At 47.3% G+C, this 72,089-nt stretch overlaps 2 protein-coding genes across 2 annotated transcripts in view; one reads left to right on the forward strand and one right to left on the reverse strand.

Annotated features, from left to right (window-relative positions):
* Positions 1-25,417: 25,417 nt before the first annotated feature.
* Positions 25,418-36,025, reverse strand: selenow2a (selenoprotein W, 2a). Its single transcript, XM_080213705.1, has 4 exons — positions 35,918-36,025; positions 29,907-30,004; positions 27,360-27,436; positions 25,418-26,777 (listed from the first exon to the last, which is right to left on the reverse strand). The coding sequence occupies exons 1-4, from the start codon at positions 35,944-35,946 to the stop codon at positions 26,694-26,696; spliced, it is 288 nt and encodes a 95-aa protein (XP_080069831.1). The 5' UTR covers positions 35,947-36,025; the 3' UTR covers positions 25,418-26,693.
* Positions 36,026-65,893: 29,868 nt separating this feature from the next.
* LOC145359198 (growth factor receptor-bound protein 7-like) overlaps positions 65,894-72,089 on the forward strand; it is a 138,526-nt gene continuing 132,330 nt past the window's right edge. The window contains exon 1 of the mRNA XM_080213663.1: positions 65,894-66,047. Within this exon, the coding sequence (XP_080069789.1) occupies positions 66,039-66,047 (9 nt within the window). The 5' untranslated portion in view covers positions 65,894-66,038. The remainder of the gene's footprint in view (positions 66,048-72,089) is intronic.

A 72,089-nucleotide genomic window follows, 5' to 3' on the forward strand; every position in this document is an offset into this window, starting at 1 on the left:
TCTGTGTGAAGTCTGCATGTTCTTCCCGTGTCTGCGTGGGCTTCCGACAGGTGCTCCAGTTCCTCCCACAGTCCAAGATGTGCGGATTAGGTGCATTGGCCACGTTAAATTGCCTCTTAGTATCCCAGGATGTTGAGGTTAGAGGGATTAATGGGGTAAATGTGTGGGGTTGTGGGGATAGGGTCTGGGATGGGATTATTGTCAGTGCAGACTCAATGGGCCAAATGGCCTCCTTCTAAACTGGGGTTTCTATGATTCTATGAATAATTATTGTCAACAGAGACTCAAAGGGCTGAATTTGACTTACCCATGGTGAGGGCATGCTTTCTGAGGCGTGGGAGTTCAGGAGGAGTGGAGTCCAGCCTATCTCCTTCCCAACCATTCCCAAACTTTTTCCTACAATATGGGTGGTGGGCAGTCTGCCAGTTGTGGTGACCATCCACCATATTTAAGTGGGTAGTCAGGTGTCAACTGAACTTTCGACTCAAATGCTTGGAAGGCGGGAAGGAAGGCATTGCGTTTCAGGGGTGCCTTTGGCCAATCACTGGGCAGCTCTCCTTGGGTCAAGACCCTCCCTTTCTATCAGATTCCTCACTTAAACCCAGCCCCTCCCTGCAACCCTGTCCCCCTCCTCTCTCCCAAACCTACCCAAACCCTCCCAGCTCCAGACTCCAGACTTACTGCTCCAGGAATCCTTGGGCCAGGATTACTTGTAGTTCGGCCATTAACATCTTCTTACTGCTGCTGGTACTGGTGGATTGACCAATCGGACTAGCTGGCAGCTCCAGGAGCCTTCTGATGGGCTGAATTCCCACTCTGCCCTCATTAGTCCATCCCAAGCATTTACTAATTCTGGAGCAGGTCAGCATAGTCATTGTTGACACAATTTTTTAAGGGGCATCTCGACAAATACATGAATAGGATGGGAATAGAGGGATACAGTCCCCCGTAGGGGAGGGGGTTTTAGTTCAGTCGGGCAGTCTGGTCAGTGCAGTCCAAAAGGCCTGTTCCTGTGCTGTAATTTTCTTTGTTCTTAACTCCATGCCATTTCCAGGGGTTCATGCTGCCCCCAACACCCCCCCCCCAACTCCCCCGCCCCATATTATTCAGCCTCTAGAATCATTATGGCACCGGAGGAGGACATTCAGCCCACTGAGTCCAAACTAGCTCTTGACTGAACAATCTAATCAATCCCTTTCCTCCATCTCATTCTTGCTCCTATTTCTGATATCCAAATGGATCTTTCACCCAGAAATATCCAGAGATTCTGGAAATCATGGATACCTGTCCTGGAGCAGATACTGAAAATAATATTGTGGTTTTATTACAACACCATCTTTCGCAACAGCAGTAATAACCTAGGAAGATGAGTATCTTTCCCAGTGCTCAGTGAAGCTCTTGCACGGAAGCAGACCTGACTGCACTTGTTTGGATGATACGGGATGTAACATGTCATAGGACCGTCACGATTTCCCCTCACGCTACCAGGAATCTGGTAGAACACAAGAGAAAGAAGCAGGGGTAGACCTTTCGGCCCATCAAGTCTGCTCTCCATTCAATACGATCATGACTAACCTTGGATTTTGACTCCATTTTCCTACCCACTCCCCACATCCCTTAACTCCCCTAGAGACCAAAGACCCCAGCCTTAAATATATTAAACACTGGAGCATCCACAACCCTCTGGGGGAGAGAATTCCAAAAATTCACAACCCTTTGAAGCAAAGTAATGTCCCCTCATCTCAGTCCTAAATGATTGGCCCCTTATCCTGAGACTGTGCCCCCTTTGCTTTAAATTTCCCAACCAGCAGAAACAATCTCTCAGTTGCAACGTTAGCAAATCCATTCAGATCGATGCAGGTTTCAATAAGATTGTCTCTCATTCTTCTAGACCCTCTCATTCCAGGGGTAAGTGCAATAAACCTCCTCCAAGGTAAGTACATTCTGAATTAAATATGGAGACCAAAACTGCACACAGCACCCTGTTCTCAGCAAACCCCTGCACAATTGTAGCAAAACCATTTTGCTTTCTACTGCAATGTCCTTGCAATAGAGGCCAACATACCATTTGTCTTAAGAACATAAGAACATAAGAAATAGGAGCAGGAGTAGGCCATCTAGCCCTTCGAGCCTGCCCCGCCATTCAATAAGATCATGGCTGATCTGTCATGGCTCAGTTCCACTTTCCCGCCCTCTCCCCATAACCCTTAATCCCCTCGCTTATCAAAAACCCATCAACCCGCGTCTTAAAAATATTTAGCGAGGCAGCCTCCACCACTTCAACGGGCAGAGAATTCCAGAGATTCACCACCCTTTGAGTGAAGAAGTTCTTCCTCAACTCCGTTCTAAACCGCCCCCCCTTTATCTTGAGGCTGTGCCCCCTAGTCCTACTATCCTTTCTGAACGGGAAGAGTCTCTCCACCTCTATCCTATCCATCCCATTCATCATCTTATACGTCTCAATGAGATCTCCCCTCATTCTTCTAAACTCTAACGAATACAAGCCTAGTTTATTCAGCCTCTCCCAATTACTTACTCAGGAAAGGGGCAATAGATAGACTTAGGGGTCAGATTGGGATTATCTGGACTAGCTTGTTATAAAGAACTTGAGTATCACTGAAAAAATTGATTTTTTGTCAAAGGTTTTCAACTGGCAATCATCAGGACAGTTTGCAAGAATACCAACATGAAGGGAAACAACAAATTTATATTGTATGAGAAGAGAATGCTGATGGTTGGCAAGTGGAATCTGACTGGCAGAGGCATTGCCATGGAGGATGCACAAGTTGATGATGACTGACAGTTAACTGTTTTTCAGCAACACTATCTGGAATCAGAACTGAATCCTTCACCCTCTGACTCACAGTCGCTGAGTTAAAGGCTCATTGCAACAATAACACTGACAGTAGCTACTAAATGTGCCAATCAAGAGAGATACTTTGACCAAGAACCTGACAGAACAGCCTGTTTGATAAAATATTTCACAGGATTTTCAACATCCATTGTATTTCCTTTCGAAAGAAATTGTACACTATATCAAAATTGAAATCTTTGCAGATTTATAAGGGATGAGCACAGGTGTTAAATTAACTTATTTAAACTAAGGTTTATGGGGTTCACTTGTCTGAAATTTTGATATGATTTGATTTATTATTGTCACATGTAATAACATACAGTGAAAATTATTGTTTCTTGCGCGCTTTACAGACAAAGCATATTTTCATTAGAGAAGGAAATGATAAACTGCAGAATGTAGTGTTACAGTCAAAGCTAGGATGTAGAGAAAGATCAACTTAATGTAAGGTAGGTCCATTCAAAAGTCTGATGGCAGCAGGGAAAAAGCTTTTCTTGAGTCAGCTGGTACGTAACCTCAGACTTTCGTATCTTTTCCCTGATGGAAGAAGATGGAAGAGAGAATGTCTGGGGTGCATGGAGTCCTTAATTATGCTGACTGCTTTGCCGAGGCAGAGGGAAGTGTAGGCAGAGTTAATAGATGAGAGGTTGGTTTGCGTAATGGATTGGGCTTCTTTCAAATAACACCCCAATCACATCAGGTTATACAGACTTAACCATACGGAAGATACAACACATAAAATCAAGAATTCAGAACATTTATTAAGCCTTAAAATGCTAATAAGTTGGAAAGATAAAAAGCAAAGAGGAGAAAGTTTAACTTTTAGGCTATAATTTGTCAATAGCGAAGTAGAGGCCATTCAGCCCATCGAGCCTGCTCCGCCATTCAATACAATCATGGCTGATCTTGGGTTTTAATACCATCTTCCTGTCCGCCCCTCACCATTTCCCTGGGCTTCCTGAGAGGGAACACACACTGTCTTCACTTGAACACACTGGCTTCTCTTAAACTATAATTCCCATCTTGAATTAGCCCAAGTATCAAACAATAATTGGTTAACGTAACTGTCTGTCATTTATAATTGAGACATAGTGAATGAGTAAAGGCCTATTCTTCGCTTCAGTCAGTGAGAGGTCTCGGCTTTATTTTATCAACCTGACTGCAAAGCAGCATGTTATAATTCTCATGACTTCTATGAATTGTATTAATATCAAGTGTTGTGTTTAAAGTTATAAAAGTTACACATTTTTTATGTTACAGATTATATTACCAGCCTTACAAATATATCTACTAATGAATTCCTTATTCTTTAATCGTCTCACCATTCAGGCTGTCGATTTAATGAATCTGGCTAGTTTCCAATAACAGTAAGAAGTCTCACAACACCAGGTTAAAGTCCAACAGGTTTATTTGATCGCACAAGCCACTAGCTTTCGGAGCGCTGGCTGCCCCTTCATCAGGTGAGTGGGAGGTCAGTTCATAAACAGGGAATATAAAGACACAAACTCAATTTACAAAATAAGGTCACAGACATTCAGTCTCTGATCTTCAGGTAAGCGATCTCCAAGGTGGCCTTCACGACACGCGACAATGCAGAGTCGCTGAGCAGAGACTGATAGCCAAGTTCCACACACATGAGGACAGTCTCAACCGGGATCTTGGGTTCATGTCACACTGTCTGTAACCCCCATGACTTGCCTGGACTTGCAAAATCTCACTGACTGTCCTGGCTGGAGACAATACATATCTCTTTAACCTGTGCTTAACCCTCTCTCCACTCACATTGTCTGCACCTTTAAGATTTGATTACCTGTAAAGATTTGCATTCCAACCATTATTTTGTAGATTAAGTTTGTGTCTGTATATGCCCTGTTTGTGAACACAACTCCCACTCACCTGATGAAGGGGCTGCTAGTGCTCTAAAAGCTAGTGGCTTTTGTTACCAAATAAACATGTTGGACTTTAACCTGGTGTTGTGAGACTTCTTACTGTGTTTACCCCAGTCCAATGCTGGCTTCTCCACATCATGGTTTCCAATAATGCAGGTTTAAATTTTAAAATGTCAGTTTAGCACAAAGTGTTAAATAACCTATTAATTCAGACGATAAAATGATCGTCACACTGACACTCTTGGTTTTGAAACTAACAGCACAGCCACAGTGGGCTGAATGGCCTCTTTCTTTATTGCAATGCAAGCTTTCTGGCTTAACAGTGTATCCCCTGAGTGTATTTGAAAAGCAGATGTGATTATGTGCCAGTGCTCTGAGGCCATTATTGCCTGATGCAGGTTTGGAGTTTGGGGGTTTATAGCTGAGTTTATAGCTGCAGCCAGCCTTGAACCATGGTTCCTTCCAAATGTCTGTCAAGCAATTCATTGTACAGATTTGAGTCTAGTGAGAGCATTCTGGCAATGTGATGATGGGAGTCTCAGAGGAGAACAATTAGCTGTATCCACACATACTCACGCTATAACAGAGTGGGTCAGGAGAGGAAATTCTGACAGCTCCCACTCTTAAAAAATTAAACTTAAAAGTTTATTTATTAGTCACAAGTAAGGCTTGATCTTATTGAATGGCGGGGCAGGCTCGAGGGGCTAGATGGCCTACTCCTGCTCCTATTTCTTATGCTTACATTAACACTGCAATGAAATTCCTGTGAAATTCTCCTGTTGCCACACTCCAGTGCCTGTTCGGGTCAATGCACCTAACCTGCACATCTTTGGACTGTGGGAGGAAACTGGGGCACCAGAGGAAACCCACGCAGACATGGGGAGAACATGCAGGCTTCGCACAGACAGTGACCCAAGCCGGGAATCAAACCTGGGTCCCTGGCGCTGTGAGGCTGCAGTGCTATCCACTGCGCCACTGTGCTGCCTCTACACCTGCCCACTCCCACCCACCAATAACCCTACATACCACCCCACTGCCTCACAAACACAGAGACCTTGAGGTCAACGATGAAAAGCCTCTGTTGCCAGAGCTAACTCAGCACTTACATCCCAAAAAACACCCAGCAGCTTGTATGTATAATGGATCTTGTATGTATTAAAACAGCACACGGAGCTTTTCAGCAACTTTTCACCACTAACTGTGACCCACCCCCCCAAAGAATGAAGCAAGAATTAGGACAGATGACAGAAGCTTGGAAAAATAGATAGAATTGAAATGAAAATTCAAGGCAGAGAGGCAGGGATATTTGGAGAAGGAATTAGGCAGTAATGGGGAAAAGATTAAAATCCGGGATATTCAATTCGAGGAATGCAGAAATCTCAGAGGGTTCTGGAGCTGGAGAAGATTCCAGAGTAAGAAGTCTCACAACATCAGATTAAAATCCGACAGGTTTCTTTGGCAGTAGCTTTCAGAGCCTCAGGCTCCTTCGTCAAGTGAGTGGGAGTTCTGTTCACAAACAGGGCATATATAGACACAAACTCAATTTACAAGATAATGGTTGGAATGCGAGTCTTAACAGGTAATCAAGTCTTAAAGGTTGTTGTTGTTCATCCATCGTCATTGATGAGGACCTCAACACCATTAGTCATTTTGAGGCTGGTTGCGGTGTGTCTGAAGATGACTGATCAGGCCAATTTGGGCACGGAATGTCCTGGCACATATTGGACAGACTTGTGTAGATGCTGTAGTTGTTGCGCTGGTGGCTCTGGACTTGTATAGCTTGCGTTTAAGTTGTGCTTCAGCAATACACCTTGCTTTGTAAGCTTGACAGCCTTTGTGGATGAGGCAGTGCCAGGTAGGGCGATTTTGTGCCAGCGTTTCCCAGGTGGTCGTGTCAATGTCAAGTGACTTCAGGGAGGCCTTGATTGTGTCTTTGAAACATTTCTTCTGCCCTCCATTTGAGCGTCTTCCAGCAGAGAGTTCCCCAAAAAGGAGCTGCTTGGGTATGCGCTCGTCTGACGTACGGATGACATGACCTGCCCACCGGGTCTGCGATCTCATCAGCAGTGTGTGGACTAATGGTAGACTTGCTCTAGAGAGAACTTCAGTGTCTGGTGCTTTGTCTTGCCATCTGATGTGTAATATTCTGCGAAGACAAGTCATGTGGAAATGATTGAACTGTCTTGCATGCCTTCGATACACAGTCCACGTTTCACAGGCATACAGGAGGGTAGTGAGTACCGCAGCAATGTAGACCTTCAGTTTTGTTGCTGGGCTGATTCCTCAACATTCCCATACCATGGAGCGCAGTCTACCAAAAGCAGAACTTGCCTTTGCTATTCTGCAGTTAACTTCTGCATCAATAGTCACTACTTGAGAGAAGGTGCTGCCAAGGTAAGTGAACTGGTCCACTGCCTGTAGTTTCTGCCCTTTGATTGTGATTATGGGTTCTGTGTATGGTGCATGAGGAGCAGGCTGGTGCATGGCTTCAGTCTTTTAAATGTTGATGGTGAGCCCAAAGTTGTCACAAGCCATGGAAAATTTGTCCACACTGACTTGCATCTCTGGCTCTGAGCCAGCATACAGAGCGCCGTCATCGGCAAAGAGGAAATCTCTCAGAACAGTCTCATTCACTTTGGTAATAGCTTGAAGTCTCCTCAGGTTGAAGAGCTTCCACCCACTCTGTACTTGAGGCTGATTCCAGCAACACTATCCTGGAAGGCATCATTCAGCATGGCAGTAAACATCATGCTGAGCAGTGTGGGTGCGAGCACACAGCCCTGTTTGATGCCATTGGTGACTGGGAATGCCTCAGAGGATTCTCCGCCATCCAGTATTCTGGACATCATGTCATCATGGAACTGGCGTGCCATCTGAATGAATTTGGGGGGGCAGCTGAACTTTGACATGATCCTCCACAGGCCTTGTCGGCTTACAGTATCGAAGGCTTTCACAAGGTCAACAAAGGTTGTATAGAGCTCGCGATTCTGCTCCTGACACTTCTCCTGAAGTTGGCGCACAGCAAAAATCATGTCAGTAGTCCCACAACCTTTACGGAAGCCACACTGTGACTCTGGAAGCAGGCCCAGCTCCAGATGAGTGACCAGACGATTTAGCAGGACTCTTGCGAGGGTTTTTCCTGTGATGGAGAGCAGCGAGATTCCTCAGTGGTTGTTGCATACTTGCTGATTGCCCTTCCTCTCGTAGAGGTGTATGACGGAAGCATCTTTATGTTCCTGAGGAATGGATCCTTGCTTCCCAAAGCTTGATTTCTAAGTCTTCAGCCACTTCTGAAGCTACGCTGGGGTTCTTTAGCTTGGCCGCATTGATTCTTTTCATAACCCTGCTTCCTTGTGGTCGCCTCATGGGTCTGATGCAGAGCCTCATTTTGGAGACAATGAGCCTGTTATCTGTCCAGCAGTCAGCACCACACACAGCCTTGGTCACTTTGACATCCTGCCTGTCTTTTCTCCTGACAATGACATAGTCGATAAGATGCCAATGCTTAGAGCGGGGGTACATCCAGGAGGTCTTGTTACGGGTAGGCAGACGGAAGGTTGTGTTGGTGATGAGGAGGTCGTGTGCTGCACAGGTCTTCATTAAGAGTAGGCCGTTACTGTTACACTTGCCCACTCCATGCCTCCCAACGACTCCCTGCCAGATTGCAGAGTCACACCCTACTCTTACATTGAAATCACCAAGCAAGATCAGCTTGTCGGTACTGCTCACTGCTGATAGTAGGCATCTAGTTCTTCACAGGACTTGTCTTTCATCTCGTCCGGGTTGTTCATTGTGGGGGCATAGGTGCTGATCAGGGTGGCTTGACTTCTGTTCTGTAGCGGAAGCTGTAATGTCATAAGCTGGTTGTTCACACCCTTGGGTAGACTATCAACTTTCCGAACATGGTGACTCCTGACAGCACATCCAACTCCAGCATCACGATGCTCATCGCTGCTGCAACCGCGCTAGAAAAAAGTGTATCCACCTCCAGTTTCAGTCAACTGACCTACATTGGCAAGACAAGTTTCGCTCAGGGCTGCAATGTCGATGTTGTATATTGCAAGCTCTCTGGCAACTAAGGCTGTTCTCTCTGGTCTGTCTGCTGTCGGATTGTCCAAAAGCGTGCGCACGTTCCAAGTGCCAATGGTGAGCAGTGTCACCTTGTGTTTTATTTTGTGCGTTCGACTGCAAGATGGGATCCCCGCCAGCCGTGGTAAACTGGCCAGGGTGTAGTGAAGCAGGCAATGTTTAGGGCGCCTTTTCTGGCCCCTTCCTCATTCTACAGAGGTGAGCAGTGTGTTCCTGAAGAGGACTGCTCGGTCGCCCGGGTAGACGCCGAGTTCCACTGCTGCTTCAGTCAGCAGAAAACGACCATTAGACCTGAGCCGCCTGTGTGCAGGTCCGTGACTACAGCTCCCAGTGTATCCACACCTGCTGCTTCATCGCTCACCCATCGCCGCAGGACTTCAAGGGTTGAACAGGACACTGGTGATGATGATGATCGTGTCGAAACTAACGCTTGATTTGGATTAAAGTGAGGGAGAGTTGCACAGCGTCAGCCTCACTCTCTCTTCCCAATTCCCCTCTAGATCCAGTGGCAAGACAAGTGACAAGACGGCTGGAGGTGGGACTAGGTGCAGTGGATGACCAGGAAGTCTTCTGTGTCTTGTCCTGCTCTTCGCGTTCCACAACACTTGCAGAGACCGCCTTCTTGACCGTTGGACCTTCCATTGGTCTCTTCTGCTCAATCCGCCGGACTCCGTCTTCACATGCTGGGATAAACATCTCGCTATCTCACCGAGGGTTGAGACCTGTTGGCTACCCTCACCTGGTTTAGCCAGCTTGTTGAGGCCATTGCCCGGGGTGTGGCCGCTGTCGCATGCAAACAGCTATGGAGAAGGAACTAGGCAGTAATGGGGAAAAGATTAAAATCTGGGATATTAAATTCAGGGAATACAGAGATCTCAGAGGATTCTGGAGCTGGAGGAGATTCCAGAGTAAGAAGTCTCACAACATCAGATTAAAATCTGACAGGTTTATTTGGCACTAGTTTTCAGAGCCTCAGGCTCCTTCATCAAGTGAGTGGGAGTTCTGTTCACAAACAGGGCATATAAAGACACAAACTCAATTTACAAGATAATGGTTGGAATGCGAGTTTTATCAGGTCATCGAGTCTTAAAGGTACAGACAATTTGAGTGGAGAGAGGGTTAAGTACAGCTTAAAGAGATGTGTACTGTCTCCAGACAGGACAGTTAGTGAGATTTTACAAGCCCAGGCAAGTCGTGGGGGTTACAGATAGTGTGACATGAACCCAAGATCCCGGTTGAGACCATACTCACGTGTGTGGAACTTGGCTATCAGTTTCTGCTCAGCGACTCTGCGCTGTCGTGTGTCGTGGAGGCCGCCTTGGAGAAGGCTCAGCCGGGATCTTGGGTACATGTCACACTATCTGTAACCCCCACAGCTTGCCTGGTCTTGCAAAATCTCACAAACTGTCCCGGCTGGAGACAATTCACACCTTTTTAACCTGTGCTTAACCCTCTCTCCACTCATCCTGTCTGTATCTTTAAGACTTGGGGTCCCATTTTACCATTTTCATTCTAAGTGCTGAGTCTGGCGTAGTACAGATTCAACTTAGAAATCTGCTTTCAGACGCCCCCATAGCCCCCATCTCTAGTCTGGTTCGCGCTGTGGCAGGGGGCAGGGTGGAGTGGGGGAGGGGGAGGGGGGGGGGATAGTGCTGCCGGAACGATCAGAGCTCTGAACTGCACATGCGCAGTGAGAAAAAAGTTGGAAAAAGTGCGCCAGTGTCAGATCGCACCCAAGCTGCAGAAAGCGGAGAAAGTGGCTCAGGAGCGAAAAGCAGGAGTGAGGGTGTATCTCGGGGGTGGGGGGGGGGGGGGTATGTTGTATCTTGTGGAGGGCAGATGGATCTCTGGTGGAGGGGGAGTGCAGGGGGGTCCGCTGCCACTCCGCAGGCGATCAGTGGGGGGTGGGGAGGGGGGGGCAGGGGTGGCGATCGGTCTGTGTTGTGGGGGTGTTGGATAAGGGGGGCGTTGGATAAGGGGGGCAATAATGTGTGTGTCTCTCTTATCCACCCCCCACTACCAGACCACCCCCCCCATCAGAGATCCATCTGCCCTACCACCCCCCCCCCACCCCCACCAGAGACCCATCTGACCTGCTTCCCTCCTCCCCGCCCAACCAGAGAATGATCAGACCTGCCTTCACCCCTACCCCCATCACTGATCTGAGTCAGAGAGCTGTTGAAAACACAGAATGCGCTCCCCAGAGGCTGGAGCGCCTGACTCAGAGTTTTATTCAGCAGGTCCTTTACGACGCGGTTCCAGATTAGCGAACATGGCGGTAAAGGGGGATACGCTGATAGACTTGGACAGGCAGTTCATTAATTCAATTTAAATACATTCAAATGCATTTAAACCGTCGTTGCGCCTGATTTGGGCACAGAACAGATCCCCGCCATTCTGGGTAAAGTTGCAACCTGTTCGGACTGGGGTGCAGATCCCAGTAAAGGCCTCGCACCCAACTTTATCACGATTTCGCGACCGAAAATGGGCGCAAATTGTTGGTAAAATCGGGCCATTGACTACCTGTAAAGACTCGCATTCCAACCATTATCTTGTAAATTGAGTTTGTATCTTTATATGCCCTGTTTGTGAACCTAACTCCCACTGATCCGATGAAGGAGCCTGAGACTCCGAAAACTTGAGCTGCCAAATAAACCTGTTGGACTTTAACCTGGTGTTGTGAGACTTCTCACTGTGCCCACCCCAGTCCAACGCCAGCATCTCCACATCATGGAGATTCCAGAGGTAGGGAAGGGCGAGGGATCTGAAAACAAGGAGAGCTTGAAAATCAAGATCTTATTCTTCAGGAAGGCAGTGTGGGGCAGTGAGCACGGAGGGTGGGAGTGGGGGGCAGTGTGGGTCAGTGAGCACAGGGGGTGGGAGTGGGGGGCAGTGTGGGTCAGTGAGCACAGGGGGTGGGAGTGGGGGGCAGTGTGGGTCAGTGAGCACAGGGGGTGGGAGTGGGGGGCTGTGTGGGTCAGTGAGCACAGGGGGTGGGAGTGGGGGGCAGTGTGGGTCAGTGAGCACAGGGGGTGGGAGTGGGGGGCAGTGTGGGTCAGTGAGCACAGGGGGTGGGAGTGGGGGGCAGTGTGGGTCAGTGAGCACAGGGGGTGGGGGGCAGTGTGGGTCAGTGAGCACGGAGGGTGGGAGTGGGGGGCAGTGTGGGTCAGTGAGCACAGGGGGGTGGGGGGCAGTGTGGGTCAGTGAGCACAGGGGGTGGGAGTGGGGGGCAGTGTGGGTCAGTGAGCACGGAGGGTGGGAGTGGGGGGCAGTGTGGGTCAGTGAGCACAGGGGGGTGGGGGGCAGTGTGGGTCAGTGAGCACAGGGGGTGGGAGTGGGGGGCAGTGTGGGTCAGTGAGCACAGGGGGTGGGGGGCAGTGTGGGTCAGTGAGCACAGGGGGTGGGAGTGGGGGGCAGTGTGGGTCAGTGAGCACAGGGGGTGGGGGGCAGTGTGGGTCAGTGAGCACAGGGGGTGGGAGTGGGGGGCAGTGTGGGTCAGTGAGCACAGGGGGTGGGGGGCAGTGTGGGTCAGTGAGCACAGGGGGTGGGGGCAGTGTGGGTCAGTGAGCACGGAGGGTGGAGTGGGGGGCAGTGTGGGTCAGTGAGCACAGGGGGGTGGGGGGCAGTGTGGGTCAGTGAGCACAGGGGGTGGGAGTGGGGGGCAGTGTGGGTCAGTGAGCACAGGGGGTGGGGGTGGGGGGCAGTGTGGGTCAGTGAGCACAAGGGGTGGGGGTGGGGGGCAGTGTGGGTCAGTGAGCACAAGGGGTGGGAGTGGGGGGCTGTGTGGGTCAGTGAGCACAGGGGGTGGGGGGCAGTGTGGGTCAGTGAGCACAGGGGGTGGGAGTGGGGGGCAGTGTGGGTCAGTGAGCACAGGGGGTGGGGGTGGGGGGCAGTGTGGGTCAGTGAGCACAAGGGGTGGGAGTGGGGGGCTGTGTGGGTCAGTGAGCACAGGGGGTGGGAGTGGGGGGCAGTGTGGGTCAGTGAGCACAGGGGGTGGGGGCAGTGTGGGTCAGTGAGCACAGGGGGTGGGGGTGGGGGGCAGTGTGGGTCAGTGAGCACAAGGGGTGGGAGTGGGGGGCAGTGTGGGTCAGTGAGCACAGGGGGTGGGAGTGGGGGGCAGTGTGGGTCAGTGAGCACAGGGGGTGGTGGGAGTGGGGGGCAGTGTGGGTCAGTGAGCACAGGGGGTGGTGGGAGTGGGGGGCAGTGTGGGTCAGTGAGCACAAGGGGAGTGGGGGGCAGTGCGGATCAGTGAGCACAGGGGGTGGGGGTGGGGGGTAGTGTGGGTCAGTGAGCACTGGGGGTGGGGGTGGGGGGTAGTGTGGGTCAGTGAGCACAGGGGGTGGGGGTGGGGGGCAGTGTGGGTCAGTGATCACAGGGGGTGGGGGGTAGTGTGGGTCAGTGAGCACAGGGGGTGGGGGTGGGGGGCAGTGTGGGTCAGTGAGCACAGGGGGTGGGGGTGGGGGGCAGTGTGGGTCAGTGAGCACAGGGGGTGGGGGTGGGGGGTAGTGTGGGTCAGTGAGCATGAGGGTGGAGAGAGCGGGGAGCAGTATGGGTCAGAGAGCACGGAGGGTGGAGGTGTGGGCAGTGTGGGTCAGTGATCACAGGAGGTGGGGGTGGGGGGCAGTGTGGGTCAGTGAGCACAAGGGGTGGAGGGGAATGGGGGGGTTGTTGTGAAGAAAAGTTGCTACACAGTAAAACATGGTCAGCAAAGTTTTGGATGACTGCATGTTCTTGGAGGATACATTGTGGTGGACCAGAGATGAACTAGTTGACTGGAGGATAACAAAGACACGAGTGTTTCAGTGTCAGAAGAGCTGGGCAGGGATGAGGCAGAGTCATTGGCAATGCAGCTACACCCCAGGGAGCTGTGGATTTATTGACCTTGCTGATTCCATTGACTGGAGGCAGACAGGAAAGAAAATCTGTTGAAAGAGAAAACGAGATTCTCCAAGTCTGTCAAAGACATTTTGGTAAAGTTGACATACAGCACTCCCTGGTGTCAGCAGTGAGATATAACCAGTTACACAGGCTGCTTGATTTGATTCTAGAAAGAGGAACATAATGCGCACACTTCCTAAGTATACAGCCAAAGCACAAAACTATTCTCTGTTCACAAATACTGAATAACTCTCAGCATGTTTGGCTGTGCTAGGTTTCTAACTCTCACATTTATTGTCTCTCTCTGATCTGTGGCCTGTGTGGAGGGACTGGATCTCTGAGCGTTCACTACAAATTAGGGAGCCTTGGGCTGGGTCCGGGGGCAGAGGTTGAGGGGGGGTGGTGCCTGGGAGACCAAGGATTCCCCTGATATCTGCTGGAACTCAAACTGGAACTCAGATATCCTAGAGAAAAGATCCTGAATCCAATTCTTCCAGTAATGCCACTGAATGTCAAGGGATGCTGGTAGATCCTCTCTTGTTGGAGATGGTCATTGCCTGACATTTGTCTGGTGTTTCTTGTTGTTTGTCAGCTCAAGCCTGGGATATTGTCCAGATCTTGCTGCATTTGCAATCATCGGCGAACATCCCCACTTCTGACTTTATGATGGAGGGAAGGTCATTGATGAAGCAGCTGAAGATGTTTGGGCCGAGGACACTGCCCTGAGGGACTCCTACAGAGATGGCCTGGGACTGAGATGACTGACCTCCAACCACCACAACCATCTTCCTTTGTGCCAGGAGTACTCCAACCAGCAGAGAGTTTGCCCCTGACTCCAGTTTTGCTCGGGCTCCTTGATGTCATACACAGTCAACTGCTGCCCTGATGTCAAACGCTGTCACTCTCACCTTTCACCTCTGGCAGTCAGCTCTTTGTCCATGTTTGAATGAAGATTGTAATGAGATCAGGAGCTGAGTGACCCTGGTGAAACACAAACTGGGCGTCACTGAGCAGGTGCTGCTTGATAGCGCTGTCGATGACCCCTTCCATCACTTTACTGATGATCGAGAGCAGACGGATTGGACAGTAATTGGCTGGGTTGGAATTGTCCTGCTATTTGTGTACAGGACATACCTGGACAATCTTCCACATTGAAGGGTAGATGCTAGTGTTGTAACTGTACTGGAAGACTTGGCTAGGGGAGCGGTAAGTTCTGGATGTCGTGAGAAGCCAGAGCTTTGTAGTATCCAGTGCCTTCAGCCATTTCTTGAGTTATCATGAAGTGAATCAAATTGGCTGAGAACTGATATCTGTGACACTGGGGACCTCCGGAGAAGGCCCAGACAGATCATCCAATCAGCTCTCTGGCTGAAGATTGTTGTGCTTGAGGATTGGCTGATTGGCTGACTGACAGAAAGCAGAGGGTCAGGGTAAACGGGCCCTTCTCTGGCTGGCGAAATGTAAGTAGCGGGGTGCCGCAGGGGTCAGTCCTCAGACCTCAACTGTTTACAATCCAAATGAATGATCTGTGAGCAGGGACAGAGTGTAACATAGCAGAATTTGCAGATGACACTAAAATAGGTGGGAAAGCAGGCAGTGAAGAGGATATAAAGATTTTACAGATGGATATAGGCTAGAATGGGCCAAAATTTGGCAGCTGGAGTTTAATGTGGATAAGTATTTTGGCAGAAATAAAATAGAAAGGCAAATTATTCCCTACATGGAAAGCAAATTCAAAATGTATCCGGGCAAAGGGATCAGGGTGTCCATGTTCATGAATCACAGAAAGTCGGTATGCAGATGCAGCACGTAATAAAAAAGGCAAATGGGATGTTGGCATTTATTGCAAAGGGACTGGAGTATAAAAGTAGAGAAGTGTTGTTGCAATTGTATAGGGTGTTGGTGAGACCATGTCTGGAGGATTGTATCCAGATTTGGTCTCCTTATTTGAGAAAGGATGTGGTGGCTTTGGAGGCAGTTCAGAGAATGTTCACCAGACTGATTCTGTGGCTGAAGTGGAGAGGTGAGACAGCTTGGGCTTGTACTCACTGGAGTTTAGAAGGATGAGAGGGGATCTGATCGAGGGATATAAAATTTCAAAAGGGATTGATAAAGTAAATGTAGACCAAATGTTTCCTCTTATGGGGCAATCAAGAACAAGAGGTCACAAGTGTAGGTTGAGAGGCGGTAGATTTAAAACTGAGATGGGGAGGAAATACTCGCAGAGGATGGTGGATTTGTGGAACTCACTGCCCCATAGCACGGTGGAGTCTGAATCATTGAATGATTTCAAGAAGGAGATAGATATATTTCTAATAAAAAAGGGGATATGGGGAACAGGTGGGGAGGTGGGTTTAAGACCAGGGAGAGAATGGGCCAGGAAATGGCAAATGGAATTTAATGTTGGCAAGTGTGAGGTGGTCCACTTTGGTAGGAAGAATGGTAGGAAGGACTATTACTTACGGGGCGAAAAACTGCAGCAGGCGACGGTGCAGAGGGACCTCGGGGTCCTTGTGCATGAGTCGCAAAAACCCAGCTTGCAGGTGCAGCAGGTGGTCAGGAAGGCAAATGGGATGCTGGCCTTCATAGCGAGGGGGATTGAATATAAAAGTAGGGAGGTCTTGCTGCAACTGTATAGAGCATTGGTGAGGCCGCAGCTGGAGTACTGTGTGCAGTTTTGGGCGCCGCACCTGCGCAAAGATATTTTGGCCTTGGAGGGAGTGCAGAGGAGGTTTACTAGGCTGATACTGGAGTTGAGGGGGTTGAGCTATGAGGAGAGGCTGAATAAACTGGGCTTGTACTCGTTAGAGTTTAGAAGAATGAGGGGAGATCTCATTGAGACGTATAAGATGATGAATGGGATGGATAGGATAGAGGTGGAGAGACTCTTCCTGCTCAAAAAAGACAGTAGGACTAGGGGGCACAGCCTCAAGATAAAAGGGGGGCAGTTTAGAACGGAGTTGAGGAAGAACTTCTTCACTCAAAGGGTGGTGAATCTCTGGAATTCTCTGCCTGTTGAAGTGGTGGAGGCTGCCTCGCTAAATATTTTTAAGACGCGGGTTGATGGGTTTTTGATAAGAGAGGGGATTAAGGGTTATGGGGAGAAAGCGGGAAGGTGGAACTGAGCAGCGACAGATCAGCCATGATCTTATTGAATGGCGGGGCAGGCTCGAAGGGCTAGATGGCCTGCTCCTGCTCCTATTTCTTATGTTCTTATGAGATCAGCCATGATCTGATTGAATGGTGGAGTGGGCTTACAGGGCTGAATTTGCCGACTTCCGCTCCTAATTCTTATGCCTCTATGTTCAGCCTTATCTTTTGCACTGATGTGCTGGGCTCTGCCATCATTGAGGATGGGGATATTTGCAGAGCCTCCTCTCCCAATTAATTGTTTTCGTCCATTCACGACTGGGTTGGCAGAACTGCAGATCTTAGATCTGATCCCCTGGTTGTGGGGTTGCTTAGTTCTGTCTATTACTTGCTGCTTATGCTGTTTGGCATGCAAAGTAGTCCTGTTTGGTAGCTTCACCGGATTGACATCTGGTGCTGCTCCCAGCATGCTCTCCTGCACTCTTCATTGAGCCTGGGTTGGTGGTAATGGTGCAGTGGAGGATATTTGATTTGATTTATTATTGTCACATGTATTGGGATACAGTGAAAACTATTGTTTCTTGTGCACTATACAGACAAAACACAATGTTCATAGAGTACATAGGGGAGAAGGAAAGGAGAGGGTGCAAAATGTAGTGTTGAAGTTATAGAGAGAGTGAAAAGATCAGCTTAACATTAGGTAGGTCCATTCAAAAGTCAGGTAGCAGCAGGGAAGAAGCTGTTCTTTAGTCGGTTAATACATGTCCTCAGACTTTTGTATCTTTTTCCTGAAGGAAGAAGGAGAGAATGTCTGGGATGCATGGGGTCCGTGATTATGCTGGCTGCTTTGCTGAGGCAGCGGGAAGTGTAGACAGAATCAGTGGATGGGAGGCTGGTTTGCGTAATGGACTGGGCTATGTTCACACTCTTTGTAGTTCCTTGTGATCTTGGGCAGAGCAGGAGCCCATACCAAGCTTTGATAGATCTGGAAAGAATGCTTTCTATGGTGCATCTGTAAAAATGGATGAGTCATAGCTGACACGCCAAATTTCCTTAACCTCTGAGAAAGTAGAGGCATTGGTGAACTTTCTTAACTACAGTGTCAGCATTGGGGGAACCAAGACAGGTTGTTGGACACCTAGGAACTCTCAACTATTTCCACTTCATCCCCGTTGATGTATTCACCACTATACTTCCTGAAATCGATGACCATCTCCAACGTTTTAATAACATTGAGGGAGAAATTATTCTTGTCGCACCAGTTCACTAGATTCTCCATCTCATTTCTGTACACTGTCTCATCACCACTTTGGAGGTGTCGTCAGCAAACTTGAAAATCGAATTGGAGGGGAATTTGGCCACAGTCTTGGTGTATAAGGAGTATAGTAGGGGACTGAGAACACAGCCTTGTGGGGCACTGGTGTTGAGGTAGATCATGGAGGAGGAGTTGTTGCCTGTCCTTACTGATTGTGGTCTGTGAGTTAGGAAGTTCAGGATCCAGTCGCAGAGGGAGGTGCCGAGGTCCAGGCCACGGAGCTTGGAGATGAGTTTTGTGTTGAAGGCTGAGCTGTAGTCAATAAATAGGAGTGTGACATAGGTGCTTTTGTTATCTAGCTGTTCCAGGGTTGAGTGCAGGGCCAGGGAGATGACATCTGCTCTGACCTTGTCGCAGCAGTGGGTAAACTGTAGTGGATCCAGGCAATCCAGGAGACCAGTGTTGATTCGTGCCATGACTAACATTTTGAAGCACTTCATAGTGATGGATGTCAGAGCCACCAGTCATTAAGGCACGCTGCTTGGCTTTTCTTTGGTACCGGGATGATGGTCGTCTTCTTGAAGCAAGTAGGAACCTTAGATCGGTGCAACAAGAGATTAAACATGTCTGCGATTACCACCTCCTGCGCAGGATCTGAATGCTTGTCCAGGTACCCCATCAGGGCCAGTAGCTTCCGTTATGCTCACCAATACCAAAATGAAATAGAAAACTTAGGATCTGGGCTAAGTTCACAAAACACATTGGAATTTCCAACCTGGGTCTTAACAGAACAATATTATTCTCATACATAATATCAAATCTGGGATAGCTTGTTCCTGAGTTAGTTTCTCAACACACTGGTCCAAAAAGAATCCTGTACACACTCCAGTAATTAATCTGCCACAGAACTGTTGCAAAAGTGATTTGCCCAGTCTATGTGTACATTAAAATCACCCCGATTACTGTCGCACCCTGGTTACATCCATCTGTAATTTCCCATTTAATGCCACCCCCTACCTTTCCACTGCAGGCCGGTGAGCCTTACATCAGCGGGAGAGAAATTATTGGAGGAGATTCTTTGGGACAGATTACTTCTCACATTACTCAAAATATGGACCTATTAGTGATTGGCAGCACGGCTTCGTGCGAGGGAGGTCATGTCTCGCAAACTTGATTGAGTTTTTTGAGGAAGTGACAAAAATGATTGATGAAGGCAGGGCAGTGGATGTTGTCAACATGGACTTCAATAAAGCCTTTGACAAGGTCCCTCATAGCAGGCAGATACAGATGAAGTCTCATGGGGTCTGCAGTGAGCTGGTTCATGGATATAGAACTAGCTTGGTCATAGAAGTGGAGATGCTATGTTGATACGTGTGACCTTCATGGAGATCCTCTCCACTTGGAACCAGCAATTCATGTCGATATGCGTGATTCTGCAAGACGTGCCGGATCATTGACATGGATGCCATCATCTCACGTGAGAACACCATTCACCAGGTACAAAGTACATACTCTTGTAACTCGGCCAACGTTGTCTATCTGATACGCTGCAGGAAAGGATGTCCCGAGGCCTGGTACATTGGGGAGACCATGCAGACACTACGACAATGGACGAATGAACACCGCTCGACAATCACCAGGCAAGAGTGTTCTCTTCCTGTTGGGGAACACTTCAGCAACCATGGACGTTCAGCCTCTGATCTTCGGATAAGTGTTCTCCGGATAAGTGTTCTCCAAGGCAGTCTTCACGACACACAACACAGAGTCGCTGAGCAGAGACTGATACCCAAATTCTGCACACCAGGATCTTGGGTTCACGTCACACTATCTGTAACCCCCACGACTTGCCTGGACTTGCAAAATCACACTAACTGTCCTGGCTGGAGACAATGCATATCTCTTTAACCTGTGTTTAACCCTCTCTCCACTCACATTGTCTGTACCTTTAAGACTTGATTACCTGTAAAGACTCGCATTCCAACCATTATTTTATAAATAGAGTTTGTATCTTTATATGCCCTGTTTGTGAACAGAACTCCCACTTACCTGATGAAGGAGCAGCGCTCTGAAAGCTAGTGGCTTTTGCTAGCAAATAAACCTGTTGGACATTAATCTGGTATTGTGAGTCTTCTTACTTGATCATAGAAGACAGAGTAGCAGTGGGAGTTTTTCCTGACTGGAGATCTGTGATCAGTGGTGTTCCATAGGGATTCTTGCTGTTTGTAATACACGTAAATGACTTGGTGGTCTGATTACTAAGTTTGTGGATGGCACAAAGATGAAGGGGGTGCTTGGATAGTGAGGAGGATTGTCAGAGGGTACAACTGTATATTGGTAGGCAGGAGACCTGGACAGAGTAATGGCAGATGGAATTTGATCCAGACAAATGTGAGTGGATGCATTTTGGAAGGTCGAATGCAGGAGGGAAGTATACAGTAAATGGCAGAACCCTTAGAAGCATTATCATACAGAGGGATCTAAGCATGCAGGTCCACATTTCCCTGAAAGTAGCAACACAAGTAGATAGAACATAGAAAAACTACAGCACAAACAGGTCCTTCAGCCCACAAGTTGTGCCGAACATGTCCCTACCTACTAGGCTTACCTATAACCCTCTAACTTACTAAGTCCCATGTACTTATCCAAAAGTCTCTTAAAAGACCCTATCAAATCTGCCTCCACCACCACTGCGGCTGCCGATTCCATGCACCTACCACCCTCTGAGCGAAAAACTTACCCCTGATATCTCCTCTGTACCTACTCCCCAGCACCCTAAACCTGTGTCCTTTTGTGGCAGCCATTTCAGCCCTGGGAAAAAGCCTCTGAGAATCCACTCGATCAATGGTTTTCAACATCTTATATATCTCTATCAGGTCACCCCTCATCCTTCATCTCTCTAAGGAGAAAAGACCAGCTCTCTCAACCTATCCTCATAAGGCATATCGCCTAATCCAGGCAACATCCTTGTAAATCTCCTCTGCACCCTTTCAATGGCTTCCACATCCTTCCTGTAATGAGGCTACCAGAACTGAGCACAGTACTCCAAGTGGGGTCTGACCAGGGTCTTATACAGAGGCAGCATTATCTCCCAACTCCTAAACTCAATTCCTCGATTGATGAAAGCCAGTACACCATATACCTTCTTAACCACATTCTCTATCTGCAAAGCTGATTTGAGCGTCCTTTGAACCCGGACCCCAAGATCGTTCTGATCTTCCAGACTGCCAAGAGTCTTACCGTTAGTATTATACTCTGTCATCCCATTTGCCCTGCCAAAATGAACCACCACACATTTATCTGGGTTGAGGTCCACCTGCCACTTCTCTGCCCAGTCTTGCATCCTATCCATGTCTCGTTGCAACTTCTGACATGCCTCCACGCTATCCACAACACTGCCAACCTTTGTGTCATCAGCAAACTTACCAACCCATCCCTCCACTTCCTCATCCACATCATTTATAAAAATCACAATGAGTAAGGGTCCAGGAACAGATCACTGGGGCACTCCACTGGTGACCAACCTCCATGCAGAAAAAGACCCATCTACAACCACTCTTTGCCTTCTGTGGGCAAGCCAGTTATGGATCCACAAAGCAATGTCCCCTTGGATCCCATGCCCCCTCACTTTCTCAATAAGCTTTGCATGGGGGACCTTATCGAATGTCTTGCTGAAGTCCATATATACTACATCTACTGGTTTACCTTTGTCAATGTGTTTAGTCACATCTTCAAAAAATTCAACCAGGCTCGTAAGGCACAATCTGCCCTTGACAAAGCCGTGCTGACTATTTTTGATCATACTATACTTCTCCAAACGTTCATAAATCCTGCTAAGATAAGGTGGTCAAGAAGGCACATGGCTCGTTTGCCTTCATCGGTGGGGTACAGAGTATAGAAATTGGCAAGTCACGTTGCAGCTGTATACAACTATAGCGAGGCCACATTTGGCACGTGACAGACAGTTTTGTTTGTCACACTACCAGAAGGATGTGGCAGCTTTGGAGAGTGAACAGAAGAGGTTTACCAGGATGCTGTCTGGCTTGGAGGGTATTGACTATGAGGAGAGATTAGAGAAACTTGTTTGTTTTCGCTTGAATGTCTGAGGCTGAGGGGGCCACCTGATAAAGGTTTACAAAATTATGAGAAGCCTGGATAGAATGGAAAGTCAGCGTCTTTTTCCCAGGATAGAAATGTCAATGAGTAGGGGACATAGATTGAAGACAAAAGGGGGAAACTTTAACAGAGATGGGTGAGGCAAGTTTTTTTACACAGAGCGATAAATGCCTGGATGGGCTGCCAGAGGAGGTGGTAGAAACAGATATAATAGCAACGTTTAACAGGCATCTTGACAGATACATGAATAGGTAAGAAATAGAGAAATACGGACCACTTAGAGACAAAAGGTCTTTCAGTTAAAAAGGCATCGTGCAGAATCATAGAACTATAGAATCCCTATAGTGCAGAACGGGACCATTGCTAATCCACCTAACCAGCACATCTTTGGACTATTGGAGGAAACCCATGCAGACACGGGGAGAACGTGTAGTCTCCATACAGTGACCCAAGGCCAGTTTGGAGGGCCTGTTCCCGTGCAGTACTGTTCTGTTCTTTGTATTGTTTGGAGGCCTATAGACAAATCTGACTAAATTCTACCCCCTCCGGGTTGCTTCTTAGCTCCACCCAGACAGAATCTACATCTCAATGTTGTGAGCTAGTATCATTTCTCACTACTGCATGATTTTATCATTTGGTAATAATGCCCCCCACCTCCTTTCAGTCTGTCCTTCCCAAATATTGGACCCTTGAACATTTTGATTCCAGCCTGTAACCCTGTAGCTGTAACCCATAATCACAATCATATTGTACCCATTTACAACTACTTGCACTGATAATTCAGCTGCCTTTTGCACCTGTGGCATGGTGACACAATGGTTAGCACTACTGCCTCACAGCGCCAGGAACCTCGGTTTGATTCCCGGCTCAGGTCACTGCCTGCGTGGAGTCTGCACATTCTCTACGTATCTGTGTGGGTTTCCTCCCTTGGTGCAAAAGATGTGCTGGTTAGGCACATTGGCCAAGCTAAATTCTCCCTCAGCGTACCCAAACAGGCACTGGAGTGTGGCAACTAGGGGCTTTTCACAGTGATATCATTGCAATGTTAATGTAAGCCTACTTGTGGCACTACTTGAAAGCTTTAAAATGTTTTGTGCGTTCAGAGACACGTCTTTTGAGTTTTACTCATCTTGTGCAGGTCCCCTCTTTCCCCCAGGTGCTGCTGGCTGCCTGTCCCAGTGTTCTCCCCTTGCACTTGTGAGGAAGGTGAGATGTCAGCTCCACAAGCACTGTGCGGTGGTCATTCCTACCAACACAGCCATGGACAAATATGTGTGTGTAGGTTGGTGAGGACAAGATCAAGTAGGCTCTTGGTTCCCTCAGCAGCTGCCACAATCCCAGCCCAACAGTGATCCCTTTTAGGACCTGGTCAGCTCGGTCAGTAATGGAGCTACTGAGCCACGCTTGATAATTGGCATTGCAGCCCCCCCACCCAGAGTACTTTCTGTGCCTTTGAAACACACAGTGTTTAATGTTGGGGGTGGGGGCAGCAAATGTACTGATTCATCAGCTGAGGGTTGGGGGGTGGGGGGGGGGGGGTGGGGGGGAGTGCAGGAGGTGGTAATTGACAGGTGGTTTATTTGTCCACGTATGACCCAATGCCATATGAAATGTCATGGGTCTGGAGTCAATGTTGAGGACTCCCAGGGCAATTTCTTTGTGACTGTATACCACTGTGACACCACCTCTGCTGGATCTGTCCTGCTGGTGGGACATGGCATACCCAGGGATGCTGTTATCTAGGACATTTTTGTAAGGTATAACTCAGAGTATGACGATATCAGATCAAGTCGAAGACAGTAAGTCATTCCGTTTTTTAAAACTTTACAGCGTTTTGATACAATTCAGTAGCTTGCTTGTTTAATATTCAACCACATTGCGGATGCACAGGAGTCACAATAGGCCAGAGCTGATGAGGAAGTCAGATTTCCTTCCTGTTACAAAGATCACATCTCCACAAACTGTTTTTAAAATTGGAAAGGACATTGCATTATTTGGAGACTTAGATTTTTTTTAAAAAGGTCATAAATTCACTTTGAACTGAACTACCTACGCCGAGTCTGATGTCAGCTACTGGTAGTTTCTGGAAATCATTTGACAGAAGAGCTTTAAGTTTTGAACCTGTTATTCTAAACTCAGTTTGGAGGAACAAGTTCAAGAAGGAAGGTTGCCCCTTGCTCTCTTTATGCCTTGCTGAAATTGGGTGTGGGGTAATGAACGTGTAGCCAGAGATTCCTCATCTGAGTATAACTTGTCTGCAGTAGAAAACCTAAAAAGATTTAAACCAGATCTACATTCTCCTCACACCCAAGCACCATTGATGAAAACCTCCATCCACTGAGTTCCAGTTCCACTGCATCAAAACCCTGCAAACTTCATCCTTTAGTTTATAAAGCCCAGCTCTGAAGAGACTATTTGTCCTTTGTGTGCACCCAAGGTTATTTTTAAAAAGGGAGATACTTATTTTTCCAGAGAACAATCTTGTTAACAAGTTCCTGCAATTTGCTTTGAAAATGTTTTGTTTTACAATACAATTATTCTAAGTTCATTGAAAGAAGTCTGGTTAAAGTTTTCTTTATGCTGGGTCTCACAGCAGCCAAGGTAACAAACTGGCTACTCGGGCGGGTAAATTAAACTGTTAAACTAATGGTGCCACCAGTGGAGCTAGAGAAACTGTAATCCTTGCACCCCTAAAGGCATCAGTGAGGCTGATGGGTTTTTTTTTTCAACAACTTACATTGGTTCCATCTCATATTCCCAAGAAGCTGTCCCCACAGCATCAGCCTAGGCCTCTGGATTATGAATCACCTCTACCATCCACACCCTCAGACAGCGCGGTACTCCTTCAATACTATCCTTCCAACAGTCCAACATCCCTCAGCCCTGACCCCAAGCGCACTCCCTCAGTCCCGGCCCCCACCCCAACAGTTCGACATTCCCTCAGTACCGACAGCGCTCCCGAGATTGCAGCATCCCTCAGTACTGACCTTCCTCTCCCCCCCAAACAGTGCAGCACTCCCTCAATACTGATCCCACCCCGACAGTGCCTCACTCCCTCAGTACTGACCACTCTCCCCCCTCCGCCCTTGAGTGTGGCACTCCCTCAGTACTGACCGTCTGACAGTACAATGCTTCCTCAACAGCCAGGATTGTGTTGAATTGTGTGGAGTGTGAGTGAGTGGTGAGGGGTTATGCACAGGTGATTTGATATCAGTTTCCAGCCTGAGTTTTTTTTACAAACTGACAAGATTTCTGTTTTGAATGTGGAAATGTTTAATTATATTTGAAAGATGGCCAAATTTAAACATTTTTCTTTAAAAAACATTTACTGAAGTTGTAACTCTGCTCTCCCAGTAGAAAAAGGATCTTTGTTTCTTCGTGTTTTAACCATTAGATTTTCAATTAAAACAGTCATTTATCGAACCAGATTCTAAATCTGCAGCAGGTTCACAATGTCAGTAAATCGGCAGCTGCTTTTGCAGGAAATGCCAGCAGAATCCTCCATGTTTCGCAGCCAAGAGACTTGACAGTTTATTGAGACTGAGAGGAATGTGTCATACCCAGTCACCACACCGAGATCTGATGAATTGGATCGGATCGGCCACAGTGAAATGACAAAGCTTTCATAGCTACAAGGCAGCAGCAGACAGAACGCTGCTTCTCTGAGTGTGACAGAATATATCATTTCCTTTTCAGATCAATTGGAACACAATGCAGAGACCAGAGGGATGCAAGATTTACGCCCTGATGCCCATTTCAACCTCAGTGAGGAGGATGTCATGCAGAGATCAAATATATTCCTGATTAGTGAGGGGGCAGGTGAGGGAACGAAAGAGCGAGTTGTCAGCATTCTCTGCACTTGTTTCAGTTGATGAACTGTGTCTGGCTGAGAAAAGCTGAACAGCGACTGAGAGCGCACCAGCCTCCAAATTGAAGTAGCAGCCTGGCCCAAACTCAGTGCCAGTGCAGGAAGAATGCATGAAACAACCACCCTTCCACACTGATTACTGTACTCTTTTCCAAGTAATGTGCACAAAGCAGTGAAATTTGCAGGCAGAACCGGGCTGCTTTAATGTACGTGCACTGATTTATGCTTACCAGAGGAAGATTAGGGGAACAGACAAGACAGAGCTCTGGCAGAATCCCAGGAATAAGCAGAATACCAGCAGAGAACTGTGTCTGTCCAAGGAACTAAAGGGGAAAGAGAGAGACAACAAAGTAGTGACTTATTAAACTTGATTTTGGATGGAAAGATGATTTAAAAATCAACTTGCCAGACATGATCAGTGAAGCAGGAATTAAAAGTCACAGCTGAGTTGGCAGAAAATAATCAAAAATCTGTCAGGTCAACACAGCTTCAGAGTATAAATAATTCTCTGGCAGCGCCCAGATATTATGATTGTTGGCGTTTGAATGTTTCAGCATCTCCAGGTCCTGGACTAGAACCCACAAGGCAAGTTTCGAGTGCTGGAAACATGGCAGGTTAGCAGCTGGTTAGCAGAGAGAAGGCACCATCTAGGCAAAGCTACAGAATGACACAAGGAGGGCGGCTCTTGAGAACCTTTTGTACTTCCTCTCCATTGTTGGCTTTCTTAACTTCTTCGACGATCTGTAAAAGAGACGGGAGTGACCAATACAGCTTGAAAATCCACTGCTTCAATCACCTGATTAACAAGCCAAGCAGGAAGGCGTGACGAAGTGACAGCACCTTTCCCAGTTTAGTTATGGACACAGACACACACCTTCCTACAAACATTAATTGCTAATTCACGGGTTACACAAATACAAGTATTTGTCTTAATATAATACCTTTAATATAACATCCCAAAACTTTGCACAGAAGTAATCAAACAACTTTGACCCAGCCACGTAAAGAAATATTCCAAGAGACAGCCACAAATTTGGCTGTTTTCAGGAGTAAACAGAAGGAGAAGGATACTGGAGGCAGCATACACCCAACATCATCCAGGCTGCTCCGGCATTCAACATAATCATTGCTGATCCTGGACTTGAATTCCATTTCCCACCCACTCCCCTTTTCCCTTAATTCCCTGCAAGACAGCAAAAATCTGGGCATTCCTTGAATATATGCAAAGATGGAACATCCACAACCTTGCAGGATCGAGAATTTCAAGATTCACAACCTCAGAGTGGACAATTTCAACTTGAAAGGATTCCATTTTCTACTTACATCATCTTCATAAGGGAAGCCGCTGTTTTCTAGCTTGGAAAAAATCAGATTCCCATTGATTTCAATCTCAAAGCTGCCTGAAGGTGGAGAAAGAGAAAGGTATGAACAGGTAAGATAATTCCATCATAAGATACTGTACAAACAGCAAAGCAGAGGGCAATGCATTACTGCTGTGAGACTGTAACATGGCTATTGGGCCCAGTCTCTGGCCAGAAACCCACTGCTAAATCATAGAACATTACAGCGCAGTATAGGTCCTTCCGCCCTCAATGTTGTGCTGGCCTGTGAAAACCAATCTAAAGCCCACCTAACCTAAACTATTCCAATATCATCTATGTGTTTATCCAATGACCATTTAAATGCACTTAATGTTGGTGAATCCACTACTGTCGCAGGCAGGGCATTCCACACTCTTACCACTCTGAGTAAAGAGCCTATCTCTGACATCTGTCCTTTACCTGTCACCCCTCAATTTAAAGTTATGTCCCCTCATGCGAGCCATTACCATCCGAGGAAAAAGACTCTCACTGTCCACCCTATCGAATCCTCTGATCATCTTATATGCTTCTAAGTCAACTCTTAACCTTCTTCTCTCTAATGAAAACAGCCTCAAGTCTCTCAGCCTTTCCTCATAAGACCTTCCCACCATATCAGGCAACATCCTGATAAATCTCCTCTGCACCCTTTCCAATGCTTCCACATCCTTCCTATAATATGGCGACCAGAACTGTACGCAATACTCCAAGTGCAGCCACACCAGAGTTTTGTACAGGTGCACATGACCTCATGGCTCCTCAACTCAATCCCTCTACCAATAAAAGCTAACACACCGTACCCCTTCTTAACAATCCTATCAACCTGGGTGCCAACTTTCAGGGATTTATGCACCTGGACACCGAGATCTCTGCTTATCCACACTACCAGGTATCTTACCATTAGCCCAGTACTCTGTAATCTTGTTACTCCTTCCAAAGTGAATCACCTCACACTTTTCCTCATTAAACTCCATTTGCCACCTCTCAGCCCAGCTCTGCAGCTTATCTATGTCCGTCTGTAACCTGCAACATCCTTCCATACTGTCCACAACTCCACCGACTTTAGTGTCATCCGCAAATTTACTAACCTATCCTTTTATACCCTCATTCAGGTCATTTATAAAAATGACAAACAGCAGTGGCCCCAAAACAGATCCCTGCGATACACCACTAGTAACTGAACTGCAGGATGAACATTTCCCATCAACCACCACCCTCTGTCTTCTTACAGCTAGCCAATTTCTGATCCAAACCGCTAAATCACCCTCAATCCCATGCCTCTGTATCTTTTGCAATAGCTTACTGTGGGGAACCTTATCAAACACTTTACTGAAATCCATGTACACCACATCAACTGCTTTACCCTCATCCATCTCTTTGGTCACCTTCTCAAAGAACTCACTAAGGTTTGTGAGGCACGACCTACCCTTCACAAAACCATGTTGACTATCCCTAATCAAATTATTCCTTTCTAGATGATTATAAATCCGATCTCTTATAATCCTTTCCAAAATTTTGCCCACAACAGAAATAAGGCTCACTGGTCTATAATTACCAGGGTTGTCTCTACTCCCCTTCTTGAACAAGGTGACAACATTTGCTATCCTCCACTTTCAGGCACTACTCCTGTAGACAATAACAACATAAAACATCAAAGCCAAAGGCTCTGCAATCTCCTCCCTAGCCTCCCAGAGAATCCTGGCATAAATCCCTTCAGGCCCAGGGGACTTATCTATTTTCACACTTTCCAGAATTGCTCACACCTCCTCCTTATAAACCTCAATCCCGTTTAGTCTAATAGCATCTCAGTATTCTCCTCAACAACATTGTCAGTATTCACGCAGGAAAAAGACAAAAAATATTCATTTAGCCTCTCATCTATCTCCTTGGACTCCATGCACAACTTCCCACTACTGCCCTTCACACGATCCAGCTGAATATCAAAACATGTCCAGAAAGGGCGCGACAACACTTCAGCCCAGCACCCCCACCCCAGATCGGACAGGCATGGGGGGGCCACACTCCGGCCCAGCATTATACTCCTGGAGATGTGCCTTACAGACAAGGTATGAAACTCAGCTGCTTTCACTCTTTTCTGGTGCATCAAACAGTCATTCTGAACATCTTAGAGCTTACCTTGATGCAATATTTCCGCCATATGATGTTTGGCATCAAAGGGGGAAAGAGAGGGGGTAATTAATCACTTGCCTCACTGCTGGTTGTGGGGTCTTGCTCTGTACAAATTGACATTTTGTTGATTTTGCTTACACACCCAGAGAGATTACACTTCAACATAATTTACTGAGAATGGGATGTTGTGAATGCACGTTGATGGCAGCTTAGCAGGTAGACAACTCCTGAAATAACATATTCCAGCTGTATTAACATTCACCTGCTGATGCGTGTACCATACAATAAAAGATCAATGCGATGGATGTAAAAGCCGTCGATCATCAAACTAGCCGGTCAGTGTGCTCACTAGCCAAATGAAGAATGTCAGTGAAATTGTTACCTTGTCTCCCAACATTTCCAGTGATCTCCGCCTCAGGAAACGCCTCCGTGATAATGTCGGCAAGTTTCTGATAGCGGGGTTCGTACCCTCAGCCACCGCTACAATCAAAAGATAGCACAGTTAGTCTCAAACTTCACTCACCACCAGGCAGCAGACTTATCAATGCATCACCAGCAACAAGGGCAATCATCTGCCAAACTGTTAGAGCAATATGGAGTTGCCCAGCTCCTTCAGCCTCCAGAACTGCAGTGGGTCCTTCTCACCCTCCGGTTTACAAACATATTTCTCAGCTATGGCGCAGAGATGGCTACAACTCCTGAGCCACAAGCTCAGGAGGCTCCCTTCCAATCAAATAGCAACTTGAGAGAAGTGCTGAGGGAGCGCCGCGCTGCCAGAGGGCCCGTGCTGAGGGAGCGCCGCGCTGCCAGAGGGCCCGTGCTGAGGGAGCGCCGCGCTGCCAGAGGGCCCGTGCTGAGGGAGCGCCGCGCTGCCAGAGGGCCCGTGCTGAGGGAGCGCCGCGCTGCCAGAGGGCCCGTGCTGAGGGAGCGCCGCGCTGCCAGAGGGCCCGTGCTGAGGGAGCGCCGCGCTGCCAGAGGGCCCGTGCTGAGGGAGCGCCGCGCTGCCAGAGGGCCCGTGCTGAGGGAGCGCCGCGCTGCCAGAGGGCCCGTGCTGAGGGAGCGCCGCGCTGCCAGAGGGCCCGTGCTGAGGGAACGCCGCGCTGCCAGAGGGCCCGTGCTGAGGGAACGCCGCGCTGCCAGAGGGCCCGTGCTGAGGGAGCGCCGCGCTGCCAGAGGGCCCGTGCTGAGGGAGCGCCGCGCTGCCAGAGGGCCCGTGCTGAGGGAGCGCCGCGCTGCCAGAGGGCCCGTGCTGAGGGAGCGCCGCGCTGCCAGAGGGCCCGTGCTGAGGGAGCGCCGCGCTGCCAGAGGGCCCGTGCTGAGGGAGCGCCGCGCTGCCAGAGGGCCCGTGCTGAGGGAGCGCCGCGCTGCCAGAGGGCCCGTGCTGAACACACTGAGGCAGTGTTGTCGTGAGTAACGTTCAGACAACAATCTGGAAAAGGTTCTTTACACTAGGCGGATGGGGGAAATCGGGGAATATCACCTGATTATTTTCCCCACACAAACTGGTTGACCCTGATCAACAACCTTTAACCAGCATGTAATCTGGGAGACTGATGTAACCAGTGTCCTCACCCGGCACCCTCCATACCCCTCCCCACCATCACCCTGCCCACACCCCTCCCCATGTGGAGAAATGCAGGCATGAACCCACATCCCAGAACTGTGCCGCCAACATCCTGTCACATCACCACTTCACAATGCAGCTGCGTGACTCCCACACCCACAGTTATTCCATACATTGCAAAATGCCTCCAGCCAACCCTTACAAAACAACTTTGGGTGCCACTGTCAGAGCCTTCTTAGTAACCAACGTAATAATCATCACAACAAGAATGTTTTGCACAGTTTGCTTATTCCCCAGGAGGTAAGGGCAGGTGACAGGCAGGTCCCCGAGGTTCCTGCTGCTTTGTAAAGTCAGTCTGCTCAAACACCTGCTCATCAAAACCTCCTCTCCCCATATTCTGCCAACTATAGAGAAATGGTCAATCACAGCAGGGAGATACTGACAGTACCTCACAAGAGGTTATTGCAGAAGGTCAGGGGACATGGAGTTGGGGGTAGGGTGTAAGCGTGGATAGAGGATTGGTTGTCAAATAGGAGGCAGAGAGTGGGGGTCAATGGGTGCTATTCGGATTGGCGGTTGGTGACTAGTGGAGTGCCCCAGGGGTCGGTGCTGGGGCCTCAGCTATTTACCATTTATATAGATGATCTGGAGGAGGGAACCGAGTGCAGGGTGTCGAAATTTGCTGATGACACCAAGATTGGTGGAAAGGCAAATTGTGCGGAGGGTGTGGAGAGTCTGCAGAAGGATCTAGATAGGCTGGGCGAATGGGCCAGGAAATGGCAAATGGAATTTAATGTTGGCAAGTGTGAGGTGGTCCACTTTGGTAGGAAGAATGGTAGGAAGGACTATTACTTACGTGGCGAAAAACTGCAGCAGGCGACGGTGCAGAGGGACCTCGGGGTCCTTGTGCATGAGTCGCAAAAACCCAGCTTGCAGGTGCAGCAGGTGGTCAGGAAGGCGAATGGGATGCTGGCCTTCATAGCGAGGGGGATTGAATATAAAAGTAGGGAGGTCTTGCTGCAGCTGTATAGGGCATTGGTGAGGCCGCAGCTGGAGTACTGTGTGCAGTTTTGGGCGCCGCACCTGCGCAAGGATATTTTGGCCCTGGAGGGAGTGCAGAGGAGGTTTACTAGGCTGATGCCAGAGTTGAGGGGATTGAGCTATGAGGAGAGGCTGAATAAACTAGGCTTGTACTCGTTAGAGTTTAGAAGAATGAGGGGAGATCTCATTGAGACGTATAAGATGATGAATGGGATGGATAGGATAGAGGTGGAGAGACTCTTCCCGCTCAAAAAAGACAGTAGGACTAGAGGGCACAGCCTCAAGATAAAGGGGAGGCGGTTTAGAACGGAGTTGAGGAGGAACTTCTTCACTCAAAGGGTGGTGAATCTCTGGAATTCTCTGCCTGTTGAAGTGGTGGAGGCTGCCTCGCTAAATATTTTTAAGAAGCGGGTTGATGGGTTCTTGATAAGAGAGGGGATTAAGGGTTATGGGGAGAGGGCGGGAAGGTGGAACTGAGCCACGACGGATCAGCCATGATCTTATTGAATGGCGGGGCAGGCTCGAAGGGCTAGATGGCCTACTCCTGCTCCTATTTCTTATGTTTCTTATGATTCTGCCAATGGGCAATGAATAAGGCAAAAAGCTGCGTTCAGGTCAGGGTCTCCCTCGGCTGCACCTCAGAAGGGGGAGGGGGGGTGAAATCAGAGAACCTCCCCTCCCAGATACAAGCCCAGAGCCCTCCAACCCGACCCCTACTCCATCCCTCTTAACATAGAACACTACAGCACAAACTGGCCCTTCGGCCCACTAGTTGCGCCAATCACATCAAAACCTACCAATCCATAGACCTATCTATAACCCCCAATCCCATTAAATCCCATGTACTCATCCAGAAGTCTTTTAAAAGACCCCAGCGAGTTTGCCTCCACCACCACTGACAGCAGCCGATTCCATTCACTCACCACCCTCTGAGTGAAAAACTTACCCCTAACATCACCTCTGTACTTGCTTCCCTGCACCTTAAATCTGTGTCCCCTCGTAGCGACCATTTCAACCCAGGGAAATAGCCTCTGAGAATCCACCCTATCTATTCCTCTCAACATTTTATAAACCTCTATCAAGTCGCCTCTCAACCTTCGTCTCTCCAGGGAGAAGAGTCTCAGCTCCCTCAACCTATCTTCATAAGGCATGCCTCCCAATCCAGGCAACATCCTTGTAAATCTCCTCTGTACCCTTTCAATAGCTTCTACGTCTTTCCTATAGTGAGGCGACCAGAACTGTGCACAGTACTCCAAATGAGGCCTGACTAGGGTCTTATAAAGTTGCAGCATTACCTCCCGACTCCTAAACTCAATTCCTCCATTAATGAAGGCCAGTACACCATACGCCTTCTTGACCACATCCTCCACCTGCGAGGCCGATTTAAGAGTCCTGTGGACCCGGACCCCAAGATCCTTCTGCTCTTCAACACTACTAAGACTCCTGCCCTTGATAGTGTACTCGTTCATCCCATCGGTCCTGCCAAAATGGACCACTGCACATTTATCCACGTTGAAGTCCATCTGCCACTTCTCTGCCCAGTCCTGCATCCTATTTATGTCCTGCTGCAACTTCTGACATCCTTCCAGACTATCCACAACACCACCGACCTTCGTGTCATTGGCCAACTTACTAACCCATCCGTCCACTTCCTCATCTAGGACATTTATGAAAATGACAAACAGCAAGGGTCCTAGAACAGATCCCTGGGGCACTCCACTGGTGACCGACCTCCATGCAGAAAAAGACCCATCCACAACCACTCTCTGCCTTCTGCAGGCAAGCCAGTTCTGGATCCACAAGGTCAAAGCCCCTTGGATCCCATGCCCTCTCACCTTCTCAAGAAGTCTTGCATGGGGGACCTTATCAAACGCCTTGCTGAAGTCCATGTACACCACGTCCACTGCTCTTCCTTCGTCAATGTGTTCAGTCACATTTTCGAAGAACTCAACTAGGCTCGTAAGGCACGACCTGCCCTTGACAAAACCATGCTGACTATTTCTGATCATGCTAAACCTCTCCAAATGCTCATAAATCTTGTCCCTCAGAAGCCTCTCCATCAGCTTACCAACCACGGAGGTCAGACTCACCGGTCGGTAATTTCCTGGGCTATCTCTGTTCCCTTTCTTGAAAATAGGAACCACATCCGCCATCCTCCAATCCTCTGGAACCTCTCCCGTCTCCATCGACGACGCAAAGATCATCGCCAGGGGCTCTGCAATCACCTCCCTCACCTCCCACAGTAACCTGGGGTACATCCCATCTGGTCCCGGCGACTTATCTATCTTGATAGAATTCAAAAGTTCTAACACGTCCTCTTCCTTAATATCCACATACTCAATCTTTTCCATCTGCTGCAAACCTGTAGCAAAATCTCCCAGATCAGTTTCCACCGTGAATACTGAGGCAAAGTACTCATTAAGCACCTCTGCCATTTCTTCTGGTCCCACACAGACCTTTCCCCCTTCACCTTTTATAGGTTCTATCCCTTCTCTTCTCATCCTTTTACTTTTCACATATTTGTAGAAGGCCTTGGGATTCTCCTTAATCTTACCTGCCAAGGCCTTCTCATGACCCCTTCTGGCTCTCCTAATTTCCCTTTTAAGCTCCTTTCTACAATCCTTATACTCCTCTAGATCCTTAACATCTCCTAGCTCCCTGAACCTTTTGTACACCTTCCTTTTCTTCCTGACTAGGTTCACCACAGCCTTCGTGCACCACGGTTCCTGCGACCTACCAAATCCTCCTTGTCTCATCGGAACGTTGTTGTGCAGAGCTCCAGACAAACATTCCTTGAATATCCGCCACCATCCTTCTGTACTTTTCCCCAAGAATGCCTCCTTCCAGTTTATTTGTCCAATTAACTTCCTGACGTCTTTGTATTTCCCCTTACTCCAAACACCTTCCTAGCCTGCCTGATCCTATCTCGTTCCAATGCTATCGTGAAGGAGACAGAATTATGATCACCATTCCCAAGATGCTCTCCTACCGAGAGATCCGTCACCTGTCCTGGTTCATTCGCCAGTACCAGGTCAAGTACAGCCTCTCCTCTCGTACGCTTATCCACGTACTGTGTCAGGAAACCTTGCTGAACACACCTAACAAACTCCTCCCCATCCAAACCCCTTACCCTTGGGATATTCCAATCGATGTTTGGGAAATTAAAGTCTCCCATCACGACAACTCTGTTATTACGACATCTCTCTAGGATCTGTTTCCCTATCTGCACCTCAACTGCCCTGTCACTATTGGGCGGCCTACAGAAAACACCCAGCAAAGTTATCGACCCTTTGCTGTTCCTAACTTCCACCCACAGAGACTCTGTAGATAGTCCCTCCATAGCATCCTCCTTCTCTGCAGCCATGACACTGTCCCTGATCAACAGTGCCACTCCACCACCTCTTCTGCCACCCTCCCTGTCCTTCCTGAAACATCTGAATCCCGGCACCTGAAGTACCCAGTCCTGTCCCTGAGACATCCAAGTCTCTGTAATGGCCACCACATCACATTCCCAAGCAGCAATCCACGCCCTAAGCTCATCTACCTTATTTACTACTACCCTACTACTACCTTATTTACTATTTTCTTCTACCCCTCCCCCCTCTCCCCCTCCCCCCCAACTCCCCCCTCTCCCCCCAACTCCCCCCCCACCCCCCCCCCCCTCCCCCTCCCTCTCCCCTTCCCCCTCCCTCTCCCCTTCCCCCTCTCCCCTCACCCTCACCCTCTCCTCTCACCCCTCTCCCCCCACCCCTCACCCCTCACCCCTCACCCTCTCCCCTCACCCTCACCAGTACTCGATGTGAATCTTCACCCCCATTGCTCTCTCAGTCCCGGTACCGCTCGCGCTGCTGCTATTCGCCACCCAAGCTTCCGATCCCGCGCCTGCGCACTGAGCAATCAGCTGATCTGGGGGGAGGGGTCTGGAACCCGCCAATGGCAGCGGTGCGGGGGGGGGGGGGCGGGGCCTCTCTGGTTACCGTGGCCACGGAAAAACAACAACTTGCATCCACTTGGCGCCGGCGGCGTCCCCAGCCCGGGGCCCGGGGCCCAGGGGGAGGGGGAGCTCCCCGCAGGTGAGAGTTCCCCTCGGGGAAACAGCACAGGCTGTTCGGCCCATCCACTCCGTGCTAGCCCCCCCTTCCCACAATCTCCTCAACCGAGGCCTGTGCAACTCGCCTCAGCGTTAATATACATAATTATATCTCACACACATCAACATTAATATAAATATATCTAAATACATCTGCATAAATATAACTTTTTAAAATACACATCTGCATCAATATGAAAATAAATATAAAGATCTAAATACACCTCAGTATAAATATATCTGAGTATATCTAAATAAATATATCTAAATGTGAAATATGTCTACAGAAATACCTAAATAAAAAATATCTGGAATTAAGAATCTACTGATGACCATGAAACCATTGTTGATTATCAGAAAAACCCATCTAATTCATTAATGTCCTTTCGGGAAGGAAATCTGCTGTCCTTACCCTGTCTGGCCTACATGTGACTCCAGACCCACAGCAATACCGTTGACTCTCTACTGCCCTTAGGCAACTAGCAATGGGCAATAAAAATGCTGGACAGCCAGCAACGCCTATGTCTCATGAATAAATTTAATAAAATCTCAATTAACGTACATCTCGATATTAAATATATCTAAATCAACATACCTCAAAAACCTCAATATTAAAGTTTATTTATTAGTCAAAAGTAGGCTTACATTAACACTGCAATGAAGCCACTGTGAAAATCCTCTAGTCAGCACATGGCTGCACCTGTTCAGGTACACTGACGGAGAATTTAGCACAGCCAATTCACTTAACCAGCACATCTTTCACACTGTGGGAGGAAACCGGAGCACCCGGAGAAAACGCATACAGACATGGGGCAAACATGCAAACTCCACACAGACAGTAACCCAAGTCGGGAATTGAACCCAGGTCCTTGGCACTGTGAGGTAGCAGTGCTAGCCAGTGTGCCACCATGCTACCCTCTAATAATTAAAAATATTTAAATACATCTCAATATTCAGTATATTTAAATATATCTAACCTATTAAGTATATCTTATTATTAAATACACCGACATAAATATATCTCAATATTAAATATATTTAAATATATTTCAGTATATCTAATAAATATACCTAAATATTAAATACACCTCAATATTAAATATGTCTAGAAATATCTAAAAACATCTCAAATATATAACCTGTTTGGCGCAAGAGTGGAAAGGGAATTGTGGCCAAACCATGGCTTACAAGGGAAATTAGAAATAGCGTTAGATTCAAGGAAGAAGCTTACAAATTGGTAAGAAAAAGTAATAGGCCTGAGGATTGGGAGCAGTTTAAAATTCAGCAAAGGAGCACTAAGGGATTGATTAAGAAGGAAAAATAGAGTATGAAAATAAGCTGGCAGGGAACATAAAAGCTGACTGTAAAAGTTTCTATAGGTATGTGAAGAGAAAAAGATTGACAAAAACAAATGTAGGCCCCTTACAGTCAGAAATGGGAGAAATCATAATGGGGAATAAAGTAATGGCTGAGGAATTAAATTTGTATTTTGTTTCAGTCTTCACAAAGGGAGACATGAATAATGTACCAGAAGTGCTGGGAGAAACACATTTTAGTGAACTGAAGGAAATCAGCATTAGCAGAGAAATGGTTTCGGGGAAATTGATGGGACTGAAGGTGGATAAATCTCCAGGTCCTGATAATCTTCAACCCAGAGTACTTAAGGAACTGGCCCTGGAAACAGTAGATCCATTGGTGGTTATTTTCCAAAATTCTTTGGACTCTGGAATAGTTCCTGTAGATTGGAGGGTAGCTAACGTAAGCTCACTATTCAAAAAGAGAGGTCGAGAGAAAACAGGGAACTATAGACCAGTGAGCCTAACGTTGCTGCTGGGGAAGTTGCTAGACTCTATTCTCAAGGATTTCGTAACTCAGCATTTGGAAGGCCTTGGTACAATCAGACAAAGTCAGCATGGATTTACAAAAGGGAAATCATGCTTGTTGCATCTATTGGAATTTTTTGAGGATGTAACTAGTAGAGTTGACTGAGGAGAACCAATGGATGCGATTTATTTAGACTTTCAGATTGTTATGTGAGACCTTGTTGAAAGCCTTCTAAATATTAAATTTATCACAATGAATACATCTAAAATATTAAATATATCATAGAATCATACAGCCCAGAAGAGGTCCTTTGGCCCATCGAGTCCACACCAACACATTCGAAACATTTCACTCAGACCTAATCCCATTTACCAGCACTTGTCCCATAGCCCTGAATGTTATGGCGTACCAAGTGCTCTTCCAGGTTCTTTTTAAAGGATGTAAGGCAACCCATCTCTACCATGCTCCCAGGCAACGCATTCCAGACCATCACTATCCCCTGGGTAAAAAAGGTTTTTCCTCACATCCCCCCTAAACCTGCCCCTCACCTTGAACCTATGTCTTCTTGTGACTGACCCTTCAACTAAGGGAAACAGCTGTTCCTTATTCACTCTGTCCATGTCTCTTATAATCTTGTACACTTCGATCATGTCATCCCTCAGTATTCTTTGCTCCAATGAACACAACCCAAGTCTACACAACCACTGTTCATATCTTAAATGTTCCATCCCAGGCAGCATCCCGGTGGATCTCCTCTGCACCCCCTCCAGTGCAATCACATCCTTCCTATAATGTGGCGACCAGAACTGCACAGTCTGGCTGTGACCTCACCAAAGTTCTACACAACTCCAACATGACTTCCCTGCTTTTGTAATCTGTACCTCGATTGATAAAGGCAAGTGTCCCATATGCCTTTTTCACCATCCTATTAACATGTCCTTCTACCTCCAGACATCTTGCCAAAATTCCTTTTTTCCACAGAACTTCCTAGTATCCTCCCACTCATTGAGTAGTTTCTTGTCAAATTACTCCTTCCAAAGTATATCACCTTTTCAGGATTAAATTCCATTTGCCATTTATCTGCTTATTTGACCATTCCATCTATATCTTTTTGTAACCCAGGACACTGTGCCTCAGTGTTAACCATCTGGCCAATCCTGTCATCTGCAACCTTACTAATCTTACCCCCCACATTGCCATCAATGGCATTTATATAAATGATGAATAATAGGACGCCCAACACAGATCCCTGTGGTGTGCCATGGGACACCAGCTTCCAGTCACTAAAGCAGCCTTCTGTCATTACTTTCTGCCCCCTACAATTTTGAATCCACTTTATCAAATTACCCTGTATCTTATGTGAATTTACCATTTTACTCTCTTGCGTGTGGGACCGTGCCAAAGGTTTTGCTGAAATCTATATAAAATACATTGACTGCACTACCCTCATCCACACACCTGGTCACTCCTCAAAAAATTCAATCAAATTTGTTAGGCATGACCTCCCTCTGACGAAGCCATGCTGTCTATCCCTGATCAAGCTTTGCCTCTTCAGGTGGCGACATACGCTATCCTTCAGAAGTTTCTCTAATATATCTAAATAGTAAATACATAGAACATAGAAAAACTAAAGGACAAACAGGCCCTTCGGCCCATAAGTTGTGCCGATCATATCTTTACCTATTAGGCTTACCTATAACCCTCAATCCTATTAAGTCCCATGTACTCATCCAAAAGTCTCTTAAAAGACCTTATCGAGTTTGCCTCCACCACCACCGACGGCAGCCGATTCCACTCACCCACCATCCTCTGAGTGAAAAACTTATCCCTGACATCTCCTCTGTACCTACTCCCCAGCACCTTAAACCTGTGTCCTCTCGTAGCAACCATTTCAGCCCTGGGAAAAAGTTTCTGAGAATCCACCTGATCTATACCTCTCAACATCTTATAAACCTCTATCAGGTCACCTCTCATCCTTCGTCTCTCCAGGGAGAAAAGACCTAGCTCCCTCAACCTATCCTCATAAGGCATGCCACCCAATCCAGGCAACATTCTTCTAAATCTCCTCTGCACCCTTTCAATGGCTTCCACATCCTTCCTGTAATGAGGCAACCAGAACTGAGCACAGTACTCCAAGAGGGGTCTGACTAGGGTCTTGGAAAGCTGCAGCATTATCTCCCGACTCCTAAACACAATTCCTCGATTAATGAAGGCCAGTACACCATACACCTTCTTAACCGCATCCTCCACCTGCGAGGCCAATTTCAGAGTCCTATGGACCCGGACCCCAAGGTCCTTCTGATCCTCTACACTGCTAAGAGTCTTACCCTTGATGTTATAGTCCTTCATCCCATTTGACCTGCCAAAATGGACCACTACACATTTATCTGGGTTGAAGTCCATCTGCCACTTCTCCGCCCTGCCTTGCATCCTATCTATGTCACGCTGCAACTTCTGACATCCCTCCAAACTATCCACAACACCACCAACCTTTGTGTCATCAGCAAACTTACCAACCCATCCCTCCACTTCCTCATCCAGGTCATTTATGAAATTTACAAACAGCAAGGATCCCAGAACAGATCCCTGCGGCACTCCACTGGTGACCGACCTCCATGCAGAAAAAGACCCATCTACAACCTTTCTCTGCCTTCTGCGGGCAAGCTAGTTCTGGATCCACAGCCCCTTGTATCCCATGCCCTCTCACTTTCTCAAGAAGTCTTGCATGGGGGACCTTATCAAATGCCTTGCTGAAGTCCAAATAAACCACATCTACCGCTCTTCCTTTGTCAATGTGTTTTGTCACATTTTCAAAGAACTTAGCCAGGCTCGTAAGGCACAATCTGCCTTTGACAAAGCCATGCTGACTACTGTTGATCATACTAATCTTCTCTAAATGTTCATAAATCCTGTCCCTCAGAATCTTCTCCATCCACTTGTCAACCACTGAGGTCAGACTCACCGGTCGGTAATTTCCTGGGCTATCCCTATTCCCTTTCTTGAATATAGGAACCACATCCGCAATCCTCCAATCCTTCGGAAGCTCTCCCATCTCCATCGATGATGCAAAGATCATCGCCAGAGGTTCTGCAATCTCTTCCCTCGCCTCCCACAGTAACCTGGGGTACATCCCATCTGGTCCCGGCGAATTATCTATCTTGATGCTATTCAAAATTTCCAACACGTCCTCTTTCTTAATGTCCACATACTCAATCTTTTCAGTCCGCCGCAAGCCTGCAGTACAACCGCCCAGATCTTTTTCCACCATGAATACCGAGGTAAAGTATTCATTAAGCACCTCTGCTATTTCTGCCAGTTCTGTACAAACTTTCCCACCTTCACATTTTATAGTTCTTATTCCTTCACATCTCATCCTTTTACTCTTCATATATTTGTAGAATGCCCTAGGGCTCTCCTTAATCTTACCTGCCAAGGCCTTCTCATGACCCCTTCTGGCTCTCCTAATTTCCTTTTTAATCCCCTTCCTACAACCCGTATACTCCTCCAGATCCCTAACATCTCCTAGCTCTCTGAACCTTTTGTACACTTTACTTTTCATTTTGACTAGGTTCATTACAACTTTTGAGACGGTTCCCGTAACCTACCAAAACCTCCCTGTCTCATCGGAACGTTGTCGTGCAGAACTCTAGACAAACATTCCTTGAAAATCTGCAACCTTACTTCGGTACTTTTTCCTGAGAATACCTCCTTCCAATTTACTCATCTAATTTCCTGCCTGATGGCTTCATATTTCCCCTTACTCCAGATAAACGCTTTCCTAACTTGCCTGATCCTATCTCTCTCCAATGCTAGCGTAAAGGAGATACAGTTATGATCACTATCCCCAAGATGTTCTCCCACTGAGAGATCCAACACCTGTCCAGGTTCATTACCCAATACCAGATCAAGTACAGCCTCTCCTCTTGTAGGTTTATCCAAATACTGTGTCAGGAAACCCTCCTGAACACACCTAACAAACTCCTCCCCATCCAAACCCCTTACCCTAGGGATATTCCAATCAATGTTTGGGAAATTAAAGTCTCCCATCACGACAACTCTGTTATTACGACATCTCTCCAGGACCTGTTTCCCTATCTGTTCTTCAACTTCCCTGTCACTATTGGGCGGCCTATAGAAAATACCCAGCAAAGTTTTCGACCCTTTCCTATTCTGAACTTCCACCCACAGAGACTCTGTAGACAATCCCCCCATGGCCTCCACCTTTTCTACAGCCGTGACATTATCCCTGATCAACAGTGCCATTCCCCCTGCTCTTTTGCCTCCCTCCCTGTCCTTTCTGAAACATATGAAACCTGGCACCTGAAGTATCCAGTCCTGTCCCTGAGACATCCAAGTCTCTGTAATGGCTGCCACACCACATTTCCAAGCAGTAATCCACGCTCTAATCTCATCCAGTTTATTCACCACACTCCGGGCATTAAAATAGACATATCTCAAGCCTTCGGTCTGAGCGCTCCCCTTCTCCATCACCCATCTATCCTCCCTCTTACACTGTCTACAAGCCTTCTCTATTTGCGAGCTAACCTCCTCGCTCCCAGTCACCTCATCTCGATTCCCTACCCCCAACCTTTCTAGTTTAAAGTCTCCCAGTAGCCTTAGCTAACCTTCCCACCAGGATATTAGTTCCCCCTGGGATTCAAGTGCCACCCGTCTTTTTTGTACAGGTCACACCTGCTCCAAAAGAGGTCCCAATGATCCAAGAACCTGAATCCCTGCCCCCTGCTCCAGTCCTTCAGCCACGCATTCATCCTCCACCTCATTCCATTCCTGCTTTCATTTTCCCGTGGCACAGGCAGCAATCCCAAGATTACTACCTTTGTGTTCCTCCTTCTCAACTGTCTACCTAACTCCCTATATTCTCTTTTCGTGACCCCTTCCTTCTTCCTACTTATGTCAGCAGTACCAATATGTACCACTACCTCTGGCTCCTCTCCCTCCCACCTCAGGATTTCTGGGATGTGACCAGAGACATCCCGGATCCAGCACCAGAGAGGCAAACCACCATCCAAGACTCTCGTCTGCCTCCGCAAAACCGCCTCTCCTCACTGTAGAGTCACCGATTAATACTGCCTTCCTCCTCCTTTCCTTAGCCCTCTGAGTTACAGGGCCGGACCCTGCTCCAGAGACACGGCCACTGCTGGTTCCCCCAGGTGAGCTGCTGCCTCCCCCACCAGCAGTACTTAGACAGGAGTACTTATTGTGAAGGGGCACATCCACTGGGGTGCTCTCTATCATCCAAGCTTTCCCCTTCCTGACCATTACCCACTTGTCTGCCTCCCGTGGCCTTGGTGTAACCACTTGCCGTTGGCTCCTATCTATCACCTCCTCATTTTCCCTAACCAGATGAAGATCCTTGAGCTGCAGTTCCAGTTCTCTAACACGGTCCCTTAGGAACTGCAGCTCGACACACCCAGCACAGATATGGACGTCTGGGAGGCTTGGAGCCTCCAGGACCTCCCACATCCTACACTGGGAACAACAGACTGGCCTCACACTCATAATGTCCCTTTTTTTAAGGAACACAAAAAAGTAATTAAGAATTAAACTTACCCTGCCTCGCCCTTTTCACCTAAGCCCAATGAGCTAAAGCCCTTTAACTCAGCTCTCAGCTCACTCCGCGCCTGCTCTCAACGCTGCCCGCTGTATAGAGTGGCCTGCTCTTTAAACCTCCCGCTCACCACTGGCTGAAGTCAGACGCCACAGCCTCGAGAAAAAAAAACTCAACCTTCCAGAATCCCCTGCGGCCGACTTCCAGTTCCCTTAGTTTAAACCTTGAAAAGAAAAACCTGCAAAAGAAAACGGAATAAATAAATAAATAAATAAAACACCAATATTTTAGCTACTCTCAGCGCTCCTGCTAAGAACCTTTCCCTCTCTGTCCTGCTCCAGCCGAACACCTTAAAAGTATCTAAATAAATATTTGTCAATATTAAATATGTTCCTGCCCTCCATCGTGATGCTAAACCGGTTATCATGGTCAGTACCTTGCTGCGGGACTCATGGACCCTGCTGTGTCACTGTCTCGGTTCAGTACTGTGCCTGGGATTGGGGAGTGCAGGGACTACTCCCCACCCCAGTGCCACACATTAGCATCTATCTGGACAGCACCATGCTGCCATTGCAACAAAGGCCCAAGGTATGACTGGAATGGAGTACACGGCGAGGCCTGGGAGAGAGCTAGCCAGATGATGACACAGGGGGCAATGTGGAATGACGGCTGTCCGGGTGCTGGTGATGGGGGGATGTGCAGTGGACAGAGAAAGCTCACGTTGTATCCCAGTGAGAGTCAGCACCTTCAGGAACTGTATCCCAGTGAGAGTCAGCACCTTCAGGAACTGTATCCCAGTGAGAGTCAGCACCTTCAGGAACTGTATCCCAGTGAGAGTCAGCACCTTCAGGAACTGTATCCCAGTGAGAGTCAGCACCTTCAGGAACTGTATCCCAGTGAGAGTCAGCACCTTCAGGAACTGTATCCCAGTGAGAGTCAGCACCTTCAGGAACTGTATCCCAGTGAGAGTCAGCGCCTTCAGGAACTGGATCCCAGTGAGAGTCAGCACCTTCGGGAACTGTATCCCAGAGAGAGTCAGCACCTTCAGGAACTGTATCCCAGTGAGAGTCAGCACCTTCAGGAACTGTATCCCAGTGAGAGTCAGCGCCTTCAGGAACTGTATCCCAGTGAGAGTCAGCACCTTCAGGAACTGTATCCCAGTGAGAGTCAGCACCTTCTGAACTGTATCCCAGTGAGAGTCAGCACCTTCAGGAACTGTATCCCAGTGAGAGTCAGCACCTTCTGAACTGTATCCCAGTGAGAGTCAGCACCTTCGGGAACTGTATCCCAGAGAGAGTCAGCACCTTCAGGAACTGTATCCCAGTGAGAGTCAGCACCTTCAGGAACTGTATCCCAGTGAGAGTCAGCGCCTTCAGGAACTGTATCCCAGTGAGAGTCAGCACCTTCAGGAACTGTGCTTGGTAATAATTAAGTATATCAATGCAGACGTGCAGAAAACGCCAGTTTCGGCTCTGCACCATTTGATTTCACAATCTGTACTAAATGCTGCATCAGAAAATGTCGTGACCAGTGTAACTACAAGGGAGACATGAGACAGGACTTTGATTTGTGATGAGTAAAAGAGTAATTGGGAGAGAGTTGGGCCTCTTAAGGATCAACAAGGTCATATATGTGTGGATCCACAAAATATGGGTGAGATCCTAAATGAATATTTCTCATCAATTTCTCAACAATGAGAAAGACGTGGATGTTTGGGAACTTGGGGAAATAAATAGTGATGCCTTGAGGAATGTACATTTTACAGAGAAGGAGGTGCTCGAAGTCTTAAAGCGCATGAAGGTAGATAAATCCCCGGGACCTGATGAAGTGTAGCCCAGGACATTGTGGAAGGCTAGGGAAGAAATTGCGGGACCCCCAGCAGAGATATTTAAATCATTGACAGCTGCAGGTGGGATGCCTGAAGATTGGAGGGGGCAAATGTTATGCCTTTGTTTAAGAAGGGTTGCAGGGAAAAGCCTGGGAACTACAGACCAATAAGCCTCACATCTGTAGTAGATAAATTTTTGGAAAGTATTCTGCGAGATAGCATCTACATTTAGAGAGGCAAGGACTGATTAGGGACAATCAGCATGGCTTTGTGAGTGGAAAATCATGTCTCACAAATTTGATTGAGATTTTTGAAGGGGTAGCCAAGAATGTTGGTGAGGGCAATGCAGTTGATGTTGTCCACATGGACTTTAGCAAGACCTTTGACAAGGTACCGCATGGTAGGTTGTTACATAAGGTTAAATCTCACGGGATCCAGTGTGAGGTATCTAAATGGATAAAAAAATGACTTCTTGACAGAAGCCAGAGAGTGGTTGTAGAGGGTTGTTTTCAAACTGGAGGCCCGTGACCAGCGGTGTGCCTCAGGGATCAGTGCTGGGTTCACTGTTATTTGTCATTTATATTAATGATTTGGATGAGAATTTAGTAGGTATGGTTAGTAAATTTGCAGATGACACCAAGATTGATGGCACAGTGGACAGTGAGGACGGTTATCAAGGATTGCAATGGAATCTTGGTCAATTGGGCCAGTGGGCTGACAAATGGCAGATGGAGTTTAATTTAGATAAGTGCAAGGTGATGCATTTTGATGGATTGAACCAGGGCAGGACTTACTCAGTTAATGATAGTGTGTTGGGAGAGTTACATACAGAGATCTATGGGTAAATGTTCATAGCTCCCTGAAAGTGGAATCACAGGTGGATAGAGTGGTGAAGAAGGTATTTGGCATGCTTGGTTTCATTGGTCAGAACATTGAATACAGGAGTTGGGATGTCTTGTTGAAGTTGTACAAGACATTGGTAAGGCCACACTTGGAATACTGTGTACAGTTCTGGTCACCCTATTATAGAGAGGATATCATTAAACTAGAAAGGGTGCAGAAGAGATTTACTAGGATGTAACCGGGATTTGATGGTTTGAATTATAAGGAGAGGCTGGATAGACTGGGACATTTTTCTCTGGAATGTGGGAGGCTTAGGGTTGATCTTACAGAGATCTATAAAATAATGAGTGGTATAGATCAGCTAGATAGTCAATATCTCTTCCCAAAGTTAGCGGAGTCTAGAACTAGAGGACATAGGTTTAAGGGGAGAGGGGAGAGATACAAAGGGTCCAAAGAAGCAGTTTTTTCACATAGAGTGTCTGGAACAAGCTGCCAGAGGCAGTAATAGAGGTGGGTACAATTTTGTCTTTTAAAAAGCATTTAGACAGTTACATGGGTACGATGGGTATCGGGAAATATGAGCCAAACACAGGCAATTGGGACTAGCTTAGTGGTTAAAAACAAAGGGGTAGCATGGACAGGTTGGGCCAAAGGGCCTGTTTCCATGCTGTAAACCTCAATGTCTCTATGACTCTAAGAATGTCACTGACGTCATAGTCTAGGGGTAGAGGCACTTTGGAAATTGCAGGATTAACCAGAGTAACCTGACGAGTTACCTATTAATAAAATATATTTCAACACTGAATTCCTCACCATGTGAGTTGGAGGCCCTTTAGTCTTTCTGGTTTAGTGAAATTCCATTAACAGTGCAGTGTCCATTCTGCAGTGAATATCCCCACACCCACAGACAATATCCCATGCCCTGCTCCCCATTTGCTGTCACTTATCCCATTTCCAGGTAGCAGTCACCCATATCAATAACTTTATTTATATAGCAGCTTTAATGTGACAAAATATCACAGGGTGCTTCACATGATTGTTATGGGGCAGGATTCAGCACACAAACAGGCAAGTAGGTAGTTGGGCGAGGTGTGTGAAGCTTGGTCAGACAGGTATGTTTTTAGGAGTGTCAGCGGAGGAGAGTGAAGTGGCAATGTGGAGAGATTTAGGGAGGGAATTCCAGAGTTGAAAGCTCAGGCATCTAAAGATAAAGCACAGAGTGGAGCGATTAACACTCAATGCTCAAAAGACCAGAATTAAAGGGACACAGGGATCTCGGAGGGTTGTGGGACTGAAGGATATAGGGACTGATGAAGCCATAGAGGAATTTGAAAACAATTCTCACAGCGCCAGGGACCAGGATTCAATTCCCGGCTCGAGTCACTGTTGTTTGCATGTTCTCCCCGTGTCTGCGTGAGTTTCCTCCGGGTGCTCCGGTTTTCTCCCACTGTCCAAAGATGTGCGCATTAGGTGGATTGGCTGTGCTAAATAGCCCCTCAGTGTCAGGGGGACTAGCTAGGGTAAATGGGGTTATGGGGATAGGACCTGGGTTGGACTGTGGCTGGTGCAGACTCGATGGGCTGAATGACCTCCTTCTACACTGTAGCGATTCTATGATTGTATGAATTTTAAAATGGGGGCTGGAGCAGTTGGTGACAGTGAAGGTGACAGAGGGGTCAGGGAAACCTATGTCACAATTTGGTTATAATGAGAGAATTATTAAAATGTGGGTTGGGAGAAACAGGAGACTTTCAGAAGTTTTGGCAATTAATTTCTAGAATCTATAAAAATGACAATGAGTGAAAGTTAAGGAAAAATTAGTGTGGCAAACAATGGGACTAAAGATGGATAAACGTCTTCGAGGGTTCCACTCTCCACCCTCGGACATTACAAGACGATGGACCTAAATGCTGGATGGTTAGTACAGACATGATGGGCCAAAGGGCCTCTTTCTGAGCCGTAGACCTCTGGCTCTGTTAAAATGAGGTAATTGCAAAGCTCTCCACATTCAGGCATTGTTCCTTCTGGATAGGGAAATTGGATTTGTGAAGGGACTGTCTCCTCTGATTAATTTAGTTGCTTTTTGCAGTGGCTGATGAGCAGCTTGGTTTGGAGTGTTGGTGTCAGCCATTGATGCCATCCTTGGGTTCCAACCCCATCCATCAGCTGCTGCTGTGGCTACTGCTCACAACTGCCCTCAAGTGGGCATCGATGATACAAGCAGCTTGATTCATGGAAACCAGAATTTGACCTGAGGACCAGTTAACTATTTTAAAACCACTTACTGTGAATTTCCTGAAACAGCCAGCCTGGACGGTGTTAAAGTTAAGGACAGCAGATGGCAGAATGCAGCTAAAGAAGCAGAAAGTGCTGGTGGCAGCATCTCTGGGGAGAGCAGCTGAGTTGGTCAACAGAGCAGTAGATGGGAAAATGACTGCAGTCAGAAGCAGGGGAGGTTGATGAGTTAAACAAGCATTAAATAAAGACATTGTGGAATATTCGTGTACTAAATTAATTAATCCAATCACAATACCATCATAAAATACCACTACTAACTGCAGAAAAAATACCAGAAATATTTGCATGTGTGTAGCATCTTTTGAACTGTAGTTACTGTTTCAAAAAACATGGCAACAAATATTTGCACAGTAAGATCCCACAAAAGCAATGTGACAATGGTCAGACAGTCTCCTATAGTGATGCTGGTTCAGGAAGAAATATTGGCTGTTACACTGGTGAGAACTTGTCTACTGAGCTTCAAATTGTGACATGGAATCCTCCACATCCACCTGAATGGACAAAGCAAGAGAGCACAGTGACAGTGTCACACATCACAGTGCTGCACTAGATAAAACACTCAGCTTTCTGGAGGCACATGGACACAGAGTACAGAGAGTGGACCACTAGAAAGTGCATCACCAGAAGGGTAGATCACCAGTGGGCAAATCGTCAGAGAGTGAATAATCAGAGAATGGATCACCAAAGAGCGGATTACCAAAGATCGGATCACCAGAGAGAGAGGATCACCAGAGGGTGGATCACCAGAGAGCAGATCACCAGAGAGTAGGTCATCAGGAAGCAAATCTTCAGAGAGTGGATCACTTGAGAGAGGATCACTAGAGAGCAAATAATCAGGGCGTGAATCACCGGTGAGCGAATAATTAGAGAGTGGATCACCAAAGCATGGACAATCAGAGAACAGATCATCAGAGAGTGAATATAGTGAATCACCAGAGAGTGGATCCTTGGAAAGTGGATCACCATATAGTGGACCACCAGAGAGCAAATGTTTAGAGGGTGGATCATCAGAGAGTGGATCACTAGAGAGTGGATCACCAGAAAGCATTCCCTGCCGGCTGACACTTGCAATGGGGTGGTGAGGAAGGGGGGTTGCTTAGATTAGATTCCCCACACCCCCGTGAAATGCAGCTGCTGGCAGCTGTCCGACCCTCAAAACAGATAGGCAACATTATGCAGAATGCCAACCAGGTCACCCACTGCTGCTATGTTCAAGAAGTTCTGTGTTCTATAGGGAGGGGATAGCTTGATCTTGGGATTGGACATAGTTCGGCACAACATTGAGAGCCGAAGGGCCTGTACTGTGCTGTAATGTTCTATGTTCTAAGTCCACAAGGCTGTGGTCGCCTACAGCACTCTGCTTGGCATTTAGCTTGAGGTGGTTGCAGTGGCTATAAGGAGAATGAGGAAATCTGCTCCTAAATGATGTCACCCTGCCAGTTTTCGAAAACAAAGACCCAGCACCATGCTGATTTTTTGCCTTTCGTGATATCTTACCGGCTTGCCTCGCCAATCAAACATTGAGACAAGCCGGTAAGATCACGCCCTAGACTTAGGCTGATAGGTAACCATTATACTATTTGATTGCCAGGCAACAACCATCTCAAACAAGACAAAGCCCAAATCTTCAACAACACTGAGTACCCGACCACTGTCATCCTGAGGGGAAGGGTCACTTAACTAGACCAGCATCTGCAAAGTCCAGAACTGCCAATCTCTGGCGTGAATAGGCCCTGCCCCACCCCGGGGTTTTTAATGAGATTCCCAACTGGGATCTCTTCAGTGCACAGAGTGTGAGAAGCTGAACTGACAAAACAGTCGGGATTTAAACAGTTTTCCCACCAATTCAGCACTTTTGGAAGAATCGCAGCCAAAAACTGTGCACAGTATTCCAAGTGTGGTCTCACCAAATATCACTTACTTCCAGGGGTACATCCAAATAAATCTGTGAATTCATTCCTCTGTTACAGTTACTCCACCTTCTATCTTGCTCTTTATTTATTACCTCAATTTCTTTTGTATCCAATATGCAAACTGTCCAAGATCAATGATGTGCCTCCTATTGTGAGTATCAATTGGGAATTGCCCCAAATTCCATGCCAAGTGTTTGGAAGAAGAAATGGATCAATAAAGAAATACAGACCATGTCAGGCTGCATGACAGGACCCTTTGGGTGGGACTTTATAGCTTTGCTTGAACCAAAACCATAAAATCCCACCCATGGTCAATGGGCCGTCTAATTGTCCGTCCCTCACCCACTCTGATTCCCGTAATGGGCGGGGCAGTAACATTCCAGCCTCTACGTCCACCCACCAGGACCCTGACACATATCTGCAGTCAGAAATGGGTGTACCTCACTTTGGCAGACAATTTGTACATGTAATGGCTTGTATTCCTAACAGAAGCTGATGCTGCAGACTTTATGGCACGACTAAGATACGGGAATGCCTGACTAATGGGAATGTTGGCCGGTTCTTCAGATGCACATCAGTTATGGTGTGTCCTGCTTTAAGTGGCACTACAATGAAATCAGTCTATTTGGCACACTCACTGTTTAAGTTCCCAGTGAGTGACAACTCTGTACAGTTACACAGTGAGTGATCCTTACCCTGAATAAACAGTGACTCTGTACCGTTACACAGTGAGTGATCCTTACCCTGAATAAACAGTGACTCTGTACAGTTACACAGTGAGTGATCCTTACCCTGCTGAATAAACAGTGACTCTGTACAGTTACACAGTGAGTGATCCTTACCCTGAATAAACAGTGACTCTGTACAGTTACACAGTGAGTGACTCTTACCCTGAATAAACAGTGACTCTGTACAGTTACACAGTGAGTGATCCTTACCCTGCTGAATAAACAGTGACTCTGTACAGTTACACAGTGAGTGATCCTTACCCTGAATAAACAGTGACTCTGTACAGTATCACATTGAGTGATCCTTACCCTGCTGAATAAACAGTGACTCTGTACAGTTACACAGTGAGTGATCCTTACCCTGCTGAATAAACAGTGACTCTGTACAGTTACACAGTGAGTGATCCTTACCCTGCTGAATAAACAGTGACTCTGTACAGTTACACAGTGAGTGATCCTTACCCTGCTGAATAAACAGTGACTCTGTACAGTTACACAGTGAGTGATCCTTACCCTGCTGAATATACAATGACTCTATAGTTACACAGTGAGTGATCCTTACCCTGAATAAACAATGACTCTGTACAGTTACACAGTGAGTGACCCTTATCGTGATGGTTATAATATCAATTTTGTACAATTAGATGGAAGTGAAGCAGTAAGTGGAAGGGAGATGAACAGAGGAGACCCATTTATGGAATGAGAGATGGAGATTGTGAGGAATTTAATTGCAATGTACCAGCAGTTTTACTTGAAGCTTTGTTTCTGTAAAATGCCTGATATTCTCTGAATTTCCAGTGGTTCCCCACTCAGTATTTTAAAATTCCGTACATATCCTGCTTCAGTAATTCTGATGGGCCGCAGTAATCCAAGAGTCTGAATATCTCATGGGATCTTGCTGTGCAGATTCAGGATCACAAAGAATTTCATGGTTGAGGGCAATGCAATAGCTCCCTGGACAGCAATAACAGAATATTAACGCACCCTTGCTTGACAGATATTTAAATTGTATAATCTCTGAACTCAGAAGGTTACAGAAGTTTAAATATAGCTCTGTGGGAGGCAGGTCAGCAACTCCTGGGTGTACACAGATAAACTAGCAGGGGAGCCCAGACTGAACGCAGAGCATGGAGAATTGCACTGAGTGACATTCCAGTCGAGGGGGGGGTTTATCCCATCGAGTGGACTTCAATAGAATGTTCAACTCACACTGATTTATGGATTTAATCTGGCGAGTGAGTTCTCCCAAGCTAACTTCCTACATTTAACTACCAAGAGTTAGACTTCATTCAACACAAGACAAGGTAAACAGCTGCTAACAAAGCACAGTTTTAGGAGAATAGTTCCTATAGAAACCAGTTCCAGGCCTTGTATGCTCAGGACCCCTGGTATAGCCTGCCACAGCGAACTGTCCTTCCATCTGCTAGAGGAAGAAAACGTTTGTGGAGATTTCATTTTCTGTGACAAATTTCCATCAATCTCAGATTGCATCTAGCCCTCACATTTCACCTCATTAGCATTTTGCGTTGTTTAATGCAAAACAGGTAAGCTTGAGGGTCCCAACCACCTTGAGAAACCAGGGAGAAAGTAAGCATGTAAGTGGGAGGATGAACTGTGGGGAGGCAGTGGGAGAGGGAATGGGGGGACAGTTCGAATAAGATGGTTGGGTTGGATCGGTGGGGGACAGGATGCCACAGAGGAGTTGAGTGGTCAGTCAGGGAATTGGGGGTAATTGGGAGCTGGGTAGTTGAGGGTGGTAATATTCAGGTGGATGGTCAGGGATCAGCTAGGGTGAGGGAGTAATCAGGGGGTTCCAGTAGTGTGTCGGGAGTGTTCACTGCTGTAAGGTGGGAGCTGAACACTGAAAGGATGGTAGCCTGGCCCAGGTTATCCATCTGCACCGCTGCAGGAGCAGCACTCCATTAGTGTTGGCTTTTGGTGGCATCAGACTGTGAGTACACCTGGGACCCTCAGGCATCTATTGGTAAGAATCCTGCAGCTGGGAACCTCGGGGCCGTCCACCCAGGAGATTCTGAGACTCACCAGCCGATCTACAACCCCTCCTCCTGTGACCCAATCACCTCAAACTCCACCAGATGAGGAGGGTGCATCTCGCAAACAGCAACTCACCCAAAGCTGGCTGGACCCCAACAGGCCGCCCTTCACCCCCTCCTTCAGAGGACACCCACCACGGTCATCAAAGGACAGGGGTAGTGGTCAGCAGCCTGTCTCCACCTCTGCTGTGGTATCAGGAAATCACCAATAGGTAGCAGGAGGATTAGGAAAGTAAAGATTTAGGAGTACAATGGGGGTGCAGGCGTTCACAACATGGTTATAAAGTTCTCAGATGTAAATACAATTACTCTCTCGTGTCTGCCTCTTTATGATGAGTTGTGTTACTGTCAATCAGGTGTGATATCCGTGGCTCCCCCCCCACTTATCACACATGTTGGTGTTTTGCATGCGTAATCCTTATCTTAATTTCTTTATCACCACAGTGTGTGACCCTTTTCCTCACCACTTAACATCAGTGAGGTCTCAACATTAACATTAAGTTTTCTTGTGGAATGAACCATGTTCACATGCTTTGCAGGTTCATGTCATGTTTATTCTTAGTTGTGTAAGATTGAGTCACAGATGTTCTCCTTTGTCTGTATCTTGAAAAGTGAAGGTGTGGTAAACAAGGAGGGAACTGTTCACGCATGGCGATGGCCATGATGTGGAGATGTTGGTGTTGGACTAGGGTGGGCAAGATGAGAGGTCACACATAGAAACCCTCCATGTAGAAGGAGGCCATTCGGCCCATCGAGTTTGCACTGACCATAATCCCACTAAGGCCCTATCCCCACAACCCCATACATTTACCTGCTAATCCCCCAACACTAAGGGGCAACTTAGCATGGCCAATCAACCTAACCCATACATTTTTAGAGTGTGGGAGGAAACTGGAGCACCCAGAGGAAACCCAGGCAGACATGGGGAGAACATGTAATCTCCGCACAGACACTCACGCAAGGATGGAATTGATCCCTGGCACTGTGAGGCAGCAATGCTAACCTCTGTGCCACTGTACTGACCTGATGTCACACGAAACTAGAACTAGGGGGCATGGCCTCAAAATAAGGGGGAGCAGATTTAGGACTTAGTTGAGGAGGAACTTCACACAAAGGGTTGGAATTCTCTGCACAGTGAAGCAGTTGAGGCTACTCATTGAATGTTTTTAAGGCAAGGATAGATAGATTGTCGATCAGTAAAGGAATTAAGGGTTATGGTGAGCGGGTGGGTAAGTGGAGCTGAGTCCAGAAAAAGATCAGCCATGATCTTATTGAATGGCAGAGCTGGCTCGAGGAGCCAGATGGCCTATTCCTGCTCCTAGTTCTTATGTTCTTATGACACCAAGTTATAGTCCAACAGGTTTATTTGAAATCACAAGCTTTCGGAGCACTGCTCCTTCATCAGGTATGGAGATGGGTCATACACGTGTAACTGCGTGTGCTCACAGTCTCTCGGCACTGTTCTCATTCTAGGAGCTGATACTCAGAGCTAGTGAACACTGCTGTCAACCAATCATGTTCCTGACTTTCAGAGTGGTCAGCTGCTAATGTCACCAATCAGTGGGAACGCCTGCCCACCTCAACATGGTGAAGCTCTGCCACATTATTACACTCAAACATCAACTTTGAGGATCTGACACCCTGTTGTGGTGTTTATTGTTGAGATAGAACTGTTGTCACATGATGGAGAAGCAGCGCTGCACACCCCCTCACCTGACCACACGCTGAGGTCATTGATATTCATTTCAAGTGATGATTTCTGTTGGGCAGTAGAGCCTTTGAACTTACTCTGAGAGTGTTGTTGGTGCTTTAGGCAGTGTGAACGGAAGTAATGGGATAGGAGCGAAGATCATTTTGATGAGAACTTGAAATGCCAAGTCACACAAAGCTATGAACCAGCACTGGAAAATGGAATTAGAGAGGAGCTTGATGGCCAGCATGGGCACAATGGACCAAAAGGCCCCTTTCTGTGCTTGAAAACTCTGTGACTATGAACTGAAGCTAGGGTGTGCCCTTTATTACCAAAGCAGGGTTAGGCTATTGAGTTGGATGATCAGCCAGGATCGTGATGAATGGTGGAGCAGGCTCGAAGGGCTGAATGGCCTCCTCCTGCTCCTATCTTCTATGTTTCTATATCCTGGGCTTAGACTTTTTTCATAACATCGTCCCCACCCTCCCCTCATGACTCTACAAACATAAGTTCTAAGCTAAGAGCTGTCTCCATGTATATCTCTCACACATCCTCTAAACCCAGAGGATCATGTATTCCTTTCCATCATACTGTGGCGGTAATATGTTATTGAGGATAAGGGGTAAACCTTTTAGAACTGAGCTGAGGAGAAATGTCTTCATCTAGAGGGTGTGAATATATGGAATTCACTCCCAGCGAATGTAGTTGAGGCCAAAATGTTGTGTGAATTCAAGAAGAAATTAGAGAAAGCTCTTGGGGATAAAGGGATCGAGGGATATAGCGGGGAAGGGGTGAATCAGGATATTGAATTCAATGATCAGCCATGATCAAAATGAATGGCGGAGCAGACTGGAAGGGCCAAATGGCCTCCTCCTGCTTCTAGTTTCTATGTTAACCCTTTCAATGCCAGACCTTTATACTAAACCCACAAGCATCACTAGCTTTTTAAAGTTTATTTATTAGTGCCGCAAGTAGGCTTACATTAACACAGCAGTGAAGTTACTGTGAAAATCCCCTAGTCGCCACACTCATGTTCGGGTTCACTGACGGAGAATTTAGAATGGCCAATGCACCTAACCAGCACATCTTTTAGACTGCGGGAGGAAATAGGAGCGCCCAGAGGAAACCCATGCAGACAAGGAGACAATGTACAAACTCCGCAGAGTAAGCTAAGCCGGGGATCGAACCAGGATCCCTGGCGCTGTGCGGCAGCAGTGTTAACCATTGTGCCACCTTGCTGCCCGATGTTTGTCATAGGAGGAATAAGGGTGAATGAACAGGATTCATCAATTCTCCAAGAGCTACACCGTAGATTGCTGGCTCATCCTTTAGATCGGAACGGTGGCACAGTGGTTAGTATTGCTGCCTCACAGCACCAGAGAGCCAGGTTCAATTCTCGGCTTGGGTCACTGTCTGTGTGGAGTTTGCACATTCTCCCCATGTCTGGGTGGGCTTCCTCCGGTTTCTTCCCACAGTCTGAAAGATGTGCTGGTTAGGTGAATTGGCCATGCTAAATTCTCCCTCAGTGTACTCAAACAGGCGTTGGAGTGTGGCAACTCAGAGATTTTCACAGTAACTACATTACAGTGTTAGTGTAAACCTACTTGTGACTAATAAATAAACTTTACTTTCTAGATCATTCAAAGCTGCTTGCCATAATAATGTTGCAAATTATTAGACGTGAGATGACAGGGTTCCTTGGCAGATTCCCAGTTCTGAGCTGGGCTCTGGATGAGGGGAGAGATTAATCTTTACACTGGTAGTTAATTCCAGATCGAAGGTGACTGGTGTCTGGGCATTGTACACCGGGTCCCAGAACCTCTAGCCAGCGCTCCTGCTGATTGTCTTCACATTCGTCCTTATGTCACACATTCCACCTCTTTTGTATTCTTTGCTATTCTTGTGACTACACAGCAGCACAGTGTTCACATCCCATCAGACAGGATATTTATTGGTAACTAAACACCCAGAGGATCTCTGACCATTGTCCGTGCATTGCTGGAGTGATGAATTAATTCCCCAGTGAGGGTGGGAATGTTTTGTGAATGAGAAAAATATTTTATAACAGTGAAAGGGCAAAGCCTATTCATGAATAGCTGTCAAAGGGATGGTGGGAACAGGGGAACAGGAGGAGGCCATTCAGCCCCTTGACTCTGTTCCAGCAGGTAATCAGAACATGGTTAATTTACATCTTGGTCCAAGTTCTTTGATCGATTTCAGTTTTGTAAGTTCCAATTCAACCCCAACATCCAGAACATTCTGAACCTGAGGAGGAGATCCTGATTTCCACTACACCTTTGGGTTAAAATGTGCTTTGACTGATTCTAATTTTAAGTTTTATCCCCATTGTTCATTAATCTGCATCAGAGGAAATGTCTTCTCTGTATTTACATTGTCTTAATCATTTTAAACACTTTGATCAGGTCACCCTCATCTTTAGCCCTCCCTCCCCCCGCCCCCCCAACTTCTATACTCAAAGAGTATACACTTTATGAGACCTGCCTTTATAATTTAAGCCCTGTTATCATTCAGGGGAATTTCTACCGTTTCCTCTCCCAGGCCAATATCTCCACCTCAAGGTAGATATCCAAAATGGAACAGTCTTTGACATCTGTGAGAACATCATTTTCCAGGCTGATGTCTGTAACTCTTTTTCCGAATAAAAGTCCATCAATCTCAAACTTGAACATTTTCAATTAGCCCACAACATCTGCCAGGCTGGGTACAAAAGGAGCAAGTTTCACATTTCCACTGAAATTTACAGTAACATTTACTGACTTCATTCCATCTCTGCACCAACTGAACAAGGACACAAACTGTGACGTGGAGAATCCAACACAAGGACTGTGGGATGGAACACATGGAGCTGGCAGACACTTAGCATGACAGTGGGTAAAGACACACAAGTTCCTTGCCCTGTTTGTAAGCATGTTGATTGCAGGGATATATTTGATCTGGCATCAGTTCAGCAGCAGTTTCCCGCTATGCAATTTCCATGGAGATGAGTGGAGAAAGTGAGCGTTTTGCACACTCTGTCCGCCTCTCACAATGATAAGATCCAGCTCACTAAAAGCTGTACACAACTTTATAACAGCATAAAAAAATTGATTGTCTCTGTTTATGAGGCAAACAGGCGAGGCTGGAGAGTCAGGGATAACTCAGTGCCGTGGTGTAACAGTGCCCCGGGGATGTGTAAATTTCTCTGACGCATTTGTCTCAATCCTGTACATTAACTCTTTTGCTGAGTCTGAGATTTGAACATCTCTTGCTCTGTGAGGTCCTGTCCATTTATTTAAAAAAAGCAAGATGCAATGTGGCATTTTTAGGCACAGAGTTTATTGCTTTGCAGTGAGTTACTACAGAGCTCAGTGGGATTGTGAAATGTATGGGAGCCTTGGAAACCAAAAATTTGTGGCAGTTCATTTGAATTAGGTTTAATTCCGTTGTAAACGTGAAGTGTATGGGACTCAATGGGAAGATTGCTGTCGCCCTTTCACACCACAGCTTTGATCCTTATCTTGCTGTTCATCCACTGCTGTCATCTCTCAGAGCCACCTCCTTGTCTGGTTGACATTCAACCATTCCCTGCTCACTCACCCTCTCCCTCCATCTGTAGCCCATTCACAGACACCACTCCCCTTTCCTCTCCCTGCTCCCTGTTGTAGCGATAGATCCAGAAGCAGTGCCCACGCATTCCTCACGTCCTGCTGGACCACATTCAGACGGCAATAGAGATTTGATTGTTAGGACTGAAAGGGTTAAGCTCAAATTAGAGTGTGCAAATGCTTGGGGATGTGCCCCGACTTTAAGAAGGGTAAGCCGGGTGTAGTAGGCGTCAGATATTCTGGAATAATAACGTATGTTGAAGGCATGTGCCCTCTTGTTATGCTGCGTGCTTTTCAAGCATTCATTACTGACCCTTGTGACTTTCTTTATAATTCTGTTTCTTCCAGCGTAGAGTGAAGGAGAAGAAATAAATCAACTTGAAATGCAGGTTTATGGCCAGGAGAATTTTATTCCTGTGGTCTTAACTCTACAGTAATTTCAATAGAAGGTATAGGTCATGAATAATTGAGTAACAGGCACGCAGCCGATTCCTAGAAAGCGTTGCTGTTTCCTGGTACAATTAAACAGCGCACACGTGGGTGTGGGAGGAGGCTGTCATTACCGTAATTCACAGCTTAGATGACGCCACAAATACTGTACAAAGGCTCCATCAAATCTACTAAGAAGTCCCACAACACCAGGTTAAGGTCCAACAGGTTTATTTGGTGACAAAATCCACTAGCTTTCGGAACGCTGCCTGCTTCATCTGGTGACGAAGGAGCAGCACTCCAAAAGCTAGTGGCTTTTGCTACTAAATAAAGCTGTTGGACTTTAATCTGGTGTTGTGGGACTTTTTACTGTGTTTAACCCAGTCCATCAAATCTACACAGGAAGGGCTGTATTTGCTTATTCCTGATGCTTAAACTTTGGTAAATGATGAAAGTTAGTCATTTCCAATCGCATTGTCCTCTTCCGAATGCTACAGTTATTATTATACAAATCATATAATGGGAACAATATCATAGTGAACTAAACTTATCATCCAGAGTATGCCATTAAGGAAACAGGAGGATAGTTGTGAATGCTTGGTCACTGTATGCAGAAGGTGACTGGTTACTATTACACAGGCTTCCCTTGAAAATGACCACTCCATCTCTAACATCCCTTTCCATTCCAATGTCATAGAATGGTCTCAGCACAGAAGGAGGCCACCTCACCTACTCTGACCATGTTCTCCCTCTTACACTGTAACTGATGGAGTTGCCATTCCCCACCCCTTCCCCACAGACCTGCAAATGTTTCAGTTTCAGATAATGATCCAATTCTTCTGTTGCCCCTGCCTCCACCATGCCTTCAGCATGGCGCATTCCAAATCCTAGCCACTCTCTGTGTGAATTTGTCTCCACCATACTCTCAGGCAGTGCATTCCAGATCCTAGCCACTCGCTGTGTGAATCTGTTTCCACCACACTCTCAGATAGTACATTCCAGATCCTAACCACTCGCTGTGTGTGAATCTGTCTCCACCACACTCTCAGACAGTACATTCCAGATCCTAACCACTCTCTGTGTGAATCTGTCTCCACCACACTCTCAGACAGTACATTCCAGATCCTAACCACTCACCGTGTGAATCTGTTTCTCCCCATGTCTCTGCTGATTCTTTTGCCAATAATCTTCAATCTGTGTCCTCTGTTCTCATTCCTTATATCAATGGGAAGGGTTTTTCCTATCTCCTCTGTTCAGACCTGTCATGGTCCCAAATTCCTCGATCAAATCTCCTGTCAATCTTTGTCCTTCCAAGGTGAGCAGCCCCAGCTTCTACAGAGCATCATTGAAGTTCCTTATCTTTGGAACAATTGTCATCAATCTTTTCTGCACCCTCTCTAAAGCCTTCATTTCTTCCAAAAGTGCCATACCCTGAATTGGACACAATTCTTTAGCTGAGACTGAATCAGGGTTTTACATTGTCAGGAGATTATCAGAGATAATTTTAAATCATCGCTATTTGACTTCTTGGGTATTAGCAACAAGGTATAGCTTTATGTACATTTAATTTTGTGTTGTATAAGAATGGGTTAAAAGTTCAGTTAGCTCTTGTTCAACAGCAATGCCTACACGTTTGTGGGTTTTGGTTTCATTGCCTGAATTTTAATTAAAGTGTTTACAATGTGAAAACAAACAGGATTTAAAGAAAGACTAGGCTGTTGCTTGGTAACTAGGGGCCCACACTGAAATGCATAAGCACTTGCAGTTCAGTTGGAACAAGGTACCTGGGAAGAAAGCAGCTCTTGCAGACACTGCCAGCAAAAAGACAGGACAGCGGAGTATCGGGTCAGGAACCAAGTCTCAGAGGTTGAAAATAAGGGAATGAAAGAGGCAAAGAACTGGGATGGAATTTTACCAGCTTGTCCTGCCCACAGCAGGGTCAGGATCATGCCTGATTCCTCGGCTGTGGCAATTTTACAAGAGTCAGTTTGGGATTAGATCAGTGGAAATGGGCGAGAGCTGAATAATTTATTTAAATGTATGTACATTTACATCTGCTTAGTGAGCTCAATTGTCAGGGTTCACTTGCCTTTATGGTCTCGTTGGCAGAACTGGAGGCCAATGAGGCCCCCCACCCCGGGGAGGTCAAGGGTAAGATGGGGGGCTGCCCCCTGGACAGTGCTAGCCTGGCAGCTTGGTAATGCCCAGCAGGCACCATGGCAGTGTCAGGGGTGGGAGTTATGGGGCGGGGCCTATGGTTGGGACCTGAAGGGGTAGAGCATGAAAGGAGCAGCCCAATCAGGAAGGAGGGGGGCCCACTGCACACTCTGCATCGCAATTAGATCGGGGAGGGAAGGGGGTGAACATAAGAACATAAGAAATAGGAGCAGGAGTAGGCCATCTAGCCCTTCGAGCCTGCCCCGCCATTCAATAAGATCATGGCTGATCTGTCGTGGCTCAGTTCCACTTTCCCGCCCTCTCCCCATAACCCTTAATCCCCTCTCTTATCAAAAACCCATCAACCCGCGTCTTAAAAATATTTAGCGAGGCAGCCTCCACCACTTCAACGGGCAGAGAATTCCAGAGATTCACCACCCTTTGAGTGAAGAAGTTCCTCCTCAACTCCGTTCTAAACCGCTCCCCCTTTATCTTGAGGCTGTGCCCCCTAGTCCTACTGTCCTTTCTGAGCTGGAAGAGTCTCTCCACCTCTATCCTATCCACCCCATTCATCATCTTATACGTCTCAATGAGATCTCCCCTCATTCTTCTAAACTCTAACGAGTACAAGCCTAGTTTATTCAGCCTCTCCTCATAGCTCAACCCCCTCAACTCCAGCATCAGCCTAGTAAACCTCTTCTGCACTCCCTCCAAAGCCAAAATATCCTTGCGTAAGTGCGGCGACCAAAACTGCACACAGTACTCCAGCTGCGGCCTCACCAATGCCCTATACAGCCACAGCAAGATGTGATCGGTCTGGGTGGTGCTGAGGGAGCAGCAGGGGCTAGATACCCATGCATTGAGAAGCGTGCGATCGGCCATGGGCCTCTGTGATTGTGGGGGTGGGTTAAGCTGGTTGAGGCTAACTGCAGCAGCAGGGGCCTGACAGCTCTCTCTGTTTGTCAAGCCCATATTGGTTCTATAAAGCTGCAACATGATTTGCCAATTTTTAAACTCAATGCCCCTGGCTGATGAAGGCAAGCATGCCGTATGCCTTCTTGACTACCTTCTCCACCTGCATTGCCACTTTCAGTAACCTGTGACCTGTACACCCAGATCCCTTTGCCTATTAATACTGTTCAGGGTTCTGCCATTTACTGTATATTTCCTATCTGTATTAAACCCTCCAAAATGCATTACCTCACACTTAAAATCATTCTCATAAAATGCCACTCTGGAATCTGAACAAGGTACTGCTCAATGAAGTTAAAGCAAGGGGCAGAGAAAGACTCCCAGTCGAAGGCAGAGCTGAAAGGTGCCGATCTGTGGTGGGCAAGAAGCCAGATACCTGATATCTGCTAGGTGATACTGTGAAACTGTGGTGTTCTATTGGCAGAGTTGGAGTACCTGAGAGACTGTGTGGAAACTTGGATGCACGTGGCAATCCAAGGCAGAGGAATACTGAAAGGAGAGATTGAAATGCTGGGAATGGATCCTTGCTGAAAAAATCCAAAGAAGAGCATTGTTTAGGAAAAGATTCCAAGGCAGGTTTCTCTAAGAGAGGAGTTTGGAAACACATGTGAAAGTTGGAGTTCCAGGGAAACCAGTTGCCTCAGTGTGACCTGCATCCAGGGGGATTTGATGAGAAATCCCTTGAGGTTGTACTGTGTAGCATCAATCACTAGATGGCCTATTTTACCATTTTGATTCTAAGTACTGGGCGGATTTGAAACTGGGAGTGTTTCAGATTCAACTTTTAGACCCATTCTCAGGCACCCCCGTATGCACTTTGCCTGCGAAAATATCAGCGATTCTGAATTGCACTGCACAAGCCTGTGGGTGGGGCTTAACGCGCCCGAAACCCTGCAGCTCCGATTGGTGCCTCCAACTGCACATTTGCAAAGAAAAATGATAGATTGCTGCTCCCCTGTCACATCCTTCCCAGACCGGATAATGCCTCCCCCGGGCTCCACACCACCCCGGCACCACCCCCCCCCCCTCCCAACAACATTACTGACTCTCTTATCCCCCCATTCCCTCCTACCACCCAGAACAATCAGGTATCCCCACCCTTCCCCTCACTGTTCACAAGCAGAGTGGCAGTGCATCCACCTCCCCCCGCACTGCTAGCCTCCCGCCCGCCTTTACCAAGTTTTTGCATCTGAAAACGGGCGCAACACGATGATAAAATCGGGCCCTAGGTTTCAGAGTTGGGGTGTCTGACCACAATTGGCCTGTTGGTTTTCAGGGACTGTGTATTTAATGAGATTGTTACAATGTAAGAAATATATTCATAACTTACATTACCCTTGAAAACCTGTGGACATCTGTGAAGGGATAGGTGGGGTGAAGGGTGTATTGTATTATTGTTAATCTTTTCCTGTTTTATAAATGTTTTATTCCTTTGTTAAAAATTAATTGGCAGTCCTTGTAACTCTCCAATCTCTAAACAATACAATAGAAGTAGGTATTGTTTTTAAAATTCCAATCTGGGGTCTGAGTTATATTAACTGGGATTGTAACAATGTACTTTATACACAGTGCTTTCCTACTCTGTGCCAGGAACCTGGATGCTTTATTAACTGCTCCCTCAATCTGCCCGGTCACTCCAGTGATTTGTGCCGTTATACCCCAGGTCCTTCTCTTCCTGATCCAGTTTCCTCCCACAGTCCAAAGATGTGTGGGCCAGATTGATTAGCCATGGTAAATTGCCTATTTTTTGGGAGATTAGCGGGGTAAATATATGGGGCTATGGAGAGAGGGCCTGGCTGAATTGTGGTCAGTGCAGACTCGATGGGCTGAATGGCCTCCTTCTGAACTGTAGGGATTCTATGACCTCAGACTTCTGTATCTTTTTCCTAACGGAAGAAGGTGGAAGAGAGAATGTCCTGGGTGTGTGCCATTCTTGATTATGCTGGCTGCTTTCCCAAGATAGTAGGACTAGGGGGCATAGCCTCAAGATAAAGGGGGGGCGGTTTAGAACGGAGTTGAGGAGGAACTTCTTCACTCAAAGGGTGGTGAATCTCTGGAATTCTCTGCCCGTTGAAGTGGTGGAGGCTGCCTCGCTAAATATTTTTAAGACGCGGGTTGATGGGTTTTTGATGAGAGAGGGGATTAAGGGTTTTGGGGAGAGGGCGGGAATGTGGAACTGAGCCACGACAGATCAGCCATGATCTTATTGAATGGCGGGGCAGGCTCGAAGGGCTAGTTGGCCTACTCCTGCTCCTATTTCTTATGTTCTTATGTTCTTATGTTCTTATGTTATGTAAGACAGCAGGAAGGTTAGACAGAGTTAATGGATGGGAAGCTGGTTTGAGTGATGGACTGGGCTTCGTTCATGACACTTTGTAGTTCCTTGCGCTCTTGGGCAGAGCAGGAGCCCATACCAAGCTGTGATACAACCAGAAAGAATGCTTTCTATGGTACATCTGTAAAAGTTGGTGAGAATTGTAGTGGACATGCCAAATTTCCTTAGCCTCCTGAGAAAGTTAAAGCGTTAATGAGCTTTCTTAACGTTGGCATGGAGGGACCAGTTCAGGTTGTTGGTGATCTGGACACCTGAAAACTTGAAGCACGCAACCACTTGCACTTTATTCTCATTGATGTAGACAGGGGCATGTTCTCTACTACACTTCCTGAAGTCGATTGCAATCTCCTTCATTTTGACTTTGAGGGAGAGATTATTGTTGCTGCACCAGTTCACCAGATTCTCTATCTCTTTCTTGTACTCTGTCTTATCATTGTTTGAGATCCGACCCACTATGGTGGTGTCATCAGCAAACTTGAAAGTGTAGTTGGAGGGGAATTTGGTGTATCAGGAATATAGTAGGGAGCTGAGAACACAGCCTTGTGGGGCACCAGTGTTGAGGATGATTGTGGAGGAGGTGTTGTTGCCGATCCTTACTGATTGTGGTCTGTGAGTCAGGAGGTTAGTCACAGAGGGAGGAGCCAAGGCCCAGGCCTTGGAGTTTGGAGATGAGTTTTGAGGGAAGAATGGTGTTGAAGGCTGAGCTGTTGTCAATAAATAGGAGTCTGACATCGGTGTCCTTGTTATCTAGGTGTTCAAGGGTTGGGTGCAGGGCCAGGGAGATGGTGTCTGCTGTGGACCTGTTGTGGCAATCAGCAAACTGTACTGGATCCAGGTAGTCCGGGAGGCTGGAATTGATTCATGCCATGACTAACATTTCAAAGCACCTCATAATGATGGATGTCAGAGCCACCGGCCAATAGTCAGTAAGACACACTGCTTGGCTTTTCTCAGGTACCGGGATAATGGTCGTCTTCTTGAAGCAGATAGGGACCTCAGATTGGTGTAAAGAGAGATTGAATGTGTCTGTGAATATCCCCCTCCAGCTGATCCACACAGGATCTGAGTATTCATCCAGCGTACCAGTTCCACACACACTGACTCTCACTGGGATACAGTTCCACACACACTGACTCTCACTGGGGTACAGTTCCAATAAACTAATGCCATTTACCAATTTGTAGAACCCAAGAATGAAGGTTCCTGTTGCAAGTTGCTGTTTTGGATAGCCAGGTTTCTCACTCTGTGGAGATCCGCAGTGCTGCTGCCTCTCAGCAAATGCAGGTTATACAAAGTTGTCTTTTTTTGAAACAGAAGGAGAAATGCAAATGGCTGGTGATTTAGAGGCATTGTGGTGAAGCAAGCCACTTTGTTCACATCAAAGTGCTTTCAGTCATTTCCCAGTGAGTATACAGGGCAGCGACATGTACCCATGAAGTTACAGCTCTCCCTCTGCATGGAGTTGCTGCCAAGTGCTGTTTACTAGCAGAGAACGAGTGCACTGCTTGTGAGATAGAAGAGTTTTACTGCATAAATACCAGGGTTTGAGAACAAGTTTCTTCAGCAGCGCCCAGATGTTTGAGGTATTCACATTCAACTTTCTGAAATGCTGTGATTCTTGACTTTGTAAAATAATTGTGGGACTCACAAGCTTTGTCGTTGTGGTCAGTAACTGATAGTTCTTTGCCTCTGTTAAACAAACCAGCATGACAACATTTTGCTGGCAATGTGTATAAAACATTAACAGGATAAATGCGCAGCTGGAAAAGTGCTGCGATACTTAGCTGTTTGTAAATGTTGTGGGTAAAATGAAAAACTTCAAACTTTCTTCGGTGGAGGTGAAAAAAATTGCAATAGTTCTTAAAGGGAGCAGTGGTTGAATTTGTGAAGCAGGGAAAGTATTGTGTGATTAAGGAGGACAATCTCTCAGCCGCATCCATGGGGGAGAATCTCGAATCCTCTTCCAAGATCATGGCTAAATTCACTAAATCTCCAGTAATATTGACCAGGGTTCAGAAATGTTCAATTAATAGATTTATGTTTAAATATTCTAAATAAATAAAGCTGACATCACCCTTGGACTCTATAAGGTGCAGACAGCAACCTGTCGAGCACTCAGCCACACTTGGTGGAAGGTGCCAGGATCCACCTTGATCTGAGTCGATGCTGTATCTGTGCCCCAGGTTCGAGAAAGGGAAACAATCATTAGCCTTCGCATTCAAAACCTCTGCCATTCCCACCAGCCCCAGCATGATGCATCCATAAAATCAACCTCCTCCCCCCCCACCACAACCCCCACAATCCCGGTCAGTATTCCGTGGAACCGGTCCCTCTGGGATACCCTGTTCCACTCCCCATCATGCCCAACTCCCCATCCCCTTTCTCTAATCGCAGATGATGCAACACCTGCTCCTTTAACTTTTCACATCCAAGATCCCAAACTCTCCTTTCAGGTGAAGCAGCATTTCACTTGCACCTCCTTCAATTTGATCTGTTGTATTTGCTGCTCCCGATGTGTCTCCTCTACACTGGGGAGACTAAACACAGACTGGGTGACCACTGAGGAATACCTTTGCTCAGTCCACAAGCACCACCCCAATCCTCCTGTCGATACCATTTTAAGTCAGCACCTTGCCCTCATGGTCACATTCTGTCTGCGGAGTGCTGCAATGCTGCAGTGATAGATACCCAGTGCAAGCATCTCATCTTCCGTTTTGGCACATTACGGCCTACATAGAGCTCAACAACTGTGGGGACTGTCCCTTTAACATAGAGTCCAACAACTGTGGGGACTGTCCCTTTAACATAGAGTCCAACAACTGTGGGGACTGTCCCTTTAAGGGTCAATCTGCAGAGTAAGGGCCAAATGGCCCAGGGAACCAATCAGGGAGCAGGGTGGGGGAATCACCATTGTGAGGGGAGCTGATTGGCTGATTGCAGCCACTAGGCTGCGAGCCTCTGTATAATTGTGGCGACGAGGGGATTTACACAGTAACTTCATTGCAGCGTTAATGTAAGCCAACTGTGACTAATAATTAAACTGTCTAAATTTTATTCTGGAAATAAACAACTTCTGTTTTCCCTAAACTGGTGAACATAAATCTTTACGACTTTAAACTCTAACTTTTCACCTTCATCTTAAACCCTTTTCCTGATATCCAATGCATTTTTGTCTCAAAGCAAACCAGCCCTCCCAGCCCCCCCACACCAGTTCATTCCATACCCCCTCCCCCCCATATCCCCCCCAACCCATCCCCCCCATACCCCCCTGCCCCCCAACCCATCCCCCCCATACCCCCGTGCCCCCCAATCCATCCCCCCCATATCCCCCCCAACCCATCCCCCCCATATCCCCCTCCCCCACTCCAGCTCAATCCATTCCACACCCCCACACCAGCTCATTCCATACCCCCCTGCCCCCCAACCCATCCCCCCCATACCCCCCTCCCCCCCAACCCATCCCCCCCATATCCCCCTCCCCCACTCCAGCTCAATCCATTCCACCCCCCACACCAGATCATTCCATACCCCTGCCCCCTCCCCCCCAACACTGGGCCATCTCTCTCTTGTCCTTAAATTGGCTGCATCTTGTTACAAACATTCCCAGCTACAGTTTAATATCCAACATATTTCCCTCTCTTCCATTCCGATGAGACAGGCTGGACAGGTTAGTTCCCTTTCCTCTCCCTGCAGGTGCTGCCAAATCTGCTGGAATTTTCCAGCAATCATTTTGTTTGCCCGTTGAGACTGGACCCCCTGTTGGGGGGGTGGGTGGGGGTGGGCAGTGGCTGTGGGGTTAAGGGCAGCAGGATCAGGGAAACAGAGGTCTGGGTGTGGAGTGGACCGGAGCTGCAGCCTCCCTCACCCTCACTCTCACTCACAGAGACAGTGAGGGGTGTTCATCAAACAACACAACTTCACTCTCAGAATTGTCAACTGCTGAGAAAAGCAACAGTTTGCAGCTACAAATAAAAGCATTAGGAACTCAAAACGTTTGACAGCCAATGAATAATTCCTGCTGTGCAACCACTCAGTCAGGAAATGCAACTGCCAATTTGTGCACAGCAAGATCCCACAAACAGCAATGTGATAATCTGCCTTAATCAAGTTGGATAAATTCTGCTCTTCTTCAGATAGTGCCATTTGAACATTGACATCCACCCAAAAGAGAAAATGTGGCCTCAGTTTAAATATTTTACCCAAAATACAGAGCTCTGACAGTGCAGCACTCCCACACTACTGTACTGTTATCGTCAGTCTTGTGCTCAAATCTATGGAGTGGGACATGAAGCCATGGCCTTCCAATCACAGTAAGAAGTCTCACAACACCAGGTTAAAGTCCAACAGGTTTATTTGGTAGCAAAATCCACAAGCTTTCGGAGCACTGCTCCTTTATCAGGTGAGTGGGAGTTCTGTTCACAAATAAGACATATAAAGACACAAACTCAATTTACAAGATAATGGTTGGAATCCGAGTCTTTATAGGTACGGACTATGTGAGTGGAGGGAGCATTAAGCACAGGTTAAAGAGATGTGTATTGTCTCCAGACAGGCCAGTGAGATATTGAAAGCCCAGGCAAGTCATGGGGGTTACAGATAGTGCGACACAAACCCAAGATCCTGGTCGAGGCCGTCCTCATGCGTGGAACTTGTCTCTGCTCAGTGACTCTATCAAGGACAGTCACCTCAGCACTTGAAAGATGCTGAAAGATGCCCTCATAAGAACAGGATATGGCGCTCAACTTGTCAGTTGACAGTTTTGATGCACCACAGCGAAAAACCGCACCAACCTCCTCACAAGACAAACATGGGACACAGTGGACAGAGTACCCTTCGTCATCCAGTACTTCCCCGGAGCGGAGAAGCTACAACATCTTCTCTGGAGTCTTCAACATATCATTGATGAAGACAAACATCTCGCCAAGGCCATCCCCACACCCCCACTTCTTGCCTTCAAACAACCACACAACCTCAAACAGACCACTGTTCGCAGCAAACTACCCAGCCTTCAGGAGAACAGTGACCACGACACCACACAACCCTACCACAGCAACCTCTGCAAGACATGCCGGATCATCGACACGGATGACATCATCACATGTGAGAATACCATCCACCAGGTACACGGTACATACTCTTGCAACTCAGCCAACGTTGTCTACCCGATACGCTGCAGGAAAGGATGTCCTGAAGCATGGTACATTGGGGAGACCATGCAGACGCTACGACGATGGATGAATGAACATCGCTCGACAATCATCAGGCAAGACTGTTCCCTTCCTGTTGGCGAACACTTCAGTGGTCACGGGCATTCAGACTCTGATTTTCGGGTAAGCATTCTCCAAGGCGGCCTTCACGACACACGACAGCGCAGAGTCGCTGAGCAGAGACTGATAGCCAAGTTCCGCACACATGAGGACGGTCTCAACCGGGATCTTGGGTTCATGTCACACTGTCTGTAACCCCCATGACTTGCCTGGCTTTGCAAAACCTCACTAACTGTTCTGTCTGGAGACAATACACATCTCTTTAACCTGGGCTTTACGCTCTCTTCACTCACATTGTCTGCATCTTTAAGATTTGATTACCTGTAAAGACTCGCATTCCAACCATTATTTTGTAAATTGAGTTTGTGCTTTTATACGCCCTGTTTGTGAACAGAACTCCCACTTACCTGATGAAGGAGCAGCTCTCCAAAGGGTAGTGGCGTTTGCTACCAAATAAACCTGTTGGACTTTAACCTGGTGTTGTGAGATTATTTACTGTGTTTACCCCAGTCCAATACCAGCATCTCCACATCATGACTTCCAATCAGAGGCAGAGTACTGCCCGCTGAGCCACTGGCAAGGTTACCCATGTTCTCTCAGTCTCAACACAGCTTCAAGCACAAATTCAGAGGATCACTCAAGCCTGGGCAGAATGCTGGCTGGGAGCCTCGATTATATTGGAAGGATCACAGTGCGAACTTCCACTGTTAGGTCTGCAAAGCAGATGCAGTGTTTAAAGTGAGGCATCTGATCACAAAGTTAACATAAACCTCGGTCTCACAATTCCTTCATTCAGAATAGGCTGGAATGCCAGGGAAAGCTGGGAGAGCTGGGAAAGTCACCAAGGAGGATAAATAATTAAGTCTACTCCTGGAGGAGACATGGGATGGGGTGCGATGTGGGCAGGTGAGGTTGAGGGCTTTGGAGATTGTGGGTGAGGTTGAGGGGTGTTGGTGGTGGGTGGGTGTGGGGTGTGGGGATGGGGTTGAGGGGTGTGGGCGGTGGGTGGGTGTGGGGATGAGGTTGAGGGGTGTGGGCGGTGGGTGGGTGTGGGGATGAGGTTGAGGGGTGTGGGCGATGGGTGGGCGATGGGTGGGTGTGGGGATGGGGTTGAGGGGTGTGGGCGGTGGGTGGGTGTGGGGATGGGGTTGAGGGGTGTGGGCGGTGGGTGGGTGTGGGGATGAGGTTGAGGGGTGTGGGCGGTGGGTGGGTGTGGGGATGAGGTTGAGGGGTGTGGGCGATGGGTGGGTGTGGGGATGGGGTTGAGGGGTGTGGGCGTGGGGTGTGGGGATGGGGTTGAGGGGTGTGGGCGGTGGGTGGGTGTGGGGATGAGGTTGAGGGGTGTGGGCGTGGGGTGTGGGGATGGGGTTGAGGGGTGTGGAGAGGTGGGTGGGTGGGGGTGAGGGTTGTGGGTGTCAGGAGTATGTGGGTGGGGTTGAGGGGGGTGGGGAGAATGTGGGTGAGGTTGGGAGTAGTTACTAACAGACGGGGTCGTTGGGCCGATGAGATTTTCTGTTTTTGAAGCGATTGTTAACTATTATTCAGAATTAGATGTTAAGATTTTTGCAATAATCACACCAGCTCCACATGTCATTGTATCGGTTTTTTTAAGCAAACGTTAAGGCAACTTGAAGACTTGCGGATATTTTGGATAAAAACACAGATTCACAGGGTTCAGGCTCTTTAAACATTTTCCAAAAGCACTAAAGGATTTCTCATTGGGATTTGGGCAGTGAATTATTGTCAGACAGTCACACAATTCTTAATCTTGATAGAAAATAATTAAAAACAGAAGTGCTGACAAAGTGATTTGGTGACATGCAGCGAGAAGGGGCATGATCCAGTTCCTCAAAACTGCAGACATTGGGAGCTGGACTGGGAGTTTGGGATAGGTAATAAATCACAGGGCATTCCTTTCCCTGTGTTATCCAGAAAGGGAATGTTGTTTATGGAATACCGGCATTGAGTAGCAGTGAGGCTTTAACCTGCTGCCTCTCACCTGGTTATTGAATGTCTCCAGGGAAGAAGTGGAGAGTTGATGAAAGGGAAGAGCTTACACTGGCTGTGGGAGAGAATTCAATGGAGGGGGGTTGCGGGGGGTGGGAGACGAGGTGATCCCTCCATCGCGCCCCGCTGGCTGGCGGGCGGGGTGAGCCAGTAAGATCGCACAAGATCTGAGAAATCGGGTTCACGCCTGATTTCTCACCTCTCCCGATCTTACTGGCACCAGATTACCGTCGCAGTCTACCCGGAGCCCATTTCCAGCACAAAGCTGATTAAATTATTTATATTTATTTTCGTGTGCATTTGGATGGAATTAATGATCCCGGGACGGTATCATCTGGCCTGTGTGGCCTC

This window comes from Carcharhinus amblyrhynchos, chromosome 27 (genome assembly GCF_965287045.1).
Source record: "Carcharhinus amblyrhynchos chromosome 27, sCarAmb.v2.hapA, whole genome shotgun sequence".
NCBI lineage: Eukaryota > Metazoa > Chordata > Chondrichthyes > Carcharhiniformes > Carcharhinidae > Carcharhinus > Carcharhinus amblyrhynchos.